Source organism: Thalassophryne amazonica, chromosome 15, assembly GCF_902500255.1.
Source record: "Thalassophryne amazonica chromosome 15, fThaAma1.1, whole genome shotgun sequence".
Taxonomy (NCBI): Eukaryota; Metazoa; Chordata; class Actinopteri; order Batrachoidiformes; family Batrachoididae; genus Thalassophryne; species Thalassophryne amazonica.
The window spans coordinates 90,715,366-90,787,454 of record NC_047117.1 but is presented as its reverse complement, the minus strand read 5'-3'; the positions used below and the strand labels follow the sequence as shown (position 1 = coordinate 90,787,454).

Below are 72,089 nucleotides of genomic sequence, written 5' to 3'. Positions count from 1 at the left end.
AAAAATTCTTGAAAGGGTAGTTGTAAAACAGCTAACTGATCATCTGCAGAGGAATGGTCTATTTGAAGAGTTTCAGTCAGGGTTTAGAATTCATCATAGTACAGAAACAACATTAGTGAAGGTTACAAATGATCTTCTTTTGGCCTCAGACAGTGGACTCATCTCTGTGCTCGTCCTGTTAGACCTCAGTGCTGCTTTTGATACTGTTGACCATAAAATTTTATTACAGAGATTAGAGCATGCCATAGGTATTAAAGGCACTGCGCTGCCTGCAGTGGTTTGAATCATATTTATCTAATAGCTTACAATTTGTTCATGTAAATGGGGAATCTTCTTCACAGACTAAGGTTAATTATGGAGTTCCACAAGGTTCTGTGCTAGGACCACTTTTATTCACTTTATACATGCTTCCCTTAGGCAGTATTATTAGACAGCATTACTTAAATTTTCACTGTTACGCAGATGATACCCAGCTTTATCTATCCATGAAGCCAGAGGACACACACCAATTAGCTAAACTGCAGGATTGTCTTACAGACATAAAGACATGGATGACCTCTAATTTCCTGCTTTTAAAGTTATTGTACTTGGCCCCACAAATCTTAGAAACATGGTGTCTAACCAGATCCCTACTCTGAATGGCATTACCCTGACCTCTAGTAATACTGTGAGAAATCTTGGAGTCATTTTTGATCGGGATATGTCATTCAATGCGCATATTAAACAAATATGTAGGACTGCTTTTTTGCATTTGCGCAATATCTCTAAAATTAGAAATGTCTTGTCTCAGAGTGATGCTGAAAAACTAATTCATGCAGTTATTTCCTCTAGGCTGGACTACTGTAATTCATTATTATCAGGTTGTCCTAAAAGTTCCCTGAAAAGCCTTCAGTTAATTCAAAATGCTGCAGCTAGAGTACTGACAGGGACTAGAAGGAGAGAGCATATTTCACCCATATTGGCCTCTCTTCATTGGCTTCCTGTTAATTCTAGAATAGAATTTAAAATTCTTCTTCTTACTTATAAGGTTTTGAATAATCAGGTCCCATCTTATCTTAGGAACCTCATAGTACCATATCACCCCAATAGAGCGCTTCGCTCTCAGACTGCAGGCTTACTTGTAGTTCCTAGGGTTTTTAAGAGTAGAATGGGAGGCAGAGCCTTCAGCTTTCAGGCTCCTCTCCTGTGGAACCAGCTCCCAATTCAGATCAGGGAGACAGACACCCTCTCTACTTTTAAGATTAGGCTTAAAACTTTCCTTTTTTGCTAAAGCTTATAGTTAGGGCTGGATCAGGTGACCCCGAACCATCCCTTAGTTATGCTGCTATAGACGTAGACTGCTGGGGGGTTCCCATGATGCACTGTGTGTTTCTTTCTCTTTTTGCTTTGTATGCACCACTCTGCATTTAATCATTAGTGATTGATCTCTGCTCTCTTCCACAGCATGTCTTTCTCCTGGTTCTCTCCCTCAGCCCCAACCAGTCCCAGCAGAAGACTGCCCCTCCCTGAGCCTGTTTCTGCTGGAGGTTTCTTCCTGTTAAAAGGGAGTTTTTCCTTCCCACTGTCGCCAAGTGCTTGCTCACAGGGGGTTGTTTTGACCGTTGGGGTTTTTCCGTAATTATTGTATGGCTTTGCCTTACAATATAAAGCGCCTTGGGGCAACTGTTTGTTGTGATTTGGCGCTATATAAATAAAATTGATTTGATTTTTGATTTTATTTCCTCTGAAAGTGTCCGGTTTTTTGCCTCTTGGGCCAACTTGCGCACATGTTACCTCTCCTCCTTAGTTAGATCCCTGGTTACACTAATTCTTTTATATTTTTCTTCCGCATTCTTGAGTTTGAAGAGCGGAAGCGGCCCTCTTTCTTCTCCAGAACCACTTTTACCCGTCGTACTCTGGCCAAGGAGTCCTCCTTTCTTCTCCCGATTCAGTGGATGTCCTTCACTGGCACCTCAATTTCTATCAGCTCACACATCTCTTGGAAGAACTTCCTGTCCTCTTCCTTCAGTATTTGTCCTTCCTGTGCTCTACTTTCGGGTATATTATGAATAACCAAGTTGTGCTCCCTACGACTGATCTCCTCCTCCTCCTCCTTTTTCTGCTGCATCATTGTTTCTTTAATGATTTGTTGGAATGGCGTTGGCTTAGGCTTAGCCCTCGTCTTGACTTGGGTCCAAGGGCCCTGATCTATAATATATAGTTGTTCATCCCTATCTTGCTCTGGTTCTACTCGTTGCACGAGCAGGGTATCCATAGTCGATTCCCTTTGGCAAATGTCTTCACACAGGGTTTCGATCTTATCAATTTTCAGCTTAGTGTTTTCCCCCAGTTCTCTCATAGCCTGAATCTCTTTCGCTAGAACAGAGACCTCCGCTTTTAATCTAGCAAAGCCTGTGTGCAGCTCATGAGCACCAACCTCACAGCTGGGACAGTACCAATGACAGACATTAGTCTCGTCACTCAGGACATCATACAGGGCATCTGAGACTTTGCCGCATTTCTTGTGATACCAATGGAGGCAAATTTCACATTCTGTGCCTTTGTCTCTCGGTCTAACAGCTTTCATGCTTGCCACACACTCTTGTTTTGTACTCACGTGGCCTTTGAGTGCCGCTTTCGCTCCAGTATTGTCTCTCTTACTCACATTAATTTGGCCCCCATCTTGTTCCGCTCGTAATCCGGTGGCGTCGTCCGAGGTAATGTCGTCACTGTGTTGTCCATCTTTTCCGCTGTATTGACGGACCCACTCCGCAACTAACTTTGACATTGTTGCAGTTTTGAAATAAATCCGAGTCGGGGCATAAAAACCTTTTGGGAACAGATGAAGTGGACCACAAACTGTCTGAACAAGTTTCCTTCCGCAATGACGTGACGTAATATTAATGTAGTTTCACCTGCAACACTGCAAAGATTTGTAGACTACCCCGGTACAGCAATTTCCAATTGTAACAACAAAACAGCGCTGATACGAAATGTTTCCTGCCACCTAAAGTGTTCCGCAACATGTGATTCATTTTACTTTAACATCCATAAGATTTCTTGTAAATCACTTCAGTGTTGGTCAAAGCATCTGATCCCTTGAATTTCTCCCTTGAATTTCTCCAGCTCAAGCAAAGCCGCCTTTTCCCATATCAGTAAAATGTGACCGGTTTTCCTTTTATGTAGCAGGTGGTTTGTTTTTTTGTTTTTTAGTGTTCTGGAGCTGTAATAAAGTGAAATATAATGTGTGTAAATCCCAGAGTCCAGCGCTCGTGGACACTAATCCTGCTCCCTCTGTAATCTGTCTGCTCGTGTTGACGAAGCTCTCAGCGCCGTTTTTAATTACTGTGTTTGCAAACACTTCTTATGTAAGTATCCGTGTTCTGATGAAGTCGGGCCGAGCGTTTGGGCAGAAATATGGTTTGTGTGTCAGAGCGGCACGTGGAGAGTGGGTGGATGTGAGACCGTCGGTTCTCGCTGTGAATTATAAATCCTGAAATGAGCCTCAATAATAACGAGCTGAAGGTGATGTCTGTCAACTGTAATATGAAGGTGAAAACATCCACGTCCACTCAACAGCGTACTGGGTTTTTTTGTTTTTCTTTAGGGAGCATAATGGCCGATACGCCGTCTTCATGTCCTGTCTGCTCTCACGGCGTTTTTGCATAACTGGATTCAGATCAGCTCATTAACCTCCTCAGGAGGGAGAAGTTTAACTTTTTCCGTCATAGTCCATTTGTGATGTCACATGTGCCGACACCATAACGCTACCACGAGGAAGTGGCATGAAGGTCCTTCTTTCTCATCAGTCTCTCTGATTCTGTTCCATCCCCGCTCACAGGAGACCGCTGGTACGGTAATCAAAAACCTGGTACGGCAGCACCTGATCAGTCACACGTTTGCAACATGCAGACATGGAAAACGTGCACGCAGATGATCTCCAGGAGCAGAGTTGGTGACTCCTGCTGGAGAGTGAAGCAGATGAGAATCTGTGACTGTCCCTGGAGGGGACATTGGTCCATCGCAGGACAAGACCCCACATGGGTGGACTGGAGTGATCCAGATAAAAGTGCTCACAGGCAGCCTTCAGTCATTAGTTGCTGAGTTTGAAGTGGATCTGCCTACTCCATGCAGGATGTTCTTCATCTCGCCAATTGCAGCAACTGGGGCTCATGGGATTCAGTCAGAAGGTCAAACTTACCACAACCAGACAGTCCCCCAACGATTGTTTGGATCACATTAAAAAAATTCATCAACCATTTTTTTTTAAAATCAGTAGTCGGCATGTCGCGCTCCCACCTGTGACCATGGCTTCCATCACAAACGGGTCCAAAGAAACCAGAAAACATTTGTTAACCTTTTATTTGTTTGTGTTTGGTTGTAAATACCTTCATGCTAAAGTTTCTCACTCACCGTTCTCTTTCTCACCCCGCGCTGGCCGACAGCTAAAATAACTCCAACTATTTAAGTTTTTCTTTTGAGAGTTGACGAGTCTGTTGAAGTGGAACCTCCAGCGTTCTCGCCTCGTCGAGGTCACGCGTCCTGAGTTCAGCAAACGGCCCTTATTCCTCTTTCAGAGCCTGAACACTTTATTCCGATGTCACATCGCGGACTTTGAAGTTGTGTCAGCGATTTGAATTTTTGCATTACCCTAATTTTGTGGGATTTGCAGCCAATGAGCCGGTGGTTCAGACAGCAATTATCCAGCCTCTTCACACTCTGTGCATAATTGTTTTGGCGTTTAACCTGTTCTGACTCACTGAGTTGCTTTTTTTCTTTTGTAATTGCACAGTGAATGTTTCAGAAGCATAAAAGGCACAAAGAATAACAGGAGGCAGTCGAGTGGCTGGTTGCCACGCAAACGTCTCCATAGTCATCGGTGACCTTTGACCTCATGTCTGTTCAAAAACAAAATATTAGACTTTGACTTAATTTATAAGTCAGATCATCTCACGGCGCGGCGATTTACATCTCAGCCGTAATCACAGCACATAAATAAAGAGCTTCTCGGCCTGTTTACTGTATTTTAAAGAGAATAAGTAGCAGGTTTTCTTTTTTTTAAACTAATGTAGGAGGTCCTATGACCCACATTCTGGTGCCACTTATATACAGAAATGCCACCTGTTTGTTATTAATAGTAACTATTTATATAGACCTTTCCCAGCAATTAACACACTAAACAAAACTCTTATAATAAAACAAAAGCCAATAATAAAATATGCACAACAATAAATAAAATAAAATGGACTCACATTTTTATCACAGGTTTCTGCAATCAAACTGTATTCATCTGCATCAAATAGCGTCCCAGTATGTTTTCAGACGCAGTTTGCTTAATTTTGAATTTAAAGTCCTTATGGTGCACGCCACCAAGTGAAGGCTTCCTGCTTAAATCTGCTGTTCAGGTCTCCGTCCTGTCCCCATGTGATGATTCTTTTTACCCAAGTTGCATTAAAATAAAAAAAGTAAAATTCTTATTTTAAATAACAGCACAGGCTGTTGTGTCACATGTGCCACACTGTAAAACTCTCCCCCTGTGATACATGTGCTAAAAAGTTACTTCTACATACAGAGAAATGGTACTTATACTCTGGAAAATATTGTAATTTCTTTAAAATCCTACAATAAATACTATAATATTAATTCCAATATTGTTTTTATATGTTTAAAGTATAAAATCAGCATTTTCAAAGTTTAAAATATGAAAATCTTCTGGGGTCCAAAACTTTTAGTCATCAATTTGAATCAACATGTGACTTGGATGAAGTATTTCCAGATTTATATTCTGTTAAACTGTGTCTGATAAATGAAGACACACATGGATTTACTTGATTACTTCTGATTACCTTTTAAAAACAAATTGTTGGGGGTAATTTTACACTTGACTGACCTCATCTTCGTGGCTGTTGCTCTGATCCTGATCGCAGCACTTGAGAAGCTGAAGTAATCTGAGTATGCGGGTTTAAGATGGTCCTGGATCAACACTAAGATCCAGACTTTCATCAACTTCCTTGACTGAGCTGAAGAGTTGAACTTTCCGGGACATCTGCTAGCCTCAGCAGTGATGTTCACGTCCTCCGGGGTTCTCTGCCATTGAGATTGAGAGACGCCTCAGAAGCTCTATGGATCTGTGATGTCACTGGACAGAAGTGTTTGGTTGCATAATGAGCATCACTTGTATTGTCAGGAAACATCAGCTATGACAGTTTTGTCTGTGTTGCTGGAGAAGGCCAAGGACACGCCCCACGATTCCCTTGGCTCCAGCAGATGGCAGTGATGACTCAGTTGTCTGTCTCTGGGTGCTTGCCACCCAGGATCCAGTGTGGATTGCTGTGAAGCACAGAGCCACTTCATGTCACCAGAATTGAGTTGAGGAATTTTTATTCGTTTTTTTTGTTTATTATAAATGACGTCTTACAGGCCACCTGCAGTATCTTCACTTGCCACTAGGGTGTCTCTACTCCAGTTTGAGAATCCCTGCTGTAGACCATGCACACATTCCATCTACTTTATATCGTCTCAGATTTTTTCATCTGCTACGCAGCGTCTCACATCACGTTCGATGGCGGTCGTTAGACTTTATTTTGAACTTTTATTTTATTTTGATCTTTGTTGTTTATTTCTCAGCAGTAAACTCATTTTGTCAGAATGTAATTATATTTATGAGTGCCATAGAACCTTCTCACCGTTTTCTTTGTAGCACCTTTATGATCCCAGTACAGCGTATTCAGGGCAGTTCTATAGTAACGGAATTACAGTGAGATATGATGTCATTGTAATTCTGTTACCATAGAATTACCCGTCAGTGACATTACAAATATGCAATAATAACAAGAAGACCACCATATTGTTGCCACTAGAACTGATTAATGCAGATCTGATCACTGACGTGCACTTGTTCCAGTTAGTTTAAGAAACAAAACTGCGCGGATGCAGAGTCCCGTGTCATGGGCGCTGCAGTATCAGTATTTTGGGTCCAAAAGTGTTTCTCCTGTTGTCTTTTGAGTTAAGAAACATCTTCATCTGGAGTCTAATAAATTTTCGATGGCCCAGTGAATCGCACTTCTCCCTCGTAGCCAGTAAATTAACACGGAGGCAGGAGGGGACGCAGCGTGTCTCTGTGACTTCTGACAGCTTGTGTAGGAGTGAGAGTGTGTGTGTATGTGTTTGCCAGACAACATTAACGATGAAACACTCGTTACCCCATCTCAAACAAATCAGCCATTTTTTGTTTTTGTTATTCTATAAATGCGTGGACCTGCACGGTTCTGATGGGACAGGTTGGACACAGGCACATTAATTGACGCGCTCCATAACTTTGGACTTTCATCAGGTCTAAAAAGTGAGACACAAACGCAGTTCATAACGGCTTTGAATTCATAAAAATGGAACCTCTTACTAATGGTGCATCTTATCCTGGCAGCACGGTTGCTTAGTGGTTAACACTGTTGCCTCACAGCAGGAAGGTCATGGGTTCGATTCCCACCTGTGGCCTTTCTGTATGGAGTCTGCATGTTCCCGTGTTTGCGTGGGTTTCCTCTAGGTGCTCCGGTTTCCTCCCACATCTAAAGACATGCAGGTTAGGTGAATTGGAAACTTTATAATTGTCCAGGTCTCCCTTGCAAAAGAGGTCTCGATCTCAATGACACTAACCTGGTTACATAAAGGTTAAACTAAAATCCTCTGAAACTGCGCTTCTTCTATTGAACCTGCATTACTAGTAAATGTCCACTAGATGGAGATATCACTCCATTTCAAGGACCCTGAATACAGGCTGCACAATGACGACCAACCTGTTTCTTATAGTGGTAAATGGAAGTCTTACTTTGCCCGTGTGATTGGAACAACTGACAGCACAACAACAGTCACTTTTCTCATGTTTCTGGTCGTGAACAAACACTTCAGACTGACAGCCTCCCAAGCTGCTCGCAGAAGTGAGACTTAACACTTAGCTGCTTGAGACAGACGCATCGCTGAGCATGTGCATTAATTTAGTAACATCTGTTCACCTTAACATAAGACAAAATCACTTAAGTACAATTTTGGTTAAATGTAAGAACTTTTTCGAAGCTGGCTCTGCTTTTGTGACCCTGAGCAAAATAGGGAGAATACCCCCCCCCAAACAAAAAACATTTGTACAAACATTTTAGATAATACATCTTAAAAATGTTCAGTGAAATTCTTAAAATATCTTTTTCATTCATGCCTGAGATCAAAGATTTTTGACTGAGATTTTGAAGATGCTGTTATTTGTACAAGATGTAAAATAAAGTTCAAAATAAGTTTTTGCAGCCAATTTCAAGACATTTTAAGAAACCTTGAATGAACTTTAATTTTTCGCATGAGATTTTTTTACTTATTACAAGTTACTTCCACCTTTTTCCCCTCATGTGAAAAAGATTTTTAAGATGTATCTAAAAATAAGATCTTGTATATCTTCCTGAAGTTTTACTTGTTAAATAATTTTCTCTTATATCAAGTGGAATTAGACATTTTGACTTGAAGAATGTCACGGTCATTAAATAACTGTAGCTTGCCCTGAAGTTACTTTTTTTAAATATTTGATGATAATCTACTTGTGTGTCGTATAATTTTGCTATTTTAATTTCAGATTGTGCCGTTTTGAACACCTGCACTGAAATGTCTGATTATTTTTTATGTCGTAGCCAATAACACTGTGGAATGTTCTAAATAATGAGCCGCGGCTCAGTGATAATCGCGCCTGTCTGTGCTCGCAGTGCTGTCACGCTTTAGACAACTACGTTACGCCGGAGCAGTGGCGGTCTGTGAGGAACAGCTACCTGATGCAGGTATGAGGAATTTAAGATTGAGAATGTATTTTAAATCAGCATGACACGAGTTAATTTCTAAACAGTCCTGCATGAGGAAACTAAATTCATCCTTTTGTTGCCTGACACAACATTTCAGTTATAGTTTTTTATTTTTGCCCCTGCAGGGAGCGAACTTGTCGTCGAGTGTGTCGGCTCCTGCAGAGACATCAGGTGTGTTTTTAAAATATCTGCTTCACTTCCATGTTTGCTTTTGGTTCCTTTCCTGTCAGTGTCTCTTGGTAAATCGGCGGTTAGCTCGGCGAGTCGTGTTCAGTCTAATTTGTTGCTTAGTGGTCATGTCACGGTGCATCGTTCTCTGACGGTGGTGAGGAGAGCCCCTATTAGTTTACATTTCATGTTGCGTGCAGCAGCGTGACCCCAATCACACTTTCTGCACTTCTGACACTGACCGCCACTTCCACAAGGGTGCTGCATGGTTTTAGAGACAACAGCCAATCACATTTAGGGTCAGGGCGCATGTGCTGGTGTTGTGCCTGGCCACGTTCAACACACTAGGGAACCATGTTGGGTTGTGGATGGCAACCACCCAGGAAAACAACAGGCCCATCCCAACCTCTGCAACATAACCGTCGATCTGCACCAGCCAGGTGGAAATGGGCGTGTCCTTTAATCGTCAACACTGAGGCTCCTGCACAGGATTCTGATAACGGTTTGGGTCCATCTTTGCACTTGCACAGAACGTGCACATTACATCCCCAGTTTGACCTTGTATCTCGACACAGGAACCAGGACTTTACAGAAATGACTAGCATAAGTATGAGCCACTTGTCTGGGCTACACGATTTGCATTTGCACTCGTCATAACCTAAACCTGTGCAGCGGCATGTTATGCTCTCAGATTTGACCTTTGACCCTTGACAGAGTCCTTATTGATATAAGTTAGCGGTCGGGTCTAGCTGTTTATGTTTTGGAACACATGGGTTCAAACCCACAGCCCCACAGCTTCAGGAGTGTTGTTGTGTTCGCTGTGAGCTTCATTTGATGTGATCTGGATTGTTCCCAGATGACAGCAGTGATGTTGGCAAGAAGACGTTACACTCGTTGCCACCCACAGCCCCGCCTCCTCCGCCGCCCGATGCACCGATCTTCCAGAGACCAAAGTCAGACTGCAGTAAGAAAACCAGCTGATGACAGTGGAGCAGCTTAGCTAAAAAAAAAAAAAAAATCCATAACAATTGTTCATTTTGTGACTAAAGCACCAACTTTGGCACACATATTCTAAATTAACAAATACTTTTTAGATGTGGCGGCAGCCTGGAGCTGACAGGGGTCACACAGGAGCCAAAATTTAAAAATGTTCCAATCATATTATTTTTCTGATCATAACTATTCCAACAAGGTGTAGTTTAGACTATCCTTGACTAAATGTTTTGGAGTTACAGGTTAAAAACAGTCAAAATGATGACAAAGGTCAATTTCAGTTTAAAAGTTAAAGTTGTTCCAATTTTGGTAATGAAGTGATGCAAATTATTGGTAGAGTTAATGGGGTTTTAAAAAGGAATAGATCTATCATGCTTTGTAGTTAACATGTTACAGGGAAACATATGTCTTAGAATCTAATGAACATTGATGTTGTTTGACCTTTACTTTGGAGATGAAACATTTAACACAGACAAAACTATTCCATTTATTAATCCTATTAGCTCAACCAATAATTTGCATCTTTTTTTGGAAATTGGAGCAACTTTGTCTTTTGATCCCTGTCCAAACTGAAATTGACCTTTGTCATCGTTTATGCTGTTTTGGTGATGGTCTCGTGGTTAAGACGTTGTTGGGCTTGAGAGCAAAAGATCCGCTGTTCAAAATTCCCAGCATGACTGGAAAAATCACTAAGGGCCCTGGGGGCAAGGTCATTAATCCCTAGTTGCTCCCAGTGTGTAGGGACCACCTTGTATGGCAAGCAGCCTCACATTGGGGTGAAATATGAGGCATTATTGTAAAGTGCTATATAATGCAGTCCATTTACCATGTTATGAGAGGTCAGCTCCAGGACACCTCCACATCTGAAAACAAGTATAGTTAATTTAGAATATGTGTGCCAAAGTTCATGCTTTAGTCACAAAATGCACAACCATTTAACCGATCTGCTGCACTATGAACAGACCTTCAGATCCATACGGCTGCAGGTCTGGTGTCCCACCCTGATCCAGGTCCGTGTCTCCCTTTTAGGTGTGTTTCAGTGTCCAGACAGTCATTATGTCAATGTACCAGTTGGCCTCGTGCATTCAACCGAAGGCGGAGCTCCTCTACATGGAACTGGACCTGCGTCAGACCGGTTCAGCTGCAGCCTCGAGTCCACACAGTGGAGTGAAAGGTAACGGTGGCGTTTTCGCTCAGTCACACAAAAACGGTATCATCAGTGCACAACCATCAAAAATGCACGATCAGTGAGAACGATGATTAACAAACAACCAAGAACAAAGCATTTTCTTTTTACAACCAAGTCGAGTACAAATGGGGGGAAAATGTTTACTTTCATGAACAAAGTTAAGAATTTACATGATTTCTACTACAGACATCAAATGTTATGAGTGGAAAATCAATAAACTACATTACATCTGGAATCTTGTTACATTTTAAATGTAACAAGATTCCAATCACAGAAAAGATGAACAAATCTGATTAAAAAGAAAAAAAAGAGTTGTTTTCTCTCCTCTTCACCAACCAGAAGACGGTTCCATCAGGTACGCTCACCTCAACATCACTGCCATGGAAACGGCTCAGAGAGTGGGGGCGGAGCATGTCAGGGCAGGAAGGACAAGCTGACTCATCTGGAGAGCCGCCGGCGAGGACCGCCCAACTGACGCCAACGCTAAACTGCACGCCGCGGCAGGTGAAGTCGGCGCCGGGACCCATTTACAGTAAGTATTCACAGCGCTGCACTTTAGCCCCATTACAGCCTTATTCCAAAATGGAGGAAATTCATTTTCTTTTGTCAACTTCTACACACAATACCCCATAATGAGAATGTGAAATTGTTTTTTTGTTTGTTTGTTTGTTTTTTTTGCAAATTTATTAAGAAATCCCATGTACTTAAGTATTCACAGTCTTTGCCATGAAGCTCAAAATTGAGTTCAGGTGCCTGTTTCCACTGATCATCCGTGAGATGATTCTACAGCTTAACTGGAGTCCACCTGGGGTAAATTAAGTTGATTGGACATGATTTGGAAAGACACTATCTCTATATAAGGTCCCACAGTTGACAGAACACAAACCAAGCATGAAGTCAAAGGTATTGTCTGTAGACCTGCGAGACAGGATTTTTACTTTAACCTTTATTTAATCAGGTGAGTCCCACTGAGATCAAGATCTTTTACAAGGGAGATCTGGACAATTTTTAAAGTTTCCACTCCCCGTAATCTGCATTAGATATGGGAGGAAGCAAAATTTGAAAAAAAAAAAAAGAAAAAAAAAGTTTTTTATGTTGTCATTATGGGGTTGTGTGAGTAGAATTCTAAGGAAAAAAATGAATTTACTCCATTTTGGAATAAGGCTGTGACAAACTGTGGAAAAGCGAAGTGCTGTGAAAACTTTCCAGCTACACTGTATTTATTGGCTCTGAAAATTGAGGGACTGTGTATAGAAACGGTCTCATAAAAACCCCTTGATTTACAGTTCAGAGTTGACACTACAGACATATTCTCATTTAAATACCATAGTTTGAAATGTTTGTGTATGAAGACAAAATTTTTCACTGTCCACCTACTTATGGACCTGCTGTAGCTGGAATCGAACTGTGGCTTTTGAGTTAAAACCTCTTCAACAGAACCTTATATCATTAGGTTTTCGGTACCACTTAAGGGGAAGAAACAACACTTAGAATCCAGCCTCAGTGTACCATGGCCTACACAAAAATGTGTGATAGCCATCCCAGGGTGGTAGCTGTAGCCAGGTAGGGGTCAGTGAAGAATTACACAGAGGTCAAACTTTAAAAATGCTCCAATCATGTTGCAAACTATATCACATTACTTGTCTGATCATAATGATTCCAAAAAGGTATAGTTTGGACTATCTATGACAGAATGTTCTGGAGTTATGGGGTCAAAACAGCAAAAATGGTGACAAAGATCAAGTTCAGTTTGTACAGGGGTCAAATTTAAGGTTGCTCCAATTTCAGTAACAAATGATTGCAAATTATTATTTGGGTTAATAGTTCTAATAAGGAATAGTTTGCACCATGTGTCATGCTTAGTTTTCATGTTACAGGATAACATTTGTCACATGTCATAGAATCCAATGGACGTTGACCTTGTTTGACCTTTACTTTGAAGACCAAACATTCAACACAGAACTATTCCATTAATTAATCCTTTTATTTCAACCAATAATTTGCATCGGCACAACTTTAACTTTTGACCCCTGTACACACTGAAACTGATCTTTGTCACCATTTTGCTGTTTTGACCCCATAAACATTCCATCATAGATAATCCAAACTATACCTTTTTGGAATTGTTATGAGCAGACAAGTAATGTGATATAGTTTGCAACACGATTGGAGCATTTTTAAAGTTTGACCTCTGTTTATTTCTTGATTGACCCCTACCTGGCTACAGCTGCCACCCCTGGGATGATTATTATACATTTTTGTGTAGGCCATGGCCCTGCTGGAGTCAGTGGCTGCAAAAGAAACCTGCACCCTCCTCGGCCCTTTCTGGAATAGTTTGGAGACCGCTGCTTTAAGTGGTACCGATTAGGTCAAATGACTGATGACTGGCTTATGGACTACATGTTTTCTCAGTCAGGGTATCCAAGTAGACTGAGTCAGATCAGCTGGACTTCTCGAGATCCTTGAAGACGCTTCATCAGTTCCAGCTGGATGAGTGAGAAGCTTTAGCAGAGGGTGAAGGGAGCGTGTTGGGCTGAAGCGCTGCTGGATGTAGAGCGAAACTTTTCAAAGGAACTCAAGTGCATTTGACCCGACTCAACCTTCTTGGATTTACGGCCGCAGTCGTCTTTAATCCAAACATACAGGAACTGAGACACACAGTACTTCATGTGTGAGCTCCACGACCTGATGAACAGAAAACACGTCTCACCTCCTCCTCGCTACCAGCAGGACAAATCATCTAATATTTGGCACCGATTTATTGTTTAGGTTTCTCCTGCAGCGTGTCTGAGGATCAGAAACTCCATCAGAACAAGTGTTTGTTTTCTACAGGATCTGTAAATAGAAACTATTTTTTTTCATGCCAAGCATATTTTTTAAAGCTCTGCTGTGACCTTCATGTATTAAAGACCTCAGACATTTCCTCGTCTCCAGCGTCATGTGATGCTTACATAAAGACGGTAACGGTCATCTGACTGACAGACGGACAGCCGTCCAACTCAAAAAGGAGCCAAGAGTCCAACAAAACACCACACACTTGGTCCAGAACCATGTAATCTCAGTCGCCCCCACAAAACTGACGTCTGCCATCTTTCCACTTTCTCAGACAAAATTAATATAAAAACATCAAACCACCAACTGAGTCGCATTCATCCTTATGTTTGATCACATTATTAATTTAGGATTCTAAATGTGGCAGGAATTTCTCCTGAAGTGGATTCAAAATACTGTGCAAAATGTTTATGCCCCCTCATGTTTTTATCTTCAGTGGATCAACAGATAATTAAATATTTCTTAATTTCTTCCCTGGTAAAAGGGTCGTAGTGTTTAAGATTCTATTTTAGAGTTGTGTGACAGCGACTCGTACCTGCAGCCAACATGCCGCCTGTCAGAGCGCTGAATATGAGGAATTTTTGGGAACAAGTTTTAGTTTTCATGAAGTTCGTAACATAATGACCCCTTTAAGTTGCTTTTTTGTACTTGTGCTGTCTGACAGAGTTACCAGTCATCAAAGTTCCTGTAAGTTGTAGGAGGCTGATGTGAAGAAATTTCATGTTTTTGAAGATAAAAATTGGTCTCATATTTTAGCAGCGTCATTGTTATTTTGGGGCATTAAAACATTTGCACAGTGACAGAACAGTAATCTGACATCTGGTGGAAGGTCATGAGTTGAGAACGCGGCGTACTTTAGGGAGGTCCCACACGGGTCCACTTTTGCGGCCAGAGGTCTCAGAGCTCATTGTGAGGGAGTCCTTGACGAGAGATCTTGTTGGTCAAATCCTGCAAGTGTTTCTTCATCTGAAATCAAGAACCAACACTTATTTCAAAAACTTTTCAAAAAGGAAAAAACTTTTAAAAAGGAAAAAACAAATAATTATACACACACGTTACAAATGTTGTAGAATTTGACCAGTGTTAGTTTTTTTATTTTTTGCTCCTGAAATTCAGACCAGTTCCACGCTTCTCCTGGGATCAGAAGCTTTTTAGGATCAAATGTATCTCACTCATACCAAAAAGGTTTGAACACCACAAATTTAAGTTTTGATCCAAATCAAAACCAAAATTGCAACAAACAACCACTTTTCAAGATCCAATCTGAATCACTTGATCTAGATTAAGTTTTTTGAACAACTTGGCCCTGGTTCCTGCTGAAGGCAAGTACTTTTTAACAGTGTTCCTGATAGGCTAGATGTTGTTCCATTTGTTGCTGTCATACAAACAAAACCCCTGGAATAAAGTGTTTGTGAGTAATCTTTCCAAAAAAAGGTAAAAAAAAAAAAAAGCTATATGGACATGGAGCCTAAACTTTGTTGTGCCGACAAACATGAGCAGTGGCATGATGGGACTTTGGTAATGACTTAACCACTAGACTGAAAGCTTGCGAGTGACAGATGGACAAAAGTGGAGTGACACTATGATGTGAGAGTGCTGACCTTGTAGCCCATCTGTCTGGTTCTTCTCGGTGAGTGTGTTGTACTTTTCTTGGTTCCTCTTGATGTGCTCCTTATCTCCAAGAGCCTCCACGTGTTGGAGCTTCTGGTGCGACAGCGCCAGCTGCTCCTGATAGTGGCTGTGCTTCTCCACCTTTGTCTCAAAGTGACGCAGCTCCTCCTACATCAACTAGGAATGAACACCACACGGGTACGTAACGCTCACCTTCCTGCTCAGACAAGTTGATACGTATCAAAGGAGTGACCAGAGATTAAAACATCAGGAAATTCACAATGCGTGATCCTGCAGCTAGATCTCGTTAAAGCGAAGCTTGTGGGACAAAAGGTGAAAGACAATAAGCGAGCAGTGGAGAATCCTGAGGAATCAAAATCAGAAAAAACATCCTCACAACACAGGTTTCTGGACCACAATTAACACTGAGGTCAGAGATGAGAGCGGCTTTAAGAGCCAACAGTATGCAGGTGTGAGGTGATGAACAATACTCTGATTTAAAGGATGAAACCATTAACCAAATAAAATTACCAGCTGAGGTGATGGGAAGGAACAAAAACCCAGACTGACTTAAAGGGGTCGTGAAGTGCAAAAATCCTTTTAGAACTAAGCTGTTACTGATAAATTTGACTGAGGTTTGAAAAACGCTCCACAGACGTGTCTGTGCAGGTAAAAACTGTGCTGCTACGTGCAAAAGTTACATTTGAAATGACCTGGTTTGGACTTTTGTGATGTACATTAGAGAAATCCACAGCTGGACCTGGGGATGCTCTGTGAGACACGCCCACCTCCAGTTTCCATCTGTGGGGAATAATCAGATGTCTTTAAGGCTGCGTTTTACACGACGCTGTGACCGTGGAGACAGAAGCAGCCAGTCAGTCAGTCGCAGCGCTTTGATACTGAAGGAAAACCTGATGTAAACGTAACTGGGTGATTCTTAGACTACGGGCACTTATGTCCTTTGATCATATTGTATGAAAAACAGAAAAAAGGGGAAATTTCACACTTTAATAGTTATCTTTACAATGAAAGTGTGTTAAGAAATTTGTTCTAGTAGTCTATGATGACTTTTTCACCTTTTTTCAGCATCATTATATGCAAATATTGCCGTTTTGTGCTTGTCCCACACCCAGACTTTTGATTTTCAATGATAAAAATGAATGGTAAAGAAACGTTTTTTCTAATGTTTTAAAATATCTCTGAATAAAATATCAGTAAAATAATCAAAACATAATTGGGGTATTCAATGTCATACAACTGTTGTGATTTTTTTTTAAACAAAATGTAGTTGTCCCACACTATTGCTGTAATTTCCACCACAACACTGTAATGTCCCTTTAAACAGTTTGTATGAAGATTGTTTGGGTAGTTTCTATGGAGATAAACAGTAACATCAGAGCACATGTATATAGCGCCAATCACAACAAACAGTTGCCCCAAGGCGCTTTATATTGTAAGGCAATGGTGTGGTGGAAATTACATTTACAAGGCCAATAGTGCCCGTAGTTAAAGAATCACCCAACTATACTACAAACAGGAAGAGACGGACTCTGTGACAAACAAGAAAACCAGCAGACAGTCATGAGTGTTACCTTCAGAGATTCCAGCTCTTCTTCGCTGAGGTTTGCTCTCTTTGCAGACTCCCACAGGTCAATCACACGAGGCTCCCGAAACTCTACAGAGATGACCAAGAGACAGACCGCATCAGGAGACACCATCCAGTCTGACCAACATTTTTAGTGGACCCACATCATTTGGATATCAGAAAATTAGACAATTTGACCCTTGACTAAAAGTGGGCTGACCTTCCCAAGTTTCTCATCACAGTGATTTAACAGAAGATTGGAGATGCAGCAACTATTTATTTTTGGATTCTTTGAGTATACAACCCAGCTGGCCACATTTTGACCCCTACCAGTGGAAGACCTAAGCTATATGTGTTGAGTGGTTTTCAACCCTAGTCTTTTTTTTTTTTTTTTAATGTCAGTTTTGAATGAATGGTTTCCTCTTAGGAAGCCATTCAGGCGTTTAGGTCCTGCTGCTGCAGTGCTGCTCTCTTAAAGCTGGATGATGTCATGTGGTTTGGTTTAAATTATTATATGTGAATGTTTTTTTGACATTAAAAGCACACAGGTACCAGTTCTTCAGACTTTAAATACAGCCAAAGACCCCAATTAACTCCAAATGATGTCAGTCTTTGAAAAGCTTTTACAGTCACTCCAACAATTTCAATTTATTTAGTTTATATAACGTCAAATCACAACAAAGCTGCCTGAAGGCGCTTCACCACGAGTAAGGTGCTAACCTTACCAACCCGTACAGCAAGAACACAGGCAGCAGCACCATTTTAAACCACTTGGAGACCCCTAATGCTGGAGTGCAGTAGGCCAGAGAATAAAACATTGCAGTTGTCCAGTCTAGAAGAGACAAACGCAGGGATCAGAGTCTCTGCATCAGCCAGCTACATATCACAGCTGGAAGAAAGTCGTCCTCATGATATCTCTAATGTGTAGGTCAAAGGGCAGCGTGAGATTATTATTGGCAGTAATTCATCTGATGGGACGGAGGTGTTTCCTCACCGCTGCCTTCAGTGAAGCCCTCGTGGCTGATCTTGCGGAGGCGCTCGAAGCCCTGGTTCAGGTCTCTCATTTTCTGCTTCAGCTCCGTGTGCTTCTGGGGCAGCTCGTGTTCTTTGGTGTCCCCCTCCAGGGGAGAAATCACGTTCTTATGGATCTCTGTTTGGATGAAAAGAAGAAGAGGAGTGCAGGTGAAGAGGTGGGTTCAACAAAAATGAACAGAGACAGAGAGACTTAAGTACAGAGTACAGTAAGACATGAAGCACTGGAAAATCAGTTCATTAAATCTGTTAACGCCTGAAGTGAGACAGGCGGGTAAAAACAGACTTCGGTTCAGGTGGTGAAAGCTGCTAAAACTAGGAAAGTGGTGAAAGCGTGGATGCTGGCGGTGCGGCGTGCACGCTGATGCCCACAAGACAACATGATCATCTCCACATTTAAAAGAATCAGACAAGCAGAAAACGACCTCCGGCTGCTTTGACAGAAATACAGTGTCACAGCCCGCGAGCCAAAGTGCATAGCCTCAGACACATCTGAAGAAGCCCGTGCACGGTGCACCTCGACGAAAATCAACACACAGCCTGATGTGACGTGACGCCTTTTGACAGGACGCAGCGGGAGGCAACATGTGCAGCCCGAAACGACCGCCCACGTACACGCAGGGAAGTCTAAAATACAAGTACGGCGCCATGACAGCGATTGATGGTCTGCTTCAACAGGAGGAGGAACACACAATTCATCAGCCTCCTGTGATACCGCGGACACACGACCGCTCTGCCGCCCTTTAACATCAGTCCAGTCCACTTCTGGACCCAGTCCTCTAGAATATTTATTTTTTAATATACATGTCTTTTCCATTTTGTAAATCTTGTCCTAATTCTGAAAGGACATGCTTGGGTAACATCCACCAATCACATGAAGTTCTAGTGGGCGGAAGCAACATTTATTTCTGCAGAGGGTCATGCAACACCCCTGAAGACGTAGGACAGGTTCTCATGGATGCTTAGAAGAAAAAAAAAAAGACAGCAATGTGATTCATCTATAATATTTAAGACAACAAAAGTTACCCCAAACGCCATTGGGACATTTGGGGGAGAATATAAGTGCCCTGTGGTGCATTCTTGGACTAAATTTGGACCTAGGACAGCTTTTAAATTTCTCTTGTGATCTCATGCAGTATGGCACAGCATGTGGCTTTTCAATGCATGTGCCATCCTGTAGGAGCATGCACAGAATATAACACAATAGTTTACAAAAATAGCTAAATCTTGATAAAAACTTTAGTTTGTTTTTGATTGGGCGCAAAGACTAGGCAATTAAAAATCATAACTAACATGTTATAAATAACTTCATATATAAATAACTTCATAGCTGCTTTCAGATTAGGTAAAGAGATATATCATAATACTGAAGCCACTCAATTACTATTATTCATTTAATAATGCACAATAAAATGTTAAATTTGTTTAAATTATCCATCTCAGTCTGAGCCCAAACACCTCAAAGAATCTGAACCTGATATTTTTTTTTTGATTTTATACAGAAATTTATTATTTATTTACATACCTTGATTAACATACCTTGTAGTAAAAAAGCCACATATTCTTGTGTAAATTCCTGTAAATCCACTGAAAGCCAGTCTTTTTCCCCATGAAGAGTCTACATTCTTATGTAAACCCATTATTCAAAGCCAGTCTTTTTCCCCCCAATGAAAGTCTAGATTAATGAAAAAAGTCACATAATCTTGTCTAAAATCTTGTTTAAACAGCACAATGTTTATTTTCCAGAGAGAGAAAAAAATCTTACCGTGTTTCCTGATGGCACAGTTCACTTTTCCCGTTTATCTTTCAGGTGTGTTTATGAAGCCAGAGACAATTCCACCAATTCTTGTCCTTATCAGACTTTTCCAAACAGTCTTTCTCGCCATCTTCTCTCTGTTCGACGTCGGTCTGTGACACAGACATGCTGCAAAATTCTTCTTTTAAAAACTTTAGAGCTTAAAGGTTTGCAATGTCCACATGCTACATTTAGCTTAAGCTTCGCACAGGAGACCACCAGCGTCGGCGCAGTGGCACACAGTCTGGCAAAAGCGCCATCAATTGTTGTAAACTGTGCGCAGCTGTGTACCAGTGCACAAGAAAAATTCTGAAATGCTCAAAAACTTCTGGCACGCACAATTTCATGAACTAGTCATGAACGTCGCGCAACCTATTCGAAACACTCACTGTGTGTAGGGCATCAGAATTTATTATAGATGTTACATTTATAATAAACATTTTACAATACAGGATCTACTCATGAGAAGGAATGAAATACAACTGCTTTACTGAACCATTACAATATCTATATTATAATAGCTAAGTGGCCTTTGTGTGCATGTATGTGGCTTTGATCATGCAGAAACTGTGGAAAGCTGACATTTGCATTTGGTATGCTTATGTATTTTGGGTCAAGGATGAACACTGCGAAAACAGAAAGCTGTGATAGGACTAATATTTTTGGAGAAATTAGCAATTATAGCTAACCAATAAAAAAAAAATGGACGTTGTGCTGCAACGCACCATGAAAGTTTGGGGTTTTAAATGTTATTATGGTTCATGTTAGTTTAACAGTGTTGTGTTATTGATTTATCATGTTTTTGTAGTTCAACAGGTTTTGTCAGTTAAGTGTTATGTTGCTGTTACCATGAGTGATTGTATTGTACTTGGCCCCACAAATCTTAGAAACATGGTGTCTAACCAGATCCTTACTCTGGATGGCATTACCCTGACCTCTAGTAATACTGTGAGAAGTCTTGGAGTCATTTTTGATCAGGATATGTCATTCAAAGCGCATATTAAACAAATATGTAAGACTGCTTTTTTTAATTTACGCAATATCTCTAAAATTAGAAAGGTCTTGTCTCAGAGTGATGCTGAAAAACTAATTCATGCATTTATTTCCTCTAGGCTGGACTATTGTAATTCATTATTATCAGGTTGTCCTAAAAGGTTCCCTGAAAAGCCTTCAGTTAATTCAAAATGCTGCAGCTAGAGTACTGACGGGACTAGAAGGAGAGAGCATATCTCACCCATATTGGCCTCTCTTCATTGGCTTCCTGTTAATTCTAGATAGAATTTAAAATTCTTCTTCTTACTTATAAGGGTTTTGAATAATCAGGTCCCATCTTATCTTAGGGACCTCGTAGTACCATATCACCCCAATAGAGCGCTTCGCTCTCAGACTGCAGGCTTACTTGTAGTTCCTAGGGTTTGTAAGAGTAGAATGGGAGGCAGAGCCTTCAGCTTTCAGGCTCCTCTCCTGTGGAACCAGCTCCCAATTCAGATCAGGGAGACAGACACCCTCTCTACTTTTAAGATTAGGCTTAAAACTTTCCTTTTTGCTAAAGCTTATAGTTAGGGCTGGATCAGGTGACCCTGAACCATCCCTTAGTTATGCTGCTATAGACTTAGACTGTTGGGGGGTTCCCATGATGCACTGAGTGTTTCTTTCTCTTTTTGCTCTGTATGCACCACTCTGCATTTAATCATTAGTGATTGATCTCTGCTCCCCTCCACAGCATGTCTTTTTCCTGGTTCTCTCCCTCAGCCCCAACCAGTCCCAGCAGAAGACTGCCCCTCCCTGAGCCTGGTTCTGCTGGAGGTTTCTTCCTGTTAAAAGGGAGTTTTTCCTTCCCACTGTCGCCAAGTGCTTGCTCACAGGGGGTCGTTTTGACCATTGGGGTTTTTACGTAATTATTGTATGGCCTTGCCTTACAATATAAAGCGCCTTGGGGCAACTGTTTGTTGTGATTTGGCGCTATATAAATAAAATTGATTGATTGATTGAGTGAAACGTGTCGTGCTTTTGATGTCTCCCGCCACCATCTCTGTTTCCGCATGTCTAAAAGTAGAAGCACGTGCTTGCCACAGAATGTGGAAAAGACTAAAACCTCGGGGCGTCTGTGCGTGCATGTGTATAATTTTGATCACAAAGAAACCTGGGAGAGGTGACATTTGCCATTTGGTATGCTTATGTATTCCGGGTCAAGGATGAACGCCGCCAAAACAGAACATTGATAGGACAAATATTTTTGAAAAAGCTATGGATATTAACTAACAACACTGAACAATGGACATTGCTAACTACATTCTGAACTCACACCATTCCAGCAGGGGGCAGTAAGTCACCTTTACATTAAAAGTGTGAGCGCGTGTGTGCATAATTTTATTTAGTAAGTTCAATGTAAGTACATCATTGTAAATACATTAAAAATACATGGATGACACAAGAAAGTGAAACTTATTTCCATTGTGGTCCATTTAAAAACTAAATAACAAAATAAAGTAATAATAAAATAAAATAAAACTAATAATAATAGTGTGTATATGATAACAAGAACCTAAACAACTTATAAATACATAAAGCGTTGAGTTCTTCCTCTAAAAACTGTTGAGGTCTCAGGTTCTAAAAACATTCTGGACTCATTATACACTTTGCTTGATTTATTACCACCCTTGAAAAATGTCAGCTACCTATTTTATAAACACGACCCAATCTAGAGCCCGTGGATCCCCACAGACAGCACGCTAGTATATATATATATATATATATATATATATATATATATATATTATAAATAATTGCCTCTAAGACAAGATTCCAAATGAGTTCTCCACCATACAACGTGCACAAGACAACCTGCAGCTGTAGATAATTTCACATAGTGCACATAGAACCATAAAGAATCTAAATTGTGGGAATGAACTGGTGAGACTCGTCACTGTGACACTCAAACTTAATGAAGCCATAAGGTCACGAACAGCTTTTTGAAAATGTTGGAGATTTCAGAGATGCATGTTTTTGTAAGGTTCAGACAGGCTGTGACAGTGACCATCTCTGGATTTATTCAATCTTGAGTTACAGGATGTAATGACCTCCAAATGAACACACTGCAATTTTTTTTGGACAAAGGTCCCATCTGTGACCTCAACACAAGTCACCAAAAGTGAACCAAAATGACCGGACTATGAAATTTCAAAGGCCATCAAGTGTCCAAGGTACATTATCAACCCTTTCAATTTATTTTCATTTATATAGCACCAAATCACAACAAGGTTGCCTCAAGGCGCTTCACACAAGTAAGGTCTAACCTTACCAACCCCCAGAGCAACAGTGGTAAGGAAGAACTCCCTCTGAGGAAAAAGCCTCAAGCAGACCAGACTCAAAGGGGTGACCCTCTGTTTGGACCATGATACAGACACAAATTACAAACCATCAGTTAAACAACAGTACATCTTTACAGTCTGAGTAGTTATGACGTGGGGAGTTCAGGGTGTTGAACCCATGTGGTTCTCAATGTCAACCCAGATCACCTTTAACCTTATTTATACTAAGAAGATGCCAGTCCTGTGCAGGTCTTAAGGTCTGTTGGTACTTTTTTCTAAGGTAAAAATTTATAGAATTGGAAACTAGTGTTGGTGGACATTTGTGCTCTGCGAGTGCGGTGCTCTGGTTTCCATTACGGTTCTCTAATGAAATAACTCTCATAAAGAGTGATATGTGGGTTCATCTGGCTGAATAATCTTTGGGGACTCATCTGATTTAGGGTCTGCTCCTTTCTCTGGCCCTGACCAAGGCAGGGACTCTCCATCCAGACTGTGGCAGCCCACTGCTCCTAGTGGTTGGATTGTTTCTAACTGTAATTAGGATGGTTAAACGCAGGACAAATTTCATTGTGTGTATGCAAGTATGTATGTATATGTACAATAACAATAAAAACTATATTATTATTACTGTTATTATTATTCCATTATTATTATTATTATGAGGTTGGCTCAAATGTGGACACAATGGGCTCATTCTAAGCTCATGAAAACACACATTCATTACTGCAGGTAAATGATACACTAATAAACAGATTGCTATGAAAGCTATATCACATTCCTGCTAATAAACGCCACAAACAATCTACATACAGTAGCTTTAATTACATAACAGCAGAGAGGGAAAAACGGCTTCAAGAGCGTTCAGATCTGAGCTCAGGAATTGGACACAGAGTGATGTCACAGCTCACCTTCAGTCCTGCTGACGGTGTCCATCAGAATGTTGTACTCGTGGATCTTGTCCTTATGGTGTTGGAACTCTTGCTTCAGGCTCAGCAGTTCCTCACTGGAGAACTTTCCTGATGTTTTGGCCTGGCAGAGAGATAAAATCAAAGCAGCCACGCTTCAGATAGACATAAAACGACAAGTGCTGTGGTTTTTTAATCTGCTGTGATACGTCTGAAAACTTCAACAAAAATCATTCCACTTTACAGATCATCATAAGAAAGGTGGAAAATGTTTTAGCAATATGAAATTACAACACTGAGCGGTTACACATGATTTGTTTCCTCTGCTTTAGGAACTTCTTCTTTTCTGTTAAACCCAAAACACTTTCCCGGTCAGCAGTAGTGGTTTTTGGTATGGGCAAACCAGACAGCCACCTGGGGTGGCATTCACGGCACTGTAGACACGCAAAGCCGTTTTCTTGTCGTCGTGCGTGGAATTGGCAAATTGGCGCCCCCTGCAGCTGTACAGGCGCCCTTGCTGAGAAGGATGGTACACAGAAGCATTGTGGCGATGGACGAGCCACCATCTCCCGGTGTGTCACTCTGCTTTCGCTGCGAAAATTCACACCAATGCATCATCAAATAGGAGGAGCTTCCATTCCGCTCGCCGGCTCCGGTTGTCAGTCAAGTCAACACGGCGGACCTTGATCACACGGAGCGAGTTGCTGTGCACTACTTGCTGTGGAAAGCTGACAAAAGTCGCCAGCGGCGCCGTCCCTGGGTTCACAACATGAGACGTTCCCAATTCGGGGAGTTTCATTATTTGCTGCAGGAGCTGCAGCAAATAAGTGGAGCTGCAGGATCTCCAGTTTGAGGACCTCCTGTCCCGTTCGCACGCACACATGCAAACAAAGAAAAGAAAAAAACAAACAAAAAAAAAAAAACTGTCTGCCACTGTGGTTCCTTGCTCTCTCTCCCCTCAAACTCTGTCATAACTGTGTTATAAACCAGTCACAATTTGTTTTATTATACATCTGTGTAGTTAATAAAATTATCTTCACGGACGATTTGTTCGCATGCGCACGTGGGAAAAAAAAAAAAAAAAAAAAACTGCTGCTGCTGTGGTGCTGCTGCTTGCTCTCCCCTCAAATCTGTCATAATTGTGTTATAAACCAGTCACCATTTGTTTTATTATACATCTGTGTAGTTAATAAATAAAATAATCTTCACGGACGATTCATTTGCGCACGCACGTGAAAAAAAAAAAAACTGGCTGCTGCTGCTCGCTCTCCCCTCAAACTCTGTCATAATTGTTAAATAAAGGACAAAAGGGACGTAAGTCCTGCTCACAGGCTGGCTGCCAGAGACAGGACATGTTCACATCAAGTATAAACTCCAGACATCTCCACGTCACTACATATCCAGTTCCTGATTGATCATCACGAAGATGAAAAAGTTCAGATTTTTCAACTTGGGGAAGAGGGCGATGTGACACGATATTGTGTCACAAACGTGCCAATCGCTCAAAAATCGCTTCATTCGCATCCATTGCCTCACATTACGTGGCTTGAACTTTTGTGGCGCCACAACGTGTCCTTCCATAGGGATTACATGGCAACCTGTCGCTGCCGTCACTCGCGTGTCATCCGGTGTGAACGCGGCATAATGGAAGGGACGTGGGGGGGTGGTTAGTGGGCTAAAGTTGACTACACCTCGACTTTCTTCCAAATAACACAGATCTCATTCATAATATTTTAAATACAGGCCTATAATTCCTGCATGTTTTTCTGAATTGTGTGAAATGGCTGATAAAAATAGGTGATACAAAACAATTATGTGGTCACCCAGGTGAATTGGTTTAGTCTTGACATCTGGTCATGAGTGAAGCGGGGGGGAGATGGTCAAAGCACGGAGCATGTGGACAACTATAAATACTTGGGAACGCTGATCGATAGCAAGTTGAACTTTAATGACAATGCAGACCTGCTGTATAAGAAGGGGCAGCAGCATCTGTTTTGTCTTCGTAAGTTATCATATTTTCAAGTGGACAGGACAATAATGACCCTATTTTATAAATCTTGTATTGAATCGGTTTTAACTTTTTCGATGATGTGCTGGTACGGAAATCTCAGCATTAAAGCAAGGAAGCCACTTCACAACATTGTAGAATTGTGCAGCAAGCTTTTGGGGGCCCAGCAGACCTCACTGTCTGACTTGTTTTCCAGACAGGTGAGGAGGAAGGCTCAGAGAATTTCATCTGATCTGGGCCACCCTCTCCATGGTGAATTTTGTTATTTGCCATCTGGAGCGAGGCTTAGGTTTCCTACAGTGAGGAGTAATAGATATAAACATTCCTTTGTACCTGTGGCTATCTCTGTTCTGAATGCTGACCGGAGGAGAGAAGCAGATACATAGGGTTGATGGCAAATCGTGTTACGTAACTCGGTTCCTTTTCCATCGATCCAGGTCTGTACTGTGTCCCCCTTGTGTACTGAATGTTTGGTGTGTTTTTGCTTTTCTTTTCTTTTTATTCTGTGCTTTTCTGTATACCCATTGCTGTACAGCTCGTTGCTCCTTTGGAGACATTGAATAAATAAAGTGAAAGTGAAAGCCATCAGGTGCCCAATTTAGGAAAAAAACAAAAGATGAAGAGGAGAAACCAACAAAGGATAAAGATATGCCACTGTGTTCTCTCTGTATGATTACGGTGTCCGTGTCATGAATGAAGGGCTAATGTTAGTTGGTGATGTAACATGTTTGTTAGCCTTCTTGCTATGATGCTTACTAAGTTAGCATGTTTATACAACAATAATTCGCTCTTAAACACGAGATCTAATTATACCATAAAATTGTACTCAAAATGGTCAGAGAAATTGTCAGGCTTTTTAAAATTATTATTTTACACACTGCTAAATGGCATAAACTGGACTTTGTCAGAGGGAAACACTACTACTACTACTAATAAAAATAATAATAATAATAATTGTAAATTACTATGAGACATTGTGAGGTATATTGGTTGAAGCTGAGTTACAGGTAAATAAAATAATTCTTTAACTAGTGCTAACATAAACTTCTGTTATTTTTGGGTGGATATTTTAGGGTTGAAATCTCAAATATTGAAGTAGTAATGTGTGTAAAATTAACACCTGCTTCAATAGAAGAACGACTCATACTTGCAACAAAACTGTCACAAGTTCAATTATTTATATCCATCATTTGGGTTAATGTTCAGCCTGTAATTAGCAAATGGAATTTTCATATTTGCAGGTAGTTTCAAAGATGAAACTGTCGTTCGCTCCAAGTCGATTTTGTGACAAAGCACAGTTTAACCACTCAGAACTAGAAGTGTACCAAGCAGAGAATTAGAGACAATAACCAAGGAGCTAATTGTTCCTCCCAGTCATCTTTTGATGCCAATTTCAATTACAATTTCAGGGGCACTTCTAAAATATTAAAAATAATAATAAAAAAATGGCTGTTTGTGCAAAATTTTGTGTTTTTTTTTCTCAGGAGGACTCACCCAGGGAGTAATTCACTGCAGGTCAGAGTTTTACTATTAGGCCCTTAACATCACAGATGGGTGGAATATGGAAATTAATTCCAGATTACCCAGAGAAAAATATCCCTTGTTTTCTTGTCCAAACAGGCTGCGATGGATTCTGCTCACGTTCCAGACTGAATTGGTTAAAGTGTTAAGAGCAGAGTTTGTGTGCATCAGTGTAATTTATCAAAGTCTTGCCCCTTGAAAATAACAGGTTTCTCAGCACACAAACATCATTATTGTTTCCAATAAGAGCACCGCTGAGAAGCTTTCGCTTAAAGTGTTTATTTCACCGCAAGTGGTGGATTTTTATCCAACCAGGAGCTGCAGACTTTCAAATACTTGGATCTCATGCGCCGCACTATTTTACACACCTTGTTCCAGAGTTTGTCCAATCTGGGATCATTGAACGCGTCTTCCTCTTTAGTGTCGTGGTCCTTGAGGTAGTTGCTTTCCAGTGGCCGCGTATCCCCTTTTCCATCCATCCCATATTTAGCCAGGATCACTGTGTAACAGAAGAATAATCTTTTTTCATGAATCAATCAAGGTAATGCCACAGGCATCATCGCCCACCTAACCGCTCTGTTAGCAGTTAAGAAAGTAAAGATGAAGCACTAAAGTCAAAACTTATAATCCTGCAACAGAAGACTAACTTCAGAAGGAGTTTATCAGCAGATTTTTCAGAACTCTGCAAGTTTCTGCAAAGATGAAGTCAAACCAGTCAGGTGGTGACCCACTCACATCTATTTCAACACCACCTACTGCTAGATAACCTTCACATACTAGTTTGGTATATAATAAACTTTTGGGTTGAAACCGTTTTAATTGACCGCCAGATAAAAGGATGTATTTGTTAAAAATATGTCAATTGCAAAGAAAATACAAAAGGACATAAAAAGTCAACAGTTAACAGGACAGATACTCATCTGTCCTGTTAACTGTTGACTGGGGACAAAAAGTTGAACTGAATTCTCAACAATGCAGTCGGGATTAATAATCGTGACAAATCCAGATTCTAGTCATCTGATAATTTTGATGTACTTTTTAAGTTTTCTGTTTCATTTGACAGTCGCTCCTTTTCTTTTTTACACAAGAAATAACCCACAATCTGATGACCCTTGAAAGCACCATCATTAACTGGCACTGCCAAAAACAGCAGCAAATGAGGTAAAATTACCAGGTAAGCAGGAGACATTAAAGTGCCGTTTGGTCGACTCGACCTCTGTTCACTCATAGATATTTAACTTGCTGAAAGCACTTGATAAATCGACAGATGAGTTGGAGGAGATAAGTGTTCACTTGTCACCACATGAATGCAACAGAAACGACCTACTCAGTCTGAACTAGATGAGACACCTGTGAACACCAATCAAACGGGACACATATGTATACAGATGATGTACAAATGTTCAGCAGTAAGTTCAAATCAGCTCCATGACCACGTTAAAAACAAAAATAATGTGATCCAATCAACACCATTAGAGGACATTAACCCAGCTTTGAAACAAAAAACAAAAACGGCTTCTTAGCCAAGTGTTCCTTGACCCACAGATCACATCCGGACAAAACCTTGCTCAAATCTAAACCACTTACAGAGCTAATTAATGCTGTTAATGACTATGTATGAATACACTGCATCCAAAAAGTATTCATAGCGCTTCACTTTTCCTCACATTTTATGTTACAGCCTTATTCCAAAATGGATGAAATTCTTTTTAATTCCCTCAAAATTCTACACACAATACCCCATAATGACAATGAAAATATTTTTTTTTAGATTTTTGAAGAAAAAAAAAAAATATATGATATATATATAAAAACAAACAAGATATCACATTCACAGCCATGAAGCACAAAACTGAGTTCCGCTGCATCCTGTTTCCACTGATCATCTTTGAGATGTTTCTACAGCTTAACTGAAGTCCACCTGGGGTAAAATCAGTTGATTGGACATGAACTGTAAAGACACACACCTGTCTACATATAAGGTCCCACAGTTGACAGTCAGAGCACAAACCAAGCATGAAGTCACAGGAATTGTCTGTAGACCTCAGAGACAGGATTGTCTGGAAGCACAAATCTGGGGAAGGGTACAGAAACATTTCTACTACTTTGAAGGTCCTTGAGCTGGCCACCTGTCTAAACTGAGCGATCGGGGGAGAAGGGCCTTAGTCAGGGAGGTGACCAAAACCTGATGGTCACTCTGTCAGACCTCCAGCATTCCTCTGTGGAGAGAGGAGAACCTTCCAGAAGGACAACCATCTCTGCAGCAATCCACCAATGAGGCCTGTATGGTAGAGTGGCCAGTCGGAAGCCACTCCTGTTTACACACAGACGGTAAGAGCTCCCAGAAGCATCCCGGAAGAGTTTTTGGCCGTCTTAAGGATCACACGCCGTTGTTAACGCCGGCACTAGGGGGCGTGGCTTAGTTCCAGCTTTACCGGGAATCGTCGAAAAAATTATTCAACATGTCGAATAATTCCAGGAGCGCTCCCAGAGACCTCCCGTGACGACAGCGACAACGCGAACAACGGCGTTTGATACTTTTTAATTGCCGTTTCATCCTGCCGCTTCCTGTAGTGCCGCAGTTCTTGTCGCGCCGCGATGACCAATCAGGGACTGAATATGTAGTGACGTGGAGATGTCTGGAGTTTGAAGATGTGAACATGTCCTGTATCTGGTAGCAGCCTGTGAGCAGGACTTGTGTCTCTTTTGTCCTTTATTTTACAATCATGACAGAGTTTTTAGAGTGAGCAGCAGCACCACAGCAGCGTGGAGCGGAGTTTCTTTTTATTTTTATTTTACGTGCGTGCGCGCACGAATCATCCTGGAGAGCTACACAGCTGTATAATAAAGCAAATGGTGACTGGCTTCTAAACACAATTATGACAGAGTTTTTTGGGGGAAAGAGTGAGGAGCAGGAGTTTCTTTTTTTCCTTCTTTTTTTTTACGTGCGTGTGAGCGAATCATCTGTAGAGAATATTTTATTAATTAACTACACAGATCAGTGATGGGCACAGATAACCAAAAAATTAACTTCGATAACAGATAATAAGATAACTGAAAAGTTATCTTTGATAAAGATAAACCCATAAACCACCCAAAAATGTATCGGAAGTTACAGATAACTGATAAATTCCGGTGTTGTCTATGGCATATTTGCAGATACTAAAGAGCTGAAATTGATTTTTAACACGATCGCTTTTGAAAGCATCAAAAGTGGTAGAAGACCTAAAGAATAAGCAAGAATGTTTGACCATGCTGCCCCCTGCAGGAAGCAGCACAGACAAATCCTAAGAGCACCCACAAAATCAACTCTTTCCTAATCATAATCATTTTTCTTTCAACATTCTGCACCTGCTGGAAGCACTTGTTTACAACAACACTCCCACAACAGAGGAACACCGCGAGCAGCCCTAAGACCAGCTCCCTATCAATTTAACTCTCCGGTCAGGCGGAGGTCTTGAAAAATAAAGTCATACTAACTTATGGTTTTTTGAAAATACTGATAGAATAACTCCATTAATGTCAATTCTGTCATTTGTACAAAGTTAAAATATATCTTTTAATGTTGAATAAGGCACTAATTCTGAGGTTTTGTAACAAACACAGACCGCAAAGCATTCTGGGTAAAAGTGCTAAACAGTGATTGGTTCAGTAATCCATTATGTAAACCAACACGTTAATGTGACGTGTGTTGGTTTAAAAATAAATGTGCTTTTGTAAAATATTCCATTTTTATTTGTAAAAACAGGCATTTTTACGGAGACCTGGAAGTGTCATCGCAATTGCATGTTTTAAAACTTTTATGATGTTGTAAAACATGCACTCAATATTAGTAAGTAAGTAAGTAAATTTATTTATATACTGCCTTTCACAGACATAAGGCCATGTACACACGTTGTCGGGTATTTGTAAAACCGAATATCTTACCCTTTCAGTTTGGGGAAAAAACTTCATCCACACCATGTCGTTTAAAAAAAAAAAAAAATCCATCCACATCAACCGTATAAATGTGTTGTAATTAGTCTGCCAAACCTTTGGGTGGCGGTACTGATTAAAATTCTATCCAATCAGGAGCCTTATTCTCTTGTCACTTCCACAAAAACTAAAAACATGGCGCCAACCTCGTTCGTGTGGACCGATAAGAAGTCGGAATTACTTCTAACCATAGTTTTAGAATACAAACAAATATATGCACACAAAACACGCCTGGACAATGGACAATACCAACACTTTTAATACCGCCATGAACACTCCTGGCCAGTAGATGGCAGTAGCGGCCTTGAAAAATGTCAAACAAAATTCCAGATAATCCGTGTCTGCTACATTTAAGATGCGTGAAATTTAACAAACGCAAATACACTAACGTTTATAAACCCAGAGAATATATTCACGAGAGTTTTAGGCACTAGAGGTTAATGCTGTTATCTGTGGACCCTGAACAGAGTGTCTGAAATGCATTTGTCCTGTCGTGAACGTCTGAGATTACCTTATGCTACCCATAATGCATTGCTGCCTGGCACAGCATGTGCTCACAAACCCTTAAAAATTAGCACATTACTTTAAAATGAAAACATATATCTGATATTTTCACTTTATAAACTTCAGACATGACAATAATTTTAAATAACTTGTCTAAAATGAGTGGTTAAAATTTGAACCATAAGTTAAACATGTATGCCTCTGGATGACTTGGTGACATTGCGATTATATTAGCATGGTGTTAAAGGAAATGACTTTTAGCTTACAGAGGATAGAGTGGTTTCTGTTTGCAGAGGGTAGAACAACATGCCTATTAGGAAACCTTTAACAGGTAGGTCTCAACAGCTTTAACAGTTTTAAAAATGTTTTTCACTGTTCAGCTTAGTTTAGTACGTTATTGGTCTAAAAGTTATCGGACGGTAATTCATTGGAAGATAATTACTCCGATGATGGTTTTTAAATTTATCTAAAAAGATAATCCGATAATGAAAACATTATCTTCGATAATTATCTGTTATCGGAAGTGTGCCCACCACTGACACAGATGTATAATAAAACAAATGGTGACTGGTTTCTAAACACAATTATGACAGAGTTTTTTGGGGGAAAGAGCGGAGGAGCAGGAGTTTCTGTTTTTTCTTTCTTTTTTTTATGTGCGCGTGAGCGAATCGTCTGTAGAGAATATTTTATTAATTAACTACACAGATGTATAATAAAACAAATGGTGACTGGCTTCTAAACACAATTATGACAGAGTTTTTTGGGGGAAAGAGCGGAGGAGCAGCCCTGCAGCAAGCAGCAGCGGGGAGGGGAGTTTTTTTTTTTTTTTTTTAACGTGCGCGCGCTCTGCCCCTTTCCACCGCGAAAACAGCCGGAACTACCGCGAACTTCGGTCTACGTACTACTCGCCGACAAAACCGTCTGTGTAACCTGGGCTTTAGTGAAAGGCACATGGCAGACCACCTGGAGTTTGACAAAAGGCATCTGAAGGACTCTCAGACCAGGAGAAACAAAATCCCCTGGTCTGACGAGACAAAGATTGAACTCTTTGGTGTCATGTTTGGAGGAAACTAGGCACCATCCCTACAGTGAAGCATGGTGGTGGCAGCATCATGCTGTGGGGATGTTTTTCAGCAGCAGGAACTGGGAGACTAGTCAGAATTGAGGGAAAGATGAATGCAGCAATGTACAGAGACATCCTGGATGAAAACCTGCTCCAGAGCGCTCTTGACCTCAGACTGGGGTGACGGTTCATCTTTCAGCAGGACAATGACCCTAAACACACAGCCAAGATATCAAAGGAGTGGCTTCAGGACAACTCTGTGAATGTCCTTGAGTGGCCCAGCCAGAGTCCAGACCTGAATTTGACTGAACATCTCTGGAGAGATCTGAAAATGGTAAATGGACTGCATTTATATAGCACTTTTCCATCTGCATCAGACACTCAAAGCGCTTTACAATTATGCCTCACATTCACCCAAACACACACACCGATGTCAGAGTGCTGCTATGCAAGGCGTTCACTACACACCACGTTATCCACCATGTCTGTTTAACTCCTAACATTTTCAAGTTACATTTCACACTTGTTTCAGATTAACAGCATAAAAGGATTACTGGTCAAAACCTAGTTGTGTTCATTGGATTTCTCATAATTCAGAAATGGCTTTAATCCAATAATCCGTCGATATGACCACTTTAACAATCCAGAAACTCCAAAAATCAAACAATCACCAGTTTATTAGTGTGCATGTAATAATCAGATAGATTAGATAAGATAAATAGATAGATAGGTTAGAGAAAAATCAAACAATCACCAGTTTATTGGTGTGCATGTAAATGTGTTCAATGATAATCTGTTAAATAAATAGAGAGAGAGAAAAAACAAAGCATCGGCCGCTGTCCTGATCACAGTTCTCAAGCACAATATAATGACACAAAGGTGGACTTGGTTGGATGTTCTGGCCTGATTCTCCTTCAGTAAAGTGCTGATTCAGCAGCACATCAAACATGCTGGAAGCCATCAATGTCACATATTAACTACTGACACTTCATTAGAAGACAGTCAACCGTCTGGAAGCCGGATTGAAGGCCTTATAAAGTTTGTTTTAACGGTCAATCTCTTCTGTGCCGTTGGACTCGTACGCTTTGTGTTTTATGGGATGAGTTAAATATATTGACCCACGAGACATTCAAGGACGGCAGACAGTAAAATAAGGTTATATTCTAACAGGATTCCAGGTAGCAAAGTGAGAGGTTTAGTCTGCAAACTGATGACAGAGACAACATGCAAGAGAAAGTCCTCAGGGAGAGAAAAATAAAAACAAAACACGGGTACAGAAGTGATGTCTGAGGCCAATTAGAGTGACAAGATTCACCAGAAAGACGTTCTCCTTGAGGCTTTCTGTCTGGAGCTGGAAGGTCACGGCCTGACCAGGGAGTGAGGAAGGAGGACAAACCAAAGTGGGTGAACTGCCATTTGATCACCGACTGGTTGTGTCAGAATACAAAACAGGCAGCGAGTCACCGCCTGCCACTCTACAAAGGAACAGCCATTATTTACTCTATTTAGCTGCAACAGCCAAATAAAAAAAAATAAAAATAAAAACATGTTTTTTTCAATTTCCAAGCCTACAGATGACAATTTAAAGGAAAAACCAGAATAAAGCAGTGAAAAACCCCAATGATACAGATGCTTCCATGCAGGTGAAAATGATGCCGTGGTTTTTCAGTTTGAGCAGGTTCAATGTCTTTCTTTTCTTTTTTTTTTTTTTGGTAACGCATACTTTTTTAGAAAGCTTGTGAAATAAATAATTGGCAACTTTCAGAAACTAACTTGTCACTTTCTTTACTTCTGGTTATCTGTGGGTTAACTTGGTGGTACGCAGTTAAATAACAGCACCATTCTGGCTCATAACTTTTGTTACAAATTCGAAGAAGGATTGAATACATTTTTTTTTTCTCGTTTCTTTGTGGTTTGTTTTTAATAACAGACTGTTACAAATATCTGGATCTGTTTAGTAAGATAAAGACACCCACATGGATCAGGATCCAATGTCCTATGAATCATTGCTGTCAGCTACAAGCAATAAAAATCCAAAATGGCAGCACACACTATGAGTATTCATCAGCTTCAGGAATTTCTAATAAGTATCTCTGAATCTTTGCCCTCCAAAATTCTTATTTAGTCACTTCCCATGTTACCCCAGCGCAGGATCCCAGACCTGACCTGGTGCCCCAAATGTTGTTGCTGCTCGTTGAACATGTCTGAAGTCATTAATTTCGAGTTGCTATTTCCGACATCCGGTCTAAATGTGTTCCAGTGCATCTGCTCAGGAAAACATGAGAGGCCTCAATGTTTTGTGACTCAGGACATCAAAGTTTTTTTCTGCGATATTTTCATTTGCCATCTTGGGAAGGGGAATGTCATAAGTTTGCGACCCGCCGCTGTGCTGACAGGCAACACCAAGATCCACAACTCGGGTCAATACCGATCAAATGCATAAAACCTTCCATCAAACACCACATACAAGTACAAATGAATCAAAGTTAATTCTGCTTACTGCTCACTGTGTGTGCCACCATATTGCCGGGACATCAGCTTGACGAACTCTGGTTATATGGATCTTTCCCAACTGTCCGACTTGGAAATCCAACTTGAATGGCCATTGCATTACACTTTTCCAACTCAAAGCTCTTTTGTTCCCTGTGTTCTGAGTACAATGGTTCTGTTACTAACCTATAAAATTATTCAGGGACTGGCACATCCCTACCTAGCTGACCTAATTAAACCTTACGTACCGGCCCGGGCTTTACGTTCTCAGGGTGCAGGACTACTTTGTGTCCCTAGGGTGAATAGAAGTCTGCGGGTCACAGAGCTTTCCTCTATCGTGCCCCTGTTCTGTGGAATGATCCTCCCCTGCGTCAATAAAACAATCAGATTCTGTGGAGTACTTTCAAGTCCAGACTTAAGACGTACTTATTTCCCTTTCATATGGCTAGCATACTGGTACAGTTTTGTTTACGCTTTTTACTCTTTAATTCATGTTATTAGTAATTGAAGTGGGCCGCGGCCTCAACTTCACCTAAATTCTGGTCTTTTAGTGAAGCTTAGGGCTAGTGGCCGGCGATCCCTTAGTATTTCTCTGTTTTTCTTGTTGTTTAATGCTGGCAAATTATACAGTATTTTGTCTTTCTGATGCCTGTTTGTTTTTGTTTTTTTTCTCTGTTAAGGTGCAGCTTCATCCAGAGATGGGAGTTGTATTGTGTTGGCGATCCTCCTGTCCTGTACGCCAATAGCATTCTTGTATATTCGTCTGTGAATTGTTCTGGGAATTGTTTCTGTAATTTATGTTTGTATCATGGCCCAAGCAGAGGGTCACCCCTTTGAGTCTGGTCTGCTGAGGTTTCTTCCTCAGAGGGAGTTTTCCTTACCACTGTTGCTCTGGGGGTTGGTAAGGTTAGACCTTACCTGTGTGAAGCGCCTTGAGGCAACTCTGTTGTGATTTGGCGCTATATAAGGAAAATAAACTTCAATCATGATCCTCAGTTAACCACAAGTCCAGAAAATGACAAATTGTTTTTCTAAGGTTTCTGTTTTCAGAAATCCAAGATAGCCACCATATAACCTCAGGAAAAGAAACTAAAACATTGTTTTTCTGGATTCCTCATATCATAAGCTTTCTAAAAATGTATACTTTACCAACTCTTCAAAAAACTAAAGTTACACAAGGAATTTTACTATTTTTGAAGGTTTTTTGGAAATTCAAGCTGGTGGCCAAAATAGCATTGGAAAATGGAAACTAAATATATATATATATATATATATATATATATATATATATATAAAAAAAGGGGAGAATGGTGGTCAGTCCCTCTGGATGCTTGGACATCTGGTGTCACATGTTGGTCCAGCACCTGACTGAGACACTGTGTTGGTTTCCTCCCTTTAAAGTTGACACTCATCTGTTTATGAACCGGACTCATATGTCAAAGCAAAGACATTGTGCCGGTGTCGCTGACTGAACGGGCCCCCCCTAAAAATCTGTCCGCCCTGCCTTCAGTGCGCATGCGTCATTTTGGAGCGTCAGCAGCATCATTTCTAAGCGTCACCAGCGGTTCACCCATTATCACCTCGTTTCTGCTTCAAACTGCCTCCAGTCATCATCTGTCTCGATGACATATCTGAAGCTTTAGTACAACAATCATTTCCACCAAATTCAGCATTATTTCATTATAAAAGACAGGAGAAGCAATCAGAGCGCCACAGCAGCACGTCTGACTCTGATGTGCTGCTGTGCCTACGTTATTTCGGAGCGTCACCAGCGATTCACTGATTATCGCCTTGTTTTTTGCTTAAATCTGACATTAGAATGATTAAGAGGGTTTACTTTGTCATGTGATGGGTTCATAATCACATTATTCCATTTGATCACTTTGGTGTCGATACTCAGACTCAGAGAGTCAGACTCAGACGTGCTGCTTGTGGTCCAAACTGACAGACGTGCAGTGAAAGCAGGGTGGACCCCTTTTTAGAGGGGGCCATTCGGTCGGTGACACCGGTGCACTTGGAACACCAGGGGTCTCACCGTTGAAGTTGCGGCGGAGTTGGGCCTCTTTCCTCCCCGTTTTCGTCCAGGCCCTCGACTTTAAACTTCTTCCACTGCAGCTCATCTTTTTCCTGAATCTTCAGGTCATGTGCAGCTCAGCCTGACGCACCGGAGACAGCTGCATCTGTCACAACAAAAATGGAACTTTAATTATATTAAAACCGGAAGCAAACAAAACAAAACCATTTTATAACCATAGAAACTGGAGGAAAAGAATCAGCAAAACGCCAATCAGAGGCATTTTGTCTTCAGTACCTGTAGTTAGTGCCAATTTCTTTTAGAATTTTGGACTTTTTTGAATTACCATGTTTAAAAGCCATCTGTGTTGTGAATGATGTACATAAAGTACCAGGAGCAGCAGAGGTCACTGGTCCACAAGCTTTATATTTAGTCCACAAGGGCACTTCAAAGAGTTCTTGGCCTGACCCAGAAACTAAAGATCAAGATCTGATCTTCTTCAGCGAAGGGACAGTGAAGCTTGAACATCGGTGGACCAAGTGCACTGAAGTTAAGGGAGACCCTGTTGTCATCTCCTTGGTGAGGACGAGAACTTTTTGAAGTGCCTACATAAGATAACTGCTACAAAGATGACACAAATGATTTAAGAATTTTAATTTAAATCAATCATGGAATTTTTCCACTCGGGTTTAACTTTAAAGGAGTGTCTTTGAGAATGGAAAATGGCCCATATTAAACTCTTGATCAAATAGGATAATTACTGAAGGAGTCAACTGAGTCAAATTACAATTGATCTGCCTGTTACATCTGACAAATGTTCAAAATTTCTATGCATGAGCACACAGAAATTTTTTAAGCTACAACCCCTGGCAATAATTATGGAATCACCAGCTCGGAAGATGTTCATCAGTTGTTTAATTTTGTAGAAAAAAAAGCAGATCACAGACATGACACAAAACTAAGTCATTTCAAATGGCAACTTTTCTGGCTTTAAGAAACACTATAAGAAATCAGGAAAAAAAATTGTGGCAGTCAGTAACGGTTACTTTTTAGACCAAGCAGAGGGAAAAAAAAATATGGACTCACTCAATTCTGAGGAATAAATTATGGAATCGCCCTGTAAATTTTCATTCCCAAAACTAACACCTGCATCAACTCAGATCTGCTTGTTAGTCTGCATCTAAAAAGGAGTGATCACACCTTGGAGAGCTGTTGCACCAAGTGGACTGACAGGAATCATGGCTCCAACACGAGAGATGTCAATTGAAACAAAGGAGAGGATTATCAAACTCTTAAAAGAGGGTAAATCATCATGCAATGTTGCAAAAGATGTTGGCTGTTCACAGTCAGCTGTGTCTAAACTCTGGACCAAATACAAACAACATGGGAAGGTTGCTAAAGGCAAACATACTGGTAGACCAAGGAAGACATCAAAGTGTCAAGACAGAAAACTTAAAGCAATATGTTTCAAAAATCGAAAATGCACAACAAAACAAATGAGGAACGAATGGGAGGAAACTGGAGTCAACGTCTGTGACCGAACTGTAAGAAACCGCCTAAAGGAAATGGGATTTACATACAGAAAAGCTAAACAAAAGCCATCATTAACACCTAAACAGAAAAAACAAGGTTACAATGGGCTAAGGAAAAGCAATCGTGGACTGTGGATGACTGGATGAAAGTCATATTCAGTGATAAATCTCAAATCTGCATTGGGCAAGGTGATGATGCTGGAACTTTTGTTTGGTGCCGTTCCAATGAGATTTATAAAGATGACTGCCTGAAGAGAACATGTAAATTTCCACAGTCATTGATGATATGGGGCTGCATGTCAGGTAAAGGCACTGGGGAGATGGCTGTCATTACATCATCAATAATGCACAAGTTTACGTTGATATTTTGGACACTTTTCTTATCCCATCAATTGAAAGGATGTTGGGGATGATGAAATCATTTTCAAGATGATAATGCATCTTGCCATAGAGCAAAAATTGTGAAAACATTCCTTGCAAAAAGACACATAGGGTCAATGTCATGGCCTGCAAATAGTCTGGATCTTAATCCAATTGAAATCTTTGGTGGAAGGTGAAGAAAATGGTCCATGACAAGGCTCCAACCTGCAAAGCTGATCTGGCAACAGCAATCAGAGAAAGTTGGAGCCAGATTGATGAAGAGTACTGTTTGTCACTCATTAAGTCCATGCCTCAGAGACTGCAAGCTGTTATAAAAGCCAGAGGTGGTGTAACAAAATACTAGTAATGTGTTGGAGCGTTCTTTTGTTTTTCATGATTCCAGAATTTTTTCCTCAGAATTGAGTGATTCCATATTTTTTTCCCTCTGCTTGGTCTAAAAAAGTAACCGTTACTGACTGCCACAATTTTTTGTCCTGATTTCTTATAGTGTTTCTTAAAGCCAGAAAGTTGCCATTTGAAATGACTTTAGTTTTGTGTCATGTCTGTGATCTGCTTTTTTCTACAAAATTAACAACTGAATGAACATCCTCCGAGGCCGGTGATTCCATAATTTTTGCCAGGGGTTGTACAAACATAATTCAGACCAGGCATCATTCATTTTACACTTCTGTGAAGGAACCGAAATACTAAAAAAAACTGCTTTAATTTGACCTCAGACTACCAAACACTCAAAGTGAAAAGTGCTGCATCAACACCAGCAATTTGTTTTATACTTTGAGTTACTAAATATGTTAAACTACAGGTGGCAAAGCTTTAACTCATCAGGACTCAATGCTTCTGGTTAAGTTTATGGTTCTGGCAGACGTCGATAAAGTGGCGCCATGACTTAAACGAATAGGGAGATGACAGCTTGATACAGCAAGAGGAGTCAGGAGTTCATTTGATTTATCGCAACCAGCAAAACACCACAGCATTAATTGGGAGTCACACATAGAGGACAGGAAGGGCACCTGGTGTAAAACCTGTGCTAAATCAACATGCAGATCCATATCGGCTCTGCTGTGGCGACCCAACTGACAAAGGAGAAGCCGAATAAAACGTATAGCAGACAGGAAAGACAGACTGATTTTTATTTGGGCATTAAAATTACACTAGCGTGTTGCCCGTTGGGCTTCACATGCTGTAGACTGGGTAATGTTTATAAAATCGGTAGCTGACATTTTTCAAGGGTGATAATAAATTAAGCAATGAATTGGAATGGCGTGTGAGCCCAGAATGTTTTTAGAACCTTAGACCTCAACAATTTTTAGAAGAGGAACTCAACCCTTTTATTTCCTGTTAATTATGTAATTTTAAAGTTACCGTCTTAATGTATTCATAACAACTAACAACACTGTTAAACTAACATACGAGGTCTGTCAATAAAGTAACGGTCCTTTTTATTTTTTTCAAAAACTATATGGATTTCATTCATATGTTTTTACGTCAGACATGCTTGAACCCTCGTGCGCATGCGTGAGTTTTTCCACGCCTGTCGGTGACGTCATTCACCTGTGAGCACGCCTTGTGTAAGGAGTGGTCCCGCCCCACGTCAGATTTTCATTGTCTGGAAATGGCGGAATGAAAAGGACTTTTTTTTCCATCAGAATTTTTTCAGAAGCTGTTAGAGACTGGCACCTGGAAACCATTCGAAAAATGTATCTGGGTTTTGGTGAAAATTTTATGGGCTTCACAGAGAATAAGGTCTGTTACTACAGCTTTAAGGACCCCTTTATGGACGCTCGGTGCGGCGCACTCCGAGCTGCGACGATGCGGCACAAGCCGCTGGACCATTTCTAAACGGATGGCTCTGTGGATACGAGACCGTCGTGTGCTCTTTCTCTGGTTATCACAAGAGCTGGACATCAGCCATTTTCCGGCAGATTTCACTTTTAACAAGAGATTTTGTCATGGAAAGCCGTGCGGAGGCTTCTAGCATCACGACCGATTCGCTTTGGAAGCTAGACAAAGGAACACCTCCGTTTCGGTGTGTCAGAGGACACGTTTGGACATGTCCAGCTCTCCACAATTTCAATGATACTTACTGGACTGGTAAGCACTGAAAGCCGAGATAGACATGTCCAAACTTGTCCTCTGACACGCCGAAACGGAGGTGTTCCTTTGTCTAGCTTCCAAAGCGAATCGGTCGTGACAGGCGAAGCCTCCGCGCAGCTTTCCATGACAAACTCTCTTGTTAAAAGTGAAATCTGCCGGAAAATGGCTGATGTCCAGCTCTTGTGATAACCAGAGAAAGAGCACACGACGGTCTCGTATCCACAGAGCCATCAGCTTAGAAATGGTCCGGTGGCTTGTGCCGCGTCGTCGCAGCTCGGAGCGCGGCGCACCGAGCGTCCTTAAAGCTGTACTAACAGACCTTATTCTCTGTGAAGCCCGTAAAATTTTCACCAAAAGCCAGATAAACTTTTCGAATGGTTTCCAGGTGCCAGTCTCTAACAGCTTCTGAAAAAATTCTGATGCAATAAAAGTCCTTTTCATTCCGCCATTTCCAGACAATGAAAATCCGACGACGGGGCGGGACCACTCCTTCCCAAGGCGTGCTCACAGGCGAATGACGTCACCGACAGGCGTGGAAACTCACGCATGCGCACGAGGGTTCAAGCATGTCTGACGTAAAAACATATGAATGAAATCCTATAGTTTTTGAAAAAAATAAAAAGGACCGTTACTTTATTGACAGACCTCGTAAACCACAAAAACATTTAAAACCTCAAAACCCCAAACTCCCATGGTGCATTGCAGCACAGCATCCATTGTTTATTGGTTAGCTAAAATTTCTAAATATTTGTCCTATCAACTTTTCAGTTTCGCAGAAGAAATTAGACAAAATCAAACATTGCACATAAAGATGCAAAAAAAAAAGCAAAAAACACTAAAAAAAAAAAAAAAGAAGTTATTAATAGACATAAATGCAGTACTTATAGACTTAATGCGCAAAAAAAAAAAAAAAACCCTTAAAGGCCAAAGTTTTTGTGAGATTTGTCTTCAGTCACTTGCATATTATGAAATACATCAAATTCCCTCTTTCTTGTAGAGTGCCGCAGGGCTGCATTCTTGGCCCTATTCTATTTTCATTCTACATGTCACCTGGTGCTAACCAGTCTTCATTTGCCCAAGTTGGAGGTGTGTTGTTTTGTTTGTTTGCTGCAGACTCACCCTGAGCGCTGGAGGCAGACTGTTGTTTTGTTTTGTTTGTTTGTTGCAGACTCACCCTGAGCGCTGGAGGCAGACTGTTGTTTTGTTTTGTTTGTTTGTTGCAGACTCACCCTGAGCGCTGGAGGCAGACTGTTGTTTTGTTTTGTTTGTTTGTTGCAGACTCACCCTGAGCGCTGGAGGCAGACTGTTGTTTTGTTTGCTGCAGACTGTTGTTTTGTTTGTTTGTTGCAGACTCACCCTGAGCACTGGAGGCAGACTGTTTTGTTTGCTGCAGACTGTTGTTTTGTTTTGTTTGTTTGTTGCAGACTCACCCTGAGCGCTGGAGGCAGAATGTTTGTTGTTTTGTTTGTTTGCTGCAGAATGTTTGTTGTTTTGTTTTGTTTGTTGCAGACTCACCCTGAGCGCTGGAGGCAGAATGTTTGTTGTTTTGTTTTGTTTGTTTGCTGCAGAATGTTTGTTGTTTTGTTTTGTTTGTTGCAGACTCACCCTGAGCGCTGGAGGCAGAATGTTTGTTGTTTTGTTTTGTTTGTTTGCTGCAGAATGTTTGTTGTTTTGTTTTGTTTGTTGCAGACTCACCCTGAGCGCTGGAGGCAGAATGTTTGTTGTTTTGTTTGTTTGCTGCAGAATGTTTGTTGTTTTGTTTTGTTTGTTGCAGACTCACCCTGAGCGCTGGAGGCAGAATGTTTGTTGTTTTGTTTTGTTTGTTTGCTGCAGAATGTTTGTTGTTTTGTTTTGTTTGTTGCAGACTCACCCTGAGCGCTGGAGGCAGAATGTTTGTTGTTTTGTTTGTTTGCTGCAGAATGTTTGTTGTTTTGTTTGTTTGTTGCAGACTCACCCTGAGCGCTGGAGGCAGAATGTTTGTTGTTTTGTTTTGTTTGTTTGCTGCAGAATGTTTGTTGTTTGTTTTGTTTGTTGCAGACTCACCCTGAGCGCTGGAGGCAGAATGTTTGTTGTTTTGTTTTGTTTGTTTGCTGCAGAATGTTTGTTGTTTTGTTTTGTTTGTTGCAGACTCACCCTGAGCGCTGGAGGCAGAATGTTTGTTGTTTTGTTTTGTTTGTTTGCTGCAGAATGTTTGTTGTTTTGTTTTGTTTGTTGCAGACTCACCCTGAGCGCTGGAGGCAGAATGTTTGTTGTTTTGTTTTGTTTGTTTGCTGCAGAATGTTTGTTGTTTTGTTTTGTTTGTTGCAGACTCACCCTGAGCGCTTTCTCCCACACCTGGTTGAGTTTCGCGATCCTAAACTCCACCGTCTGCTCGTCGCTCTGCTTCGGCTCGTTCACGTCCCGAGAGTACTTCCCAGCCATTACACTCACAGCAACATACAACACAACGACTAAACTAAACTGCAGCTTCATTTTAAACACACACACACACACAAAAAATAAAAATCTGAGAAATACACCGTCAACACGGCTCAAAAATGTCTGTTGTTGTAGCTCTGCCGACAACCGTGAGTCACGTGTTCAGCAGCGAAAGACTGGCATTATGGGATACGTAGTTTTACTTCAATTGTGAAAAAGGCGAAAACAGCTGACTTTAACCTACATGTCCCGAAATGCAGCGCTGTTTCGTTACCCAGCAACGGAGTCTGCAAAATTTCCGGACGAATGGAAAGCTTCCACGCATTCACATGACCGGATGCAGGGTCAGCAAATCTGAAATTCATTTATTTTTCAGAGTAAAACAAAATTTAAGACTCCGAAGATACGATTTAATATTTTATTATTCCAATTCATAAAAAGAACAAATATGTTGAATTTGTTTATTATTTTAGGAAACTATTTTGTACATGGGTTTCTTCCCTTTCCCAAGACTCATCATTCGTCTGAGTTTTATGAAGATCAACTGAAAACATTTGGAGTATTCCCACCGATCAAAGATGGAGGACAAAATTTTGTAGTTTATAGTGAAATGTGGGATAAACCTTCACCCTTAAATCTGCCTCATTTATTTTAAGGCAAGCTGTCCTGTATTGCTTCTGCTATTTCATGATCGCCTGTAGTTTTATTTTTGTTAACCGTTAATTCTGGTGTTCCTCAAGGATGTGTTATGGATCCCACACCTTTCAGTGTTTGTATGGGCTGTCTTTTGGGTAGGGTTGTGGAAACCCTACCCAAGTGGGAAAGTGGCAGCATGGCGGATTAGTGGTTAGCACTGTTGCCTCATAGCAAGAAGGTCATGGGATTGATTCCCACCTGTGACCTTTCTATGTGAAGTTTGCATGTTCTCTCCGTGTTTGCATGAGTTTCCTACGGGTGCTCCAGTTTCCTCCAACAATTAAAGACATGCAGGTTAGGTGGATTGGAACCTTTATAATTAATTGCTCAGGTCTCCCTTGCAAAAGAGATCTCGATCTCAATGGGACTAACCTGGTTAAATAAAGCTTTAAAAACCCCCAAAACAGTAGCTTAGGTGCTTTTCTTGCTCAGGAAAGATTTACTGACCTTGCAAATGATGCTGTGATCTTTGTGTAATCAATGTATACCCTGGTTGCTGAATTTGAAAAGCTAAGTGAGGAATTTGAGTGTCAGGGTTTGTTATGATCCTGGATTAAGATCAAGAGCCAAGATTTTAATGACATCCTGGAATCAGCCATCAGAAGTGTGTTTGTATGTGGTCAAAGTGTTGAGCTTGGAGAGATTTACTTATCTCAGTAGTGACCTTCATGTCTGGACATGCCTGTGAAAAGCTGATGCAGTCATGAGGTCACTGGACAGAGGTGTCTGCTGATGTTGATGCAGGAGAACAAAGGTTCAAGCCTTTAGGGTCCAGGCACTTCCTGTTTTGCTGGATGGTTGAGGAATGTGGACCCTAACCAGTGACCTAAAGGGATGCGTTTGGTACCAGGTCCCTTCAGAGGATCTTTGAGTATCACTGGAATGACTGTGTCAAACCAGTAGTTACTTAGGGAAATTTAGCTGAGGAGGACCACTTTCATACTGAGAGAACGGTAGCTACGGCATTTTGGCCACGTGGTGTGTTTCTCTCTGCGTGATCCAGCCTCGGCGCCTCAGTGTTGAGAACCCCAAGCAGCTGGAGAAGGTCAAGGACATGCCTGTGTTTCACCTGGCTGCAGCAGACAGATGGTGGAGACGGAATGCTTGTGTTCCTGGGTGGACGCCATCCAGGAGGACCCAGGGTGGCGGCTGCAGCGACGTGTGGCAGACCTGTATGATGTGGAACATTGTCATCTTTCTATATGACCAGATCTTTGAAGCTTGCATGAAAATGTGACAGCTGCTAAAAGTATTAGTTTTTATTTTTTTTATGGCATTAATTCAAATAATCAATGTCGTTTATTTCTGCAATAATGAAAAAAAAATGGTGCCTCTTAACATCTGACTAAAAACAAATCATACAACATGGTCTAAATAAAATAAATAACAGGGACTATTCAGCTGCATGAGGCTTCATCCACAGTGATACCTCCGTCTGCATCAGCAGGTTTTGCTCATCCGGATGCTCCTGTAAAGATGTGGCTTTAGGTGTTCTGGTCTTGGTAGGACATAATTCTCTCAAATCTCAGGTTTCTCACTCACCTCATCCTCATCACCCTAACAAGCCTCCTAGGACCTGAAGTCGAGCTTCCTCACTGCACAACCAGGGTTCACGTTCTGGACTGTGTGTCTTTATGGTGGCGTGCAGAGTTTTGTTCATGTCTGATGTGTTTGTCTTCTGATGTTCAGAAAGTTCTTTTATGTTCTCATCAGATCATAGACATTTCTTCCAGATGACTAGCTTTCCTATGTGCCTTTTGGACAATCAGAGCCTAGATTTCATGTTTTCTTTTTTTAATCAGTGTGTCGTGTCTTGACTGTTTCCCTCTCAGCTGCCCACTCACTTTTAAAAGGATGGCCTCATCTATAGTCCATCAGCCAGAAGCTAATATTGACCTAATCGGTTCCACTCAAGGGGGACTGTATGACACGTACAATCCAGCCTCACTTTACCATGGCAATAACTTTAATAAGTATGGTGGCCATCCAGGGTGGTAGCTGTAGCCAGCAGAGATTCTAAAAGGACCATCTGTGCCTGAATGTCATGGAGTTCATTTTAAATGCTGACCCCCAGTGTATCTTCAATGATCCCTACCTGGCTACTGCTGCCACCCTGAGATCAATCAATCATCAATCAATTTTATTTATATAGCGCCAAATCACAACAAACAGTTGCCCCAAGGCGCTTTATATTGTAAGGGCAAGGCATACAATAATTACGTAAAAACCTCAACGGTCAAAACGACCCCCTGTGAGCAAGCACTTGGCGACAGTGGGAAAGAAAAACTCCTTTAACAGGAAGAAACCTCCAGCAGAAACCAGGCTCAGGGAGGGGCAGTCTTCCGCTAAGGCTGGTTGGGGCTGAGGGAGAGAACCAGGAAAAAGACATGCTGTGGAGGGGAGCAGAGATCAATCACTATGATTAAATGCAGAGTGGTGCATACAGAGCAAAAAGAGAAAGAAACACTCAGTGCATCATGGGAACCCCCAGCAGTCTAAGTCTATAGCAGCATAACTAAGGGATGGTTCAGGGTCCACCTATCCAGCCCTAACTATAAGCTTTAGCAAAAGGAAAGTTTTAAGCCTAATCTTAAAAGAAGAGCGGGTGTCTGTCTCCCTGATCTGAATTGGGAGCTGGTTCCACAGGAGGAGCCTGAAAGCTGAAGGCTCTGCCTCCCATTCTACTCTTACAAACCCTAGGAACTACAAGTAAGCCTGCAGTCTGAGAGCGAAGCGCTCTATTGGGTGATATGGTACTATGAGGTCCCTAAGATAAGATGGGACCTGATTATTCAAAACCTTATAAGTAAGAAGAAGAATTTTAAATTATATTCTAGAATTAACAGGAAGCCAATGAAGACAGGCAATATGGGTGAGAGATGCTCTCTCCTTCTAGTCCCCGTTAGTACTCTAGCTGCAGCATTTTGAATTAAGTGAAGGCTTTTCAGGGAACTTTTAGGACAACCTGATAATAATGAATTACAATAGTCCAGCCTAGAGGAAATAAATGCATGAATTAGTTTTTCAGCATCACTCTGAGACAAGACCTTTCTAATTTTAGAGATATTGCGTAAATGCAAAAAGCAGTCCTACATATTTGTTTAATATGCGCATTGAATGATATATCCTGATCAAAAATGACTCCAAGGATTTCTCACAGTATTACTAGAGGTCAGGGTAATGCCATCCAGAGTAAGGATCTGGTTAGACACCATGTTTCTAAGATTTGTGGGGCCAAGTACAATAAATTCAGTTTTATCTGAGTTTAAAAGCAGGAAATTAGAGGTCATCCATGTCTTTATGTCTGTAAGACAATCCTGCAGTTTAGCTAATTGGTGGGTGTCCTCTGGCTTCATGGATAGATAAAGCTGGGTATCATCTGCGTAACAATGAAAATTTAAGCAATGCCGTCTAATAATACTGCCTAAGGGAAGCATGTATAAAGTGAATAAAATTGGTCCTAGCACAGAACCTTGTGGAACTCCATAATTAAACTTAGTCTGTGAAGAAGATTCCCATTTACATGAACAAATGGTAATCTATTCGATAAATATGATTCAAACCACCGCAGCGCAGTGCCTTTAATACCTATGGCATGCTCTAATCTCTGTAATAAAATTTTATGGTCAACAGTATCAAAAAGCAGCACTGAGGTCTAACAGGACGCACAGAGATGAGTCCACTGTCTGAGGCCAAAAGAAGATCATTTGTAACCTTCACTATGTTGTTTCTGTACTATGATGAATTCTAAAACCTGACTGAAACTCTTCAAATAGACCATTCCTCTGCAGATGATCAGTTAGCTCTCTCTCTACGGGGATGGGGTAATGAGTGGATGGCAGGGGGAGAGAAGCTGCAGAGAGGTGTGTAAGACTACAACTCTGCTTCCTGGTCCCAACCCTGGATAGTCACGGTTTGGAGATTTAAGAAAAATTGGCCAGATTTCTAGAATGAAGGAAGCTGCTCCATCCAAAGTGGGATGGACGCCGTCTCTCCTAACAAGACCAGGTTTTCCCCAGAAGCGTTGCCAATTACCTGAGATGGCCACCATACTCATTTGGGCAGGTTACGGTCCACTGAGGCTGGATTCCAAGTATTGTTTCTTCCCCTTCAGTGGTACAGAGCTGAGAAATGCACTTTTAATTGCTTATTGACCGATTTAACTGAACTCCAAGAGAATTTCATTGACCTCAAAATGTTCTGTTATGCCCCCCCCCCACCTCCCATTTTAAATGTATTTTATTTTTTTTCAATCTGAATTTTCAATCAGATTTTTTGTTTTCATTTAAGCAAGTGAATACTGGATTTTGAAAATAAGCAACTTAATTTTCTAATAAAAATGCAAAGCTAATTTGAATTTAAATACAACCCCTGGCAAAAATTATGGGAATCACCGGCCTCGGAGGATGTTCATTCAGTGTTTAATTTTGTAGAAAAAAAGCAGATCACAGACATGACACAAAACTAAAGTCATTTCAAATGGCAAACTTTCTGGCTTTAAGAAACTATAAGAAATCAAGAAAAAAGATTGTGACAGTCAGTAACGGTTACTTTTTTTAGACCAAGCAGAGGGAAAAAATATGGAATCACTCAATTCTGAGGAAAAAATTATGGAATCATGAAAACAAAAGAACGCTCCAACACATCACTAGTATTTTGTTGCACCACCTCTGGCTTTATAAACAGCTTGCAGTCTCTGAGGCATGGACTTAATGAGTGACAAACAGTACTCTCATCACTCTGGCTCCAAACTTTCTCTGATTGCTGTTGCCAGATCAACTTTGTCAGGTTGGAGCCTTGTCATGGACCATTTTCTTCAACTTCCACCAAAGATTTTCAATTGATTAAGATCGGAGCGGAGGATTAGCAGCAATCTTCCATTCCAGCTATTAATTAATCAAAAACCCAGACAGAGCTTTAATTCATTTGAAAGCTTGTCTCTTAGTCTTGTCCATCCAAATTAGAAGTCCCAAAAACCAGTTTTATTTGTTATTATCTATCGTCCACCTGGTCGTTACTGTGGTTTCTCTGTGAATTTTCAGACCTTTTGTCTGACTTAGTGATTAGCTCAGATAAGATAATTATAGTGGGCGATTTTAACATCCACACAGATGCTGAGAATGACAGCCTCAACACTGCATTTAATCTATTATTAGACTCTATTGGCTTTGCTCAAACGTAAATGAGTCCACCCACCACTTTAATCATATCTTAGATCTTGTTCTGACTTATGGTATGGAAATAGAAGACTTAACAGTATTCCCTGAAAACTCCCTTCTGTCTGATCATTTCTTAATAACATTACATTTACTCTGACGGACTACCCAGCAGTGGGGACTAAGTTTCATTACACTAGAAGTCTTTCAGAAAGTGCTGTAACTAGGTTTAAGGATATGATTCCTTCTTTATGTTCTCTAATGCCATATACCAACACAGTGCAGAGTAGCTACCTAAACTCTGTAAGTGAGATAGAGTATCTCGTCAATAGTTTTACATCCTCATTGAAGACAACTTGGGATGCTGTAGCTCCTCTGAAAAAGAGAGCTTTAAATCAGAAGTGCCTGACTCCGTGGTATAACTCACAAACTTGTAGCTTAAAGCAGATAACCCGTAAGTTGGAGAGGAAATGGCATCTCACTAATTTAGAAGATCTTCACTTAGCCTGGAAAAAGAGTCTGTTGCTCTATAAAAGCCCTCCGTTAAAGCTAGGACATCTTTCTACTCATCACTAATTGAAGAAAATAAGAACAACCCCAGGTTTCTTTTCAGCACTGTAGCCAAGCTGACAAAGAGTCAGAGCTCTATTGAGCTGAGTATTCCATTACCTTAACTAGTAATGACTTCATGACTTTCTTGCTAACAAAATTTTAACTATTAGAGAAAAATTACTCATAACCATCCCAAAGACGTATCGTTATCTTTGGCTGCTTTCAGTGATGCCGGTTATTTGGTTAGACTCTTTCTCTCCGATTGTTCTGTCTGAGTTATTTTCATTAGTTACTTCATCCAAACCATCAACTTGTTTATTAGACCCCATTCCTACCAGGCTGCTCAAGGAAGCCCTACCATTATTTAATGCTTCGATCTTAAATATGATCAATCTATCTTTGTTAGTTGGCTATGTACCACAGGCTTTTAAGGTGGCAGTAATTAAACCATTACTTAAAAAGCCATCACTTGACCCAGCTATCTTAGCTAATTATAGGCCAATCTCCAACTTTCTTTTCTCCTCAAAAATTCTTGAAAGGGTATTGTAAAACGGTCTAACTGATCATCTGCAGAGGAATGGTCTATTTGAAGAGTTTCAGTCAGGTTTTAGAATTCATCATAGTACAGAAACAGCATTAGTGAAGGTTACAAATGATCTTCTTATGGCCTCGGACAGTGGACTCATCTCTGTGCTTGTTCTGTTAGACCGCAGTGCTGCTTTAATACTGTTGACCATAAAATTTTATTACAGAGATTAGAGCATGCCGTAGGTATTAAAGGCACTGCGCTGCGGTGGTTTGAATCATATTTGTCTAATAGATTACAATTTGTTCATGTAAATGGGGAATCTTCTTCACAGACTAAAGTTAATTATGGAGTTCCACAAGGTTCTGTGCTAGGACCAATTTTATTCACTTTATACATGCTTCCTCTTAGGCAGTATTATTAGACAAGTATTGCTTAAATTTTCATTGTTACGCAGATGATACCCAGCTTATATATCTATTTTGATCAGGATATGTCATTCAAAGCGCATATTAAACCAAATATGTAGGACTGCTTTTTTGCATTTACGCAATATCTCTAAAATTAGAAAGGTCTTGTCTCAGAGTGATGCTGAAAAACTAATTCATGCATTTATTTCCTCTAGGCTGGACTATTGTAATTCATTATTTTCAGGTTGTGCTAAAAGTTCCCTAAAAAGCCTTCAGTTAATTCAAAATGCTGCAGCTAGAGTACTAACGTGGACTAGAAGGAGAGAGCATATCTCACCCATATTGGCCTCTCTTCATTGGCTTCCTGTTAATTCTAGAATAGAATTTAAAATTCTTCTTCTACTTATAAGGTTTTGAATAATCAGGTCCCATCTTATCTTAGGGACCTCGTAGTACCATATCACCCAATAGAGTGCTTCGCTCTCAGACTGCAGGCTTACTTGTAGTTCCTAGGGTTTGTAAGAGTAGAATGGGAGGCAGAGCCTTCAGCTTTCAGGCTCCTCTCCTGTGGAACCAGCTCCCAATTCAGATCAGGGAGACAGACACCCTCTCTACTTTTAAGATTAGGCTTAAAACTTTCCTTTTTGCTAAAGCTTATAGTTAGGGCTGGATCAGGTGACCCTGAACCATCCCTTAGTTATGCTGCTATAGACGTAGACTGCTGGGGGGTTCCCATGATGCACTGTTTCTTTCTCTTTTTGCTCTGTATGCACCACTCTGCATTTAATCATTAGTGATCGATCTCTGCTCCCCTCCACAGCATGTCTTTTTCCTGGTTCTCTCCCTCAGCCCCAAGCAGTCCCAGCAGAAGACTGCCCCTCCCTGAGCCTGGTTCTGCTGGAGGTTTCTTCCTGTTAAAAGGGAGTTTTTCCTTCCCACTGTAGCCAAGTGCTTGCTCACAGGGGGTCGTTTTGACCGTTGGGGTTTACATAATTATTGTATGGCCTTGCCTTACAATATAAGGCGCCTTGGGGCAACTGTTTGTTGTTGATTTGGCGCTATATAAAAAAAAAATTGATTGATTGATTGATCTGGACTATTTGCAGGCCATGACATTGACCCTATGTGTCTTTTTGCAAAGGAATGTTTTCACAGTTTTTGCTCTATGGCAAGATGCATTATCATCTTGAAAAATGATTTCATCATCCCCAAACATCCTTTCAATTGATGGGATAGAAAAAGTGTCCAAAATATCAACGTAAACTTGTGCATTATTGATGATGTAATGACAGCCTCTCCCCAGTGCCTTACCTGACATGCAGCCCCATATCATCAATGACTGTGGAAATTACATGTTCTCTTCAGGCAGTCATCATTATAAACCTCATTGGAACGGCACCAAACAAAAGTTCCAGCATCATCACCTTGCCCAATGCAGATTCAAGATTCATCACTGAATATGACTTTCATCCAGTCATCCATAGTCCACGATTGCTTTCCTTAGCCCATTGTAAACTTGTTTTTTTTCTGTTTAGGTGTTAATGATGGCTTTCGTTTAGCTTTCTGTATGTAAATTCCATTTCCTTTAGGCGGTTTCTTACAGTTCGGTCACAGACGTGACTCCAGTTTCCTCCCATTCGTTCCTCATTTGTTTTGTTGTGCATTTTCGATTTTTGAGAAATATTGCTTTAAGTTTTCTGTCTTGACACTTTGATGTCTTCCTTGGTCTACCAGTATGTTTGCCTTTAACAACCTTCCCATGTTGTTTGTATTTGGTCCAGAGTTTAGACACAGCTTACTGCGAACAACCAACATCTTTTTCAGCATTGCGTGATGATTTACCCTCTTTTAAGTGTTTAATAATCCTCTCCTTTGTTTCAATTGACATCTCTCGTGTTGGAGCCATGATTCATGTCAGTCCACTTGGTGCAACAGCTCTCCAAGGTGTGATCACTCCTTTTTAGATGCAGACTAACGAGCAGATCTGATTTGATGCAGGTGTTAGTTTTGGGGATGAAAATGTAGAGGGTGATTCCATAATTTATTCCTCAGAATTGAGTGAGTCCATATTTTTTTCCTCTGCTTGGTCTAAAAAAAGTAACCCGTTACTGACTGCCACAATTATTTTCCTGATTTCTTATAGTGTTTCTTAAAGCCAGAAAGTTGCCATTTGAAATGACTTTAGTTTTGTGTCATGTCTGTGATCTGCTTTTCTTCTACAAAATTAAACAACTGAATGAACATCCTCCGAGGCCAGTGATTCCATAATTATTGCCAGGGGTTGTATTTGCGTCATGGTTTTTTTGGGGCGGAGGAGGGTGTAAAAGAAAAATAAATAGAAAAAGGTAAATTGTTGTGTGGCGGTCTCCTGTGCCTCCATCTGCTTCCCTCTCTGCCTTTGTTGTCTTATAGCTCTGTTTAATGCAGCACTGCATAACACGTTTGTGCTTTAATGAGCAAAAAAAAGGCTGCCAAAGATCTGCTATATTCACGGATGAGGCTTAATGAATGTGTCGGCCTGCATCAGGGTGCCGTGCACTGAAAAGAGCAACAGCACCTTGCCAAAGGTTTTGTCAGGGAAAAGTCACATCGTTCTGACACAAATACATCCCTTGAATAATTGCCCCGTGGATGGAAATAAATAAATCAGTCCCTGAAGAAGAGCATGCACTGCAGACTCGAACCTCTGGCTGTGTATCAGTGCAAACCGCTGCAGCACCCCATCTCACACATCTCACTCAGCTCTGCAGCATTCTTTCTTTAGGAAAACATTAAAATCATAACACTGTGTTTGAAAAGAGAAAAATCATTAAAGGGGTTCTTCTGTGTTGGTTTTGTTGGGGAAAGTGTAGTGACACGGACCCACAACAGGGGGGGCAAATGAACGGTCAATAGATGAGCCAAAAGGTAACAATTTAATGTTGTGAATGTGCACAACGATGATACAGACAATCACAGAATCTGACAGCAGTCAATACACCAAGGTGACGTGTGGGCAGGCTCGAGGATAGAAGACGTCTGTCCTGAGAAGAGCCGGAACCACACGATTTCCGCCGCCACCGAACCTGGTGAATACTGGAGCCGCCAAGTCTCGAATTCCCAGGTGATCACCGTCCCCGACTGTCAGATCTGGTACTGCTGGCGAGGAGCACAAACGTGAGATGTGGGTGTGTGCACACCCAGTAACAAAAACAGTCAGAAGGTGGAAAGTCACCTCCACCTCTAATCACACACACGTGCAGCTCCTGTTAAACCACTTATCTGGTTGGGGGGGTGAAGCGAAGCCGTCGCTGATCACACCAAATGCCAATCCCACAGATAAGGAAACACTTACAGGAAAACGGCTGCAAAGAAGTTCAGACTATTAGTCAGTGTTTTCAGTTTAGCAGAGAATTACCTTCACAGGTAGATGATATCTCGGCAGCGAGGTGGAGATGACATCCGGCTTTTATGGAGTGATGAAATGATGGGTGACAGTTGTCATGAGTTGATGTGTGACAGCTGTCACTCCCGGTTGTGTCCGCGGCAGCGCCCTCTCGTGCCTGAAGCCCGCACTTCAGGCAGGGCGCCCTCTGGTGGTGGGCCAGCAGTACCTCCTCTTCTGGCGGCCCACACAACAGGTTTCAGGTCTCTCAGTTCTGCGTGTGAGGCTGCACGGCTGGACTGCTTTCGCTGCTCGCTCACATCCTCCAATAGCAGCAAAGAAATTTAATCATAAACAGAACAGTGGCGCTCCCCCCCCCCCCACTCCAAGGTGTGGGGTATGATTATTTAGATATTTATTTAGATATTTAGATATTATTTATTTAAATATGCTTTTTAAAGTAAATTTAATGTGGCTACAACATACATGATGCTAATTCACACATAACACACACTAGAGATAGAACTAACTCAGCCACATGGGGTGTGCAGCCAGTACATTCTGAGTGCCGGTCCCAAGCCCGGATAAATGAGGAGGGTTGCATCAGAAAGGGCATCCGGCGTAAAACAAGCCAACCCAACTATGCAGACTCAGAATCGAATTCCCATACCAGATCGGTCGCGGCCCGGGTTAACAACGTCCGCCACCGTGCTATTGCCCAACAGGGTGCCGGTGGAAATTGGGCTACTGCTGGGCGAAGACGACGAAGAAGAGGAGGAAAACGTTGCCACGAACAGTGGGGGAAGAAGAAAACTAGAAGGGTGGAAATGAGAGTGGGGACTTTGAATGTTGGTAGTATGACTGGTAAAGGGAGAGAGCTGGCTGATATGATGGAGAGGAGAAAGGTAGACATATTGTGTGTGCAAGAGACCAAGTGGAAGGGAAGTAAGAGCAGGAGCATCGGTGGTGGGTACAAGTTGTTATACCATGGTGAGGACAGGAAGAGAAATGGTGTTGGGGTCATTTTAAAGGAAGAGTATGTTAAAAGTGTGTTGGAGGTTAAGCGAGTGTCTGACAGGGTGATGAGTGTGAAGTTGGAAATTGAAGGGGTGATGATGAATATCGTCAGTGCATATGCCCCACAGGTAGGTTGTGAGATGAAGGAGAAAGAAGATTTCTGGAGTGTGTTAGATGAGGTGGTGGAGAGTGTGCCCAAGCATGAAAGAGTGGTGATAGGAGCAGACTTCAATGGGCATGTTGGTGAAGGAAACAGAGGTGATGAGGAAGTAATGGGTAGATATGGTATCAAGGATAGGAATGGGGAAGGACAGATGGTAGGTGATTTTGCAAAAGGATGGGAAATGGCTGTGGTGAATACCTACTTTAAGAAAAGGGAGGAGCACAGGGTAACATATAAGAGTGGAGGAAGGTGCACACAGGTGGACTACATTCTTTATAGGAGATGCAAGCTAAAATAAATCACAGACTGTAAGGTGGTAGCAGGAGAGAGTGTCACTAGACAGCATAGGGTGGTTGTTTGTAGGATGACTTTAGAGGTAAGAAGAAGAAGAGAGTGAGGAGCTCAACAAAGGATCAGATGGTGGAAGCTGAAGGAGGAAGACTGTTGTGTGAAATTTAGCGAGCAGGTGAGAAAGCACTAGTTGGAGGGGAAGCAATTTTGGACAACTGGAAAAGTACTGCAGATGTGGTGAGGGAGACAGCTAGGGCAGTACTGGGTATGACATCTGGACAGTGTAAGGAAGACAAGGAGACTTGGTGGTGGAATGAAGAGGTCCAGGAAAGCATAAGGAGAAAGAGGGTTGGCGAAAACGTTTTGGGATAGTCGTGAGAGATGAAGAAAGTAGACAGGAGTACAGGAGATGCGGCATAGGCGAGAAGAGAAGTGGCAAAAGCAAAGGAAAAGGCATATTGCGAGCTGTACAAGAAATTGAATAGTAAGGAAGGAGACAAGGACTTGTACCGATTGGCCAGACAAAGGGACAGAGCTGGAAAGGATGTGCAGCAGGTTAGGGTGGTAAAAGATGCACATGGTAATGTGCTGACAAGTGATGAGTGTGTGCTGAGAAGGTGGAGGGAATATTTGAAGAGTTGATGAATAAAGAAAATGAGCGAGAGAAAGGCTGGATGATGTGGTGAGAGTAATCAGGAAGTAAAAGAGATTAGCAAGGATGAAGTGAGGGCTGCTATGAAGAGGATGAAGAGTGGAAAGGCAGTTGGTCAGATGACATTCCAATGAGGCATGGAAATGTCTAGGAGAGATGGCAGTAGAGTTTTCTAAGCAGATTGTTTAATAAAATCTTGGAAAGTGAGAGGATGCCTGAGGAGTGGAGACGAAGTGTGCTGGTTCCTATTTCAAGAACAGGGTGATGTGCAGAGCTGCAGTAACTACAGAGGCATAAAGCTGATCAGCCACAGCATGAAGTTATGGGAAAGAGTAGTAGAAGCTAGGCTTAGAAAAGAGGTGAAGATCTGTGAGCAGCAGTATGGTTTCATGCCGAGAAAGAGCACTACAGATGCAATGTTTGCTCTGAGAATACTGTTGGAAAAGTACAGAGAAGGACAGAAAGAGTTACATTGTGTGTTTGTGGACTTAGAAAAAGCTTATGATAGGGTGCCAAGAGAAGAGTTGTGGCATTGTATGAGGAAGTCTGGAGTGGCAGAGAAGTACGTTAGGGTAGTGCAGGACATGTACAAGAATAGTGTGACAGCGGTGAGATGCGAAGTCGGAATGACAGACTCATTCAAGGTGGAGGTGGGATTACACCAAGGATCAGCTCTGAGTCCTTTCTTGTTTGCAGTGGTGATGGACAGGTTGACAGATGAGATCAGACAGGAGTCCCCATGGACTATGATGTTTGCAGATGACATTGTGATCTGTAGTGAGAGTAGAGAGCAAGTTGAGTCTTGTCTGGAGAAGTGGAGATATGCTTTGGAGAGAAGGGGAATGAAAGTCAGTAGAAGCAAGACTGAGTACATGTGTGTGAATGAGAGGGAGCCCAGTGGAATAGTGCAGTTACAAGGAGTAGAAGTGGTGAAAGTAGATGAGTTTAAATATTTGGGGTCAACTGTTCAAAGTAATGGAGAGTGTGGTAGAGAGGTGAAGAAGAGAGTGCAGGCAGGGTGGAGTGGGTGGAGAAAGGTGGCAGGAGTGATTTGTGACCGAAGAATATCAGCAAGAGTGAAGGGGAAAGTTTACAAAACAGTAGTGAGACCAGCTATGTTGTACGGTTTAGAGACAGTGGCACTAACAAAAAGACAGGAGGCAGAGCTGAAGATGGTGAGATCCTCTTTGGGAGTGTCAAGAATGGACAAGATTAGGAATGAACATATCAGAGGGACAGCTCAGGTGGGACGGTTTGGAGACAAAGTCAGAGAGGTGAGATTGAGATGGTTTGGACATGTGCAGAGGAGGGACCCAGGGTATATAGGGAGAAGGATGCTGAGGATGGAGCCACCAGGCAGGAGGAGAAGAGGGAGACCAAAGAGGAGGTTCATGGATGTGCTGAGAGAGGACATGCAGGTGGTTGGTGAGACAGAGGAAGATACAGAGGACAGGGTGAGATGGAAATGATTGATCTGCTGTGGCGACCCCTAACAGGAACAGCCGAAAGACAAAGAAGAAGAAGAAGAACACACTAGAGATAGAACTGTGAAGAGCAATGAAATAAATAAATAAATACATTTGAGAAATTTAACAGGAGGGACAAAAAACAACACAGAAAGCAACTAGTGACACAGTCAGGTTAAACACTGCTCTCCTTTAGGTGGCACTGTTCTCCTTCACTCCTTAGAAATACTGGACTGTTGTCCTCCTGTTTCTCAGTTTTAGTGCAGCAGAGAATATTTAGAGCAAAATCGTGCAAATGGTGATACAAGCACCAAAGTTGGCACAAATACTCCTTAGACATTACTCTCTTGAAAAAAATCGACTGGCCACTTGAATTTTCAATAGGCAGCCAGGTAGGGGTCAATTGAAGAATCACACAGGGGTCAAAATTAACAATGCTCAAATCATTCTGAAAACTACACCACATTATTTGTCTGACTGTAAAGATTCCAAAAAGGTATAGTTTGGACTATCTATGACTGAATGATCAGAAGTTATGGGGTAAAAACAGCAAGAATGGTGACAAAGGTCAGTTTCAGTTTGTACAGGGATGAAAAGTTAAAGTTGCTCTAATTTTGGTCAAAATGATGCAAATTATTAGCTGAGTTAACAGGTTTTAAAAATGAATAGTTTGGACCATGTATCATGCTTAGTTATCATGTTACGGGCTAACATATGTCACAGTCAGAGAATCAATGGCCGTTGACCTTGTTTGACCTTTACTTTGGAGACCAAACATTCAACACAATCAAAACTATTCCATTATTAATCCTATTAGCTCGACCAATAATTTGCATCACTTTTACCTAAACTGAAGGAACTTTAACTTTTGACCCCTGTACAAACTGAAACTGACCTGTCAATTTTTGCTGTTTTTACCCCATAACTTCTATCATTCAGTCATAGATAGTCCAAACTATACCTTTTTTGGAATCTTTATGATCAGAAAAATAATGTTGTGTAGTTTTCAAAATGATTTGAGCATTTTTAATTTTGACCCCTGTGTTATTCTTCAATTGACCCCTACCTGGCCGCCTATTGAAAATTCAAGTGGCCAGTCGATTTTTTTTCAAAAGAGGTAATGTCTAAGGGGTATTTGTGCCAACTTTGGTGCTTGTATCACCATTTGTACAATGTTTCAGTTATCTGCTGCACTATTTCAACAGGTTTGGCTCCTGGATGGAATTGTTTGATGAGAAATAACAGATTTTTAACTGTTTCTTTTTCCAGTTTATATTTACTCATGATTTAAAATAACTGAAAAACTAAAAACAGCTAAAAATCATTTTTTTCTGTTTGTTCCATGGTAACCAGATAAAGTATGGAAAGTATAAATAGATCTGGCATTATAGGAACATTGTGAACTTGCTTGGAGGATCCCAGTGGAAACCTGGGTTGCTGTCGGAGAATGGAGGTGAGAAACGGAGGCTGAAAGTATGATTTTGAAAGACAGCTGTCATGAGTTATACTGGATGGGTGCTTTAACCACTATTGCCAGTGATTTTTAAATTTATTTTTTCATGCTATGAAGTTAAATTGTATAAATTATGCGAGGACTGGTTCTGTTCATTTTAACAAAAAAATTATACAGATAACATTTTTCCACAACTGTAAATTGTGCTTGCCAAGAGAAATTACTGTCCTTCTGTCTCTCCGTATGGCAAAACCTTCCATGTCTTAAAACTCAAGAACTGTAAAACTCTCAATATTGAAATAAAAAAAAAATCATTTGTGCCATTATAAATGCCTTTTTTTCCTTTTTTTTTTACTCTATTTGGGTTCAAGTAGGAATGTACAGCAGCCTTAAAATGCTCACATTGCCCACTAGATGGCAACAAAAGCTGCTAAATTTGCGGCAAGGTCTTTGGGTGAAAATAAGGTGAGCTGACAGATAAACATCAACTTACAGTTGTGTCCCTGAACTTACGGATTACTTACCTGTTAACTAAACTCCATTTATAAGTTTTGTTTTTAATCAGTGAAAGCATGCAGGCAGCCTGATGCACAGTAATGCATGGTGCATTCATGTGCTGTCAAGAAGAACAGATAATGGAGCTTCACATTTGATGCAGAGGAAAAAAGTTATTTTCCAGCATAGAAAAAAATGTGTTTGTCGATGAGTGTCTCCGGAGTGGAACATGAAGGTGAGAGGTTCAGCAAACAGCCCGTGGCTCGCTGTTTCCATGAAGCATGTTTGATGATGGGAACGCTTTGTCTCCCTTTACCTCAATTAGGTGCAAAGAGTGAAAAGGACTGAGGTGGGAACACTGTGACACAGAGCCAATAGGTGAAGTGGAAATACAATAAACCAAACAGAAAAACCAAAGAGTGAGAAGGCAGGATTTTATTTCATTTTATTTTGTCCCAGTGGATAGTGTTGTTCTGCGGCTGCTGCAATGAAATCATCAGGGATATATGTATTTAATCACTGGCCAAGAACAAACAGTCATTAAGCCCAAGTGATTGCAACAAACACGCTTAGATCATCTGATTACTTGTACTAATTTAACTGCAGGGAACAACAGGACCAGGCGTCACATTAACTTAGACTCCAGCCTGCCTGGAATTGGCTCCTTATTAAAACTTTCAGGATTTAGAAAACTTTACAACAGCTTTTTTGCGCCTTTTTTTTTTTCTCTTTTTGAGCATCTGATGCAGATGGAAAAGCGCTATATAAATGCAGTCCATTTACCATTTTGCTCAGAATAGACCGAGTGCATCTTCTTAAAGATAACTGTTTGCAGATGATTTGCATTTGTTCGGTTGGCTGAGTAAAATAACTTTAATGCATATTTAATTACCTCTTATTCTTTAACTGTAAACTCTGCAGAAGACTCACATGCTTCCTGAATTTGAATTCACATGCAACACAGGCTATCAGGGGCATATCTAGCTTCAACTCCAGGGCCATGCCCCCCAGAGAAAAAAAAAATAAAATAAAAAATAAAAAATTATTGTATTTTTTTCTGCATTCCTAAGAGAATTGGGGAAGCTAAAAACTGACTCTGTAGTCATCACTTTTAGTACATAAGTTTGATTTCCCCCACTGGAAAACATCGGAGTACAGTGACCAGTCAAATGAGCCGAGTTCAGCACTGCAGGAGTTAATTCTGAGTTCATCAGTCAGTCTTTCCCAAATTATATACCATATTTGATCAGTTAATGGGTTAGGGGGGCAGCAGCCCCCTCATCATGACCTCTAGATCTGCCACTGGTTATGCTTTTTAATTTCTAAATTTTGTTTTGCCCCCCCACACACACACATTATGTTTTTTTGGAGTACAAGTCTAGAAGTTCTTTTCTCTCTCTCGCTCTCATTTTTTTAAAACTTGTTTGGGACGTCCTGCAGCATACTCTGGTGCAACTTGTATACAAAAAAAAAAAAAAAAAAGAAGAACTACAATGAATATTTGTGTAGGACTTTCTCAGGATTCAAAGCACTAAACACTGCATCTCCACTCTCAATTTTTAACTGATTTCAGTTGTGACTGTTTTGTTGGGAAGAACTAATCATGGTGCACAAACCTGGTCATTGTATTGTGAAACTTCCAAAATGAGCTTGTAATTAAGTCGATTTAATGAGTTTTATGCCTGTTACAAGAGCTCTACCTCCTCCCTCAATTCTTACAGATGAAAGACAAATCCCTGCTCCAGGTCACCACCACACATGTAATCAACTCTTTTTCCTTGACCCAACAACCATCTCCGATACCGTCAGCATGCAATTTACTCAGTCCATCAGGCTTCAGTACATTACCTGCTCTTGTGAATATTATTTATTTTAATATATTCAGAATTTTGTCCTCTAAGTGCTGAGCTACCTGGTACACAAATCAGCTGAGGTGATCACATAACCTAAGGACAGGAGGGTTTCAGAAACAGACACCAGATTGGTATAATCTGCATTGAAGTGCCTGTGGGGGCGCTGTTCCACCAACATACAAGTATAACGGCAACCAGGGTCACATGCAGAATAATTTAAACCTTATTATTCATACAACAAACACATAATGACATGGAGTGGCTCTCCACAAGTATAACTAAATATAAGGATTGTTTTTAATACAAATTGTTACTTTCTCAGCTGGTTGTCTTTAAACAAAGGACATGAAGGAGAAAAGTGAGGGAAGCTACCAAGACACCCAGACAACTCTGAAGGAGTTGCAGGCTTCTCTGGCCACCAATTATACTACTTCATGGTGGAGTGGGACACAGAAGGATTTTCTTTAAAAGAAGACATGAAATTTCAGCTACAATTTGCCAGAAGGCACATGGGAGACTAAAGCCTAGATTTGATCAGTTTTATTGTACGATTTGTGATTACCAGTGTAATAATAATAATAATAATAATGCACATCCTTCTATTTATGTTGTTGCTGGTGCTCAGTAGGAAGTATATATATTTTTACAGTTATATGCCTAATGTGGACAGAGAATTTAAAGCTACAGTTAGCAGAATTAAGTATCATCCAGTGGTGAGGTTGCAGATTGCACTGTGACATCCCGTTCACGATTTTGATTGCCTTCAAGCTGTCTTGTTTTCTCCTGTGATTTGATTCAGTTTATTTTATTTAGTTTATATAGCGCCAAATCACAACAAAGTTGACTGAAGGTGCTTCACACAAGTAAGGTCTAATCTAACCAACCCGTAGAGCAAGCACACTCAAAGGGATGACCCACTGCTTAGGCTAATATCTAATAGCTACAAGATTATGCAAAGTTTTACAAAACAGAACATAATACAACAAAACAAGATGTATTTGATGAGGAGTCCATGCAGGCGTCCAGTCTACAGGCAGGGGTCATCCAGCAGTGCTAATGTCATTCAGTGGGCCTGTTCCCGCGGCAGAGTCTGTTCCACATTCCACGTCCGTTTCAGAAATTATGCAGTTGCCAAATCCAGCCCGTGACATTGTGATGTCATCTGCACCTCGGGCAGAGAGAATATAAAAAAAAAGCAATAATCGGTCAGTCAGAAAACATCACCTAAGATAAAATTCATCATTAAGCAACAGGAAAGCAGAGAAAATACTAAGGTGATCATCGGCCACTAGCTCTAAGCTTCACCAACAAACAGAATTTAGGCAAAGTTGCTCTGTTTACTAATAGAATGAATTTAAAAGGATAGGGAGCATAGTACCATACTCTGGCAGTATGCTAACCATACGAGAGGGAAAATAAATGCGTCTTAAGTCTGGACTTGAAAGTCTCTACAGAATCTGACTGTTTTATCGCCATAGGGAGATCATTCCACAAATAGGTGCACAAGAAGAGAACGCTCGCAGTGGCTCTGGCAGCAGCGTTTTGAACCAATTGGAAACCCCTAATGCTGGGCCGTGGTAAACCAGAAAATAGAACATTGCAGTAGTCCAATCTAAAAGAGATAAACGCATGGATCAGGGTCTCAGCATCAGCCATAGAAACCAGACCTCGTAATATCTCTTATTTGGAGGTCAAAGGACAATGTACGGTAGAATCAAAAATTACCCCAAGGTTTCTCACTTTGTCAGTGTGATGTATGACACACGAGCCTAGGCTAAGCGTTGCTGGTCAAATTGATGTTGATGTCTCGCTGGACCAAGAACCATCATTTCAGTCTTGTCCGAGTTTAAAAGTAAAAAAATTGCTAGACATCCAGCTTTTCACGGATGCAAGGCAATCTTCTAAGGATTTTATGTGGATGAGATTACCAGAAGTTATCGACATGTATAACTGAGTATCATCAGCATAGCAATGAAAGGTAATCCCAAAAATGCTGCAACATGTGCCCAAGGGGTGCTATATAATGGAAGAAAAGCAGGGGGCTTAAGACAGACCCCTGTGGAACCCCATATTTCATGTCACTAAGGTTAGAGGTAGTGTTATTGTACAAAACACAGTGAGAACGACTTGTCAGGTATGATGTCAACCAAGCAAGGTCACTCCCTGTAATCCCAAAATGATATCTCCAGCCTATGTTTTTGTATGGCAGTGCAACATGGTGGCCTCCATGAGGGGGCATTGCGCCCATGTGCATTAGACCTGTTCAAAATGTCAAATGTTACAAAATCTTTTTGGGCCACATGTTGTTTTTGTTCCACTAATAAAATAAAAGATCTGTGCCAAATTTTATTGTAATCGGACATTTTCCCCAAACATGCAATGCAGTAATCCAGTAATTCCAGTAATGTTCTTCTCTGGGTGACCAATCAACCACAACTTTTTGTGATTAGAAGCCATCACATGTACCTGTAAAAGAAAAATAATGGCACTAGAGTCTTCTCCCATTAGGGTGACATTGTCTTGGAAAATGTGTCACCCTGGGTGACCTCTAAATCTTATCTGATTGAGTTCAAATTTGGCCTGCACCTATAAAACCCCAAGTGGAACAAAAACATGTGGCCTGAAGTCTCTCACCACTTTTATTTTTTTTACTATATAACATGAACAGTCCTAATGTACATATGAAGGACTCATTGTAAGCTGTTGACAACACATTGGTTTATTGCATATAATTAGAAACTAACTAAGTGAAACCTGTATCTAGGTTTTTCCAGTGTTTTAAAAATTGTCTTGTAAAACAAATCTGTGATTAGATTTAGTGACTTGTAAAAATGTTTGGTGCTCATCATACTGTGGATAAGTACCCCAGATTTACAGATAAATATGGTTTGTACTTTGACCATAGAATGTAGAAGCACTGGATAGGTTGAAAAGTTTCCATTTTGGGTTGAAGTGTATTTTTCTGTCCCCAATAACTTTCAGGGTTCCAGCCCGATCACGACCTAATTAAGGCACATACATGGCAACACACAGTCGAACCAGTGTACCAAATTTGGCTGAGCTGGGTACCATAGGGAAAAAGTGTTTTTTACAGATCCCAGTAACTTTTAGGGTTGCACGCTGATCGCAACGATAATAAAGTATGCGCTGCTCCTCCCCCAGCCGAACCCGTGCACCAGGTTGTGAGCAGATCAGCCCAGCAACTGCTGAGAGGTAGTCCAGAAGCCTCTGCGTGACACACAGACACACAGATGCGTACTAGCAATTATTATAAGATGACCAGTGGTTTTGAATGCTATGTTCCATTTCTGCTAATATACACCCTTAAATCCTGCACAGTGCAGCTTTAATTCTGACTTAAACATGGTTTCGAGAGATTCTGAATAGGACAAAAGGCTGTGCTGGTCTTCACTGAGGGTGTGCAAATGTCCTCCAGATTCACAGCCCTGCAAGAGAGGTGGTTCAGCTCACAATTTAATGTCTAATAAAAGCAGTCAATATGTGGCCGTTCTGGAAGCGGGCTGTGCTGAGTTTGTCAGTCGTATTTGACACCAGCTTGTATTTACAGTGTGACTCTTTGAATCACATCACATGATGACGGTGAAGCAGTGAAACTCTCTGAGCTCCCAAAGTGTAGGACACATGTTCCATATGTGCAATTAATCATCAAAAAAAAAAAAAAAAAAGTATTTTGAACATGGATTTGTTTTGGCACTGTGAGACAAATGCATCAGGGCTGAGAAGGTCCCGAAGTGTGTTTGTGTGGACATAAGTAGAGAGAGAGGCAGAGAGACGTGGCAAATTCAATATTCATTAAATGTTCTCAGTCTGCTGACCTTTTCCTTTTTCCCTCCCTCAGGCAGAGCTTCATTTGATTCAATAAGAGACTTTGGTTCTCTAAAACAAACCTTTGCTTACAGATTTATACCCCGAGGCTATGGGTCTCTGAGCAGAGGAGAAAGAGGAGGGCCATTAAGGATCAGCGGAGCCCAGAACCATGACAAGGGACCATGAAAGGAGAAGAACTAAGCAGCAGATAGACGCGAGCAGCAGCAGCAGCAGCAGCAGCAGCAGTTCTTTCTTCCCTTATATTCACTCTGTGCTCCTTGTTGATGTCTCTTTTTTTCAGCTACACAACATCTGAATTCACATTTATGGATGAATAAAAAGGAGGAAGGATGGAATCATATTTCTTAATGGGGTCATATTGTGCAAAAACGTTTTTTAATCTCCTTTTTGTTACAGTTACACATTTTGGGTTTCATTTTGCACAAAGAGCCACAGTCCTGCATCAGAACTTGTAGAAACTCTCTGCTATAAGCACAATTCACATCACAAACAACTTATTTTAGAGTTCTGTGACTTATGTCATGAAAGTCCTCATCTGGAGATCTGTTTGCTCAAAGACATGCCCACTGCAACACGTGCACAGATGTTCATGTTGCGGTTTTGTAAGAAAATGAATGCACTTGACTTTGTTGAAGGGACAAGGGCAAACAATCAAGGAAGACCTGATGGAGTGAGGAGAGGTCACAGCTTTTATGACATCAGGCTTGGTGTTGGAAGGCTTGACTGATGATGAGACATGAAGACTTAACGTGGTGTAAAGTGAAGGCTGGTGTTATGTGTCGGACGCAGCTCGGAGAACCGACCAGCGTTTGAAGGACCCAGTATGAAATAAGCAGAGCACGGTACAAAGGCTAACTGAATTTAATACATAACAGTGATACAAAAAATAACAAAAGAAAGTGCGGTCTGGCGTGGTGCGCTCCCAGCAGCGCTAACGGTCCGGAGCCAGAAGCTGTTCGGACCCAAGGACCCCGCCGACACCCCCCAGGTGGCCGCAACAAACCGAGTCTGTGAAAGAAGGAACCATTATGTGAGTCCACACTCCACACACAGAGAGAACACTTAAAGGTGTACAAACAGCAAACACTTCCTGGCTTGATTACTAATCAGCTTCCCAACCTGCAGGCATGGAACATCCAGTTCACAAAACTCCACTGCAGTGGAAGCCGATACATGACTAACATACAGCTCAATATAAAAAGGTGTGAGGGACACCACATTTACTGACTGTATAAATGTTAGTCACAAAATCTAACGTACCTCAGGAAGTGTGCTGACGAGCGTGAGACCTCACCCCCTCCTCTTTCACAGACCGTGCATCAAACCCTGGACGTTCTCTGCATCCACTGATGATGAGATGGCTCCCGAGATGACGATCTCACCCGTCTGGTCACAAGGTCGAGTCTCTGGCAAATACACACTGTATACTCCAGTCTTAAATGCCACCATGTTCCAATCCATATAGATGCACCTCAGCTGTGAGTCCTGACGAGCCGCAGGTGATCAGGGTGAGGTCCTGATAACCTCAGCAACACAGCCACTCAGTCCCAATGCAAGCCACCTGGAAGGAAAAACAAAAGACAGAAACAAAAAGGCAGCCAGGCCCCCCAGCCATACAACAGTACCCCACCCTCACGGGAAGCCTCCCGGCGACCACACAAACCTGGCCCAGGAGAAACACCCCCCTCCAGGGACCATGGCTGGAAACCGCATCTGCATTCGTCTTCCAACAGAATGGTTGATGTCCTCTCCTCTGGCTGCATCCTTGCCTTTGTTTCAGTCAGTCACTTAGCACAGGTGTGGCCAGGAGTTCTTAAACCTGTGCGGTCAGCCTTTATCCAACCATGAACGGTCATTAGTCATAAAACAAAAAAGAAACACAAACCAACCAAACCACCCCCCCCCCCTCCCCAGGGGACCGTCCTATCAAACCCAGGGCTGAGGAGAAACTGAAAAACCCCAAACTTAAGCTTACAAATAAAGCGCTAAAACACCCGCCCCCCCCCCCACCCCCCCACCTCCACCCCCCAAACGACATGTAGGGACCAACACCCCCAGAGGACTTCCTTGCCAGCTCAGGAGTAATAACCACAGCGAGGTCCCTCTGGGATCCAACGTCACCCACGGGGACCTCCCAGCGCCTCCCAGAGGACCACTCGTCACCCCAGGAGACGCCTCCCTCCACGACCAACGGACCCAGCCCGGCCGTCTATGGCTAGATGCGACCACGCCCTTTCCCCCCCATGAGGACACCACAGTCCACACCCTGAGGGCGGAAACTGGGGGGAAACCCCCCCCCCCCCAGGTGCAGAGGTTACCTGGGAAACGCCCAGCATAACCACACTGCACCACTCCAGCAACGCCGACACTACGGCTCACACGGCTGGAGCCAGAGGAGAAGAGAGGGAACAAAAAGAAAACACCCCCAAACCCCCCCTCCCCTCCCGGGTGCAGAGGGTACCTGGGAACGCCCAGCACAACCTAACTGCAACCACTCCAGCAACGCCGACACTACGGCTCACACGGCTGGAGTCAGAGGAGAAGAGAGGGCATAACAAAAAACAAAACAAAAAAAAGAAGAAAAAACAACACCCAAATACCCCCCCCATGACCCCCCAGGGGACCGTCCATCAAACCCCGGGAGGTGAAACTGAAAAAAAAATAAAAAGAAGACTAACAGACTGACATAAGGTTGCTCGGGTCCTTTTTTTTTTTTTTTTTTTTTGGCAGAACTGCAGGGTCACGACCCCAGACACTAAATAGTGAAAAACAAAAAATAAAATCCCACACAAAAACCAACTCAAAAACACCCACACAAAATGAACTAACACAAAACAAATAAGTGATTTTATCCCGTCAAGCTCCAACAAATGGAACACACCTGTTCCAACTTAAGAGCTTGACGGTATGTGACTCAGTTACCAAAAGAGGCAGCCAAAGTGCTAAAAATGAAAAACCCCCTTTGGTAACTGAGAAAACAAACTCATGCTGCCTTTCTGTGAGCAGCACACAACCAAAAATGTGATTTCAACTAAATAACACCGGAGCTGACACAACAGACGCAGTAGCTATCATTACCCGGGGAACGGGGCTACGACTGTAACACAGGAAGCACCGCGACCCGTGCCACAGAGCTCCGCCGTGCGCGTTCACCCATTACAGACTCACTCCTGCAGCTCCCGTTCAAACCTCTTATCCGGTCGAAGTGCGACGCAAAGCCATCGCCAGTCACACTCCACCACGACCCACGGATAAGGCACACACAGGAACACGGCTGCAAGAGAGCACAAATCAGTATTCAGTAATGGGTTCTCAAACACGCACCATCCGGGCGGAGAGCACCCGCAACTGATCCGGATAACTTCTGAACGTCTGCTGCCGCCTTCCCGGCGCGTTACCGTCTCTGCTACCGCTGGGTCCGTGATGTTTGGCCAGAGACTACTGTTATGTGTCGGACGCAGCTCGGAGAACCGACCAGCGTTGAAGGACCCAGTATGAAATAAGCAGAGCACGGTACAAAGGCTAACTGAATTTAATACATAACAGTGATACAAAAAATAACAAAAGAAAGTGCGGTCTGGCGTGGTGCGCTCCCAGCAGCGCTAACGGTCCGGAGCCAGAAGCTGTTCGGACCCAAGGACCCCGCCGACACCCCCCAGGTGGCCGCAACAAACCGAGTCTGTGAAAGAAGGAACCATTATGTGAGTCCACACTCCACACACAGAGAGAACACTTAAAGGTGTACAAACAGCAAACACTTCCTGGCTTGATTACTAATCAGCTTCCCAACCTGCAGGCATGGAACATCCAGTTCACAAAACTCCACTGCAGTGGAAGCCGATACATGACTAACATACAGCTCATATAAAAAGGTGTGAGGGACACCACATTTACTGACTGTATAAATGTTAGTCACAAAATCTAACGTACCTCAGGAAGTGTGCTGACGAGCGTGAGACCTCACCCCCTCCTCTTTCACAGACCGTGCATCAAACCCTGGACGTTCTCTGCATCCACTGATGATGAGATGGCTCCCGAGACGACGATCTCACCCGTCTGGTCACAAGGTCGAGTCTCTGGCAAATACACACTGTATACTCCAGTCTTAAATGCCACCATGTTCCAATCCATATAGATGCACCTCAGCTGTGAGTCCTGACGAGCCGCAGGTGATCAGGGTGAGGTCCTGATAACCTCAGCAACACAGCCACTCAGTCCCAAATGCAAGCCACCTGGAAGGAAAAACAAAAGACAGAAACAAAAAGGCAGCCAGGCCCCCCAGCCATACAACAGCTGGGTGAAGATGAGAGGTGACTGGCAAGAGGACAAAACTTGAAGTGGTGAAGGCTCGGAATACAAACTCGACTAGACAACTAAGGAGAGCCAAACATTAACAAAGACATCCTGAAAATGTACAGCTGATATAACAATGACAAAAAGAAGACAGGTGCGTGACTGCAAACAGAAAACAGGTGTGTGAAAAACAAGAAACACCATAAGGTTGCACACATGGAGGAGAAATCAAATAAATGAACTCATGAGGGAGGAATCAGTGCAGCACTCACAGGGAAAGAACAGACAGGGGCAGAAAATGAAAGCGAAAATCAAAACGCAGCAAAATAATTTTTAGAGTCTGCTCCTTTTCTGCCCCTGACCAGAGCAGTGTCTCTACATCTGGAGTTGGTCCCCGGGCACTGGACTCTGGATGCCCACTGTTGGTAGTGGTTAAATGCAGAGTACAAGTTTTGTTGTACAGTATATGTATATGTACAATTACAATAAAGGCTACAGTATATTATATTATTATTATTATTATTGTTATTATTATTTGAATTATATATATATAGAAAATTTTAAGAATATATTATTAATTATTACTATATATTATTATCATTATTAATATAATACATATATATTATTAAAATAATAATAACAATAATAATACCTTTATAAAAGCACTTTAAAGTAAGAAAAAAATCAAAGTGCCGAACATAACTCCAGAACAACATTAAACAAAGATCTCCATATCACAGAGTAAAAATCCATTAAAACCTAGAAGCAAAATAATTAAAAGAAGATAAAAACCATAAAACTAATGATAGGCAATAGAAAATAAATACGTTTTAAGACGAGCCTTAAAAGAGTACGTGGAAACTGCCTTTCAATTTCCAACATGCAGACTATCCCGCAAGGAAGGAGCACGGCTGGAAAAGGCTGGAAAACCTGCAGACTTCTTTTTAACCCTTAGGGCACAAAGCACGAGGAGGCACATAAGGCTGAACAAGTTCAGCAAGATTGTTGGGTGTATGACCATTTAGAGCCTTATAGTAAGTCAGCAACAAAACCTTGAAGTCTGCTCTTAGAGTGAAAGTGAGCCAGTGAATCGAAGTCAAACAGGTGTGATGTGAGCCAACGTCCTAATTCTTGTCAGAACTCTAGCAGCAGTATTCTGTATCATCTGTAGACATCTCACATATGATGACAAACGTACCTGCATGTAAAATACAATGAAAACTGAACAACTGCCACCAAAAACCATCATTCAGGCAGCCAGACTACAACAGTTGAGGCAGCAGTTCTTTCCCATCAACAAGCAGAAAAAAAAAAAAAATGAGAGATACACTTTTTGGGATTATTCTAATATTAATTTAAAAACATGCATCACTTGAGTGGTTATTTGTGGCTATACATTTTAAAATCTGTTTTTAATGATTATTAGATATTAGCTTGATGAGGTGGAAAATACCTTAATAAACCTGAACACAATGCTGGTTTTAACTGAAATGATTATTTTAATGTGTTTACGTGGACAACCTGCTTTAAATGGTCTCTTATTTAGAGAATGGGTTACACTCTGCACAGGTTTTAAATCTTGTAAAATAGCACTCTGCTACACACACACAGAGAGAGAGAGA

The 72,089-nt window shown here is 41.4% G+C and overlaps 1 protein-coding gene across 1 annotated transcript; it reads right to left on the bottom strand.

Moving 5' to 3' along the window:
- Positions 1 to 13,422: 13,422 nt before the first annotated feature.
- On the bottom strand, positions 13,423 to 44,583 carry lrpap1 (low density lipoprotein receptor-related protein associated protein 1). Its single transcript, XM_034188192.1, is given in 11 exon segments — positions 13,423 to 14,958; positions 15,594 to 15,623; positions 15,625 to 15,771; positions 17,196 to 17,278; positions 18,183 to 18,338; positions 24,235 to 24,355; positions 28,129 to 28,259; positions 37,828 to 37,858; positions 37,860 to 37,936; positions 37,939 to 37,972; positions 44,127 to 44,583. Coding segments are annotated over 11 exon segments (1,038 nt in total). The 5' UTR covers positions 44,286 to 44,583; the 3' UTR covers positions 13,423 to 14,889.
- Positions 44,584 to 72,089: the final 27,506 nt, after the last annotated feature.